Source organism: Urocitellus parryii, chromosome 7, assembly GCF_045843805.1.
Source record: "Urocitellus parryii isolate mUroPar1 chromosome 7, mUroPar1.hap1, whole genome shotgun sequence".
NCBI classification, from domain to species: Eukaryota; Metazoa; Chordata; class Mammalia; order Rodentia; family Sciuridae; genus Urocitellus; species Urocitellus parryii.
The window spans coordinates 127,096,021-127,168,109 of NC_135537.1; the positions used below are offsets into that span (position 1 = coordinate 127,096,021).

General features: G+C 41.9%; 1 protein-coding gene and 1 long non-coding RNA gene across 7 annotated transcripts; one reads left to right on the top strand and one right to left on the bottom strand.

Moving 5' to 3' along the window:
* Nucleotides 1–8,345: 8,345 nt before the first annotated feature.
* LOC113183942 (myosin-3) lies at nt 8,346–34,788 on the top strand. The gene is made up of 41 exons (XM_026390460.2): nt 8,346–8,383; nt 9,190–9,248; nt 9,823–10,034; nt 11,829–11,972; nt 12,414–12,570; nt 13,375–13,402; nt 13,772–13,880; nt 14,498–14,590; nt 15,347–15,410; nt 15,491–15,589; nt 16,505–16,608; nt 16,692–16,830; nt 17,227–17,345; nt 17,437–17,586; nt 18,302–18,472; nt 18,563–18,869; nt 18,986–19,056; nt 19,981–20,068; nt 20,153–20,270; nt 20,725–20,848; nt 20,937–21,073; nt 21,158–21,413; nt 21,629–21,871; nt 21,961–22,137; nt 22,241–22,386; nt 22,467–22,557; nt 23,527–23,916; nt 24,022–24,148; nt 25,123–25,241; nt 25,415–25,611; nt 25,985–26,168; nt 26,833–26,998; nt 27,304–27,428; nt 28,102–28,410; nt 28,536–28,739; nt 28,814–28,939; nt 29,851–30,021; nt 30,129–30,233; nt 30,400–30,495; nt 30,594–30,731; nt 31,225–34,788. Exons 3-41 carry the CDS (start codon nt 9,831–9,833, stop codon nt 31,249–31,251), a joined length of 5,823 nt encoding a protein of 1,940 aa, XP_026246245.1. The 5' UTR covers nt 8,346–8,383; nt 9,190–9,248; nt 9,823–9,830; the 3' UTR covers nt 31,252–34,788.
* On the bottom strand, nt 34,404–53,100 carry LOC144255908 (uncharacterized). 6 transcript variants are annotated; one of them, XR_013343983.1, is made up of 7 exons: nt 52,505–52,771; nt 52,066–52,169; nt 50,369–50,439; nt 49,767–49,845; nt 38,751–38,804; nt 37,583–37,707; nt 34,404–35,111 (listed from the first exon to the last, which is right to left on the bottom strand). It is a non-coding gene; the product is annotated as an uncharacterized LOC144255908 (long non-coding RNA). The 6 variants fall into 6 exon arrangements; XR_013343986.1 differs by lacking the exons at nt 50,369–50,439; nt 52,505–52,771 and adding an exon at nt 53,036–53,100; XR_013343984.1 differs by lacking the exons at nt 37,583–37,707; nt 38,751–38,804 and having other exon boundaries at nt 52,505–52,734.
* Nucleotides 53,101–72,089: the final 18,989 nt, after the last annotated feature.

The following is a 72,089-nucleotide window of genomic DNA, read 5'->3' on the forward strand; positions in this document are numbered from 1 at the left end:
CATGCATAAGCCTTAAGGATAAGTTCAATGCTTTTACCCAAGTGTCTCTTTCTTATGCCTTAGATTACAGAATCAGAAAATAGCAGAGGACTTAAGAGGTCATTTAGTTAATGATTCCCCTCATAGTCCTAAAAGACGTCATCCAGGCTCCATGTCTCTGTTGGAGCATTGAGACAGCTCAGAGTCCCAAGCTCAGAGCAAGGAAACCAAGGTCCTCCCAGAGCCCAGTTAACCTGGGCCAACCGTCTCCACTGAGTCATAGTTTCCCCACCAATTAAATGGGGATAATTCCACCTGCTTGGACTATCCCCTAGGATTGCTGCAAGGCTCAAAGAGATCAGGAACAAATGGAGGAAAACATTGGCAATATACTCGAGAGATTACTAAAATCTTTGACATATGAAAGATCTTAAAATAGAAAAATATTAAATCTTAAGAGAAAAAAAGACAAAGGATATGAAGACTATTCATAGAAGAACCACAGATGACCAGCAAATAGGAGGCTCAACCTCAGACCTTACTTATAATGGAAGAAAAGCAAATGAAAGCATCAGTAAAATATATCTTTACCAATACAAGTGGCAAAAATTAGAGTGAAGATACCCAGAATCGGAATGACATGGGGAAAATAAAACTTTTTTTTTTCCATAGCTTGAGGGAGGAGGGTAGATGAGGAGGCAGAGACACCTACAATGGATCTCCCACAATTTATCTATTTTTTATTCTGCTCTTCTGACTGTTGAGTCATGGGAAGACATCCATGTTTTTCATAGTACTTGTTTCATTTCTTTACATTTGGATCTGATAACACTGGTTATTTAATCTGACATATGGTATGAAGTATGATCCCAATTTATCTTTTTCCAAATGGCCATCTGGTTGTCCCACTCTTAGGTGGTAGTTAGTAATGAGCAGTGGAATGAGTAACAAGGTCAAGGTTTAATTTACTCTTAAGGTTTTCTTTAAGTTACTGCTAAGGCAGATGAGAAAGTAACTTATAGAAGATAGCCTGTGTATAGAAAAATGTCTATACACAGACCTTGAAAGTAAGCAAACAGAAACAAAAGGAGCTAATTGGGGGAATCCAAGAGGAAAGAATTAACAGAACTTACTCTTGATAGGGTCCACTGAGGTCAGGGTAAAATTAGAGTTATAGCCATAGGTGTCTCCATATATTTCAAAAAGGAGGTTTCTCTAGGAACACAGATGCACTAAGGTAGCTTTAGACTAGCCACTGACCCCAGGACCCACATTAACATAGGATTGACTTATAGATAAAGCCACCCTAATAGGATGGCCACCACAATGACAGTTCCATAGAGGAATAATTGGGGTCAAAAACTCCACTACCCACCAGGCTTAGTGGCCCACGCCTGTAATCCCAGCAGCCTGGGAGACGGAGGGAGGAGGATCATGAGTTCAAAGCCAACCTCAGCCACAGAGAGGCACTAAGCAACTCAGGGAGACCCTGTCTCTAAATAAAATACAAAATAGGGTGGGGGATGTGGCTCAGGGGTCGAGTGCCCCTGAGTTCAATCCCCGGTATTCCAAAACAAAACAAAACAAAATTCCACCTCCTGACTATGAAGAAGAGTTAGTTGAACACCTGATTGGCAAAGAGTGCCAAAGGTGGTCCCCAGTTCTCAAGGCAAATATCAAACAGTAATAAGTTTGGAGACAGTATTACTTCCTTTGTCATTCTCTGCCCAGAGACACACCTCCCTCTCTCTCTCTCTCTCTCTTGCCCCCTACACTCCAGTGCTCTTTGCTTGAGCCTTACTTTACTTTCACTTACAATAAAGTTTTCTTGAAAAACTTTTAGTTTCTGACTTTAAATTTTCTTTCAACCAAATACAAGAACTAAGGGTTTGGAGCCTTAGCAACTCACTCTTGTGACACCACCAGCACTTATTAACAAATCCCTCTTTGCCTCACTGACTTAAGATGCTATTTTCGTGTGTCAAACTTCCATATATATATATATTTCTATAGGTTTTTCAAAAGCCTCTCTCTGGGCTTTATATCATGTTTGTTTGGCCAGTCTCTCTTCATACACCTACAGGACAGTCTTCGTGATATGTATAGTGTATGTTTTAGTATCTGCTGAAACGCTTTCTGTGGCTCTTCTTTTTTCCAATTTTCTTACCAAAACCACATGAAATTTGGAATCAAATTTCTAGTTTCAGAGAGGAAAAATGTTGCTATTTTTCTTGGGATTGCATTAAATTCATATATTAATGGGGGGTATCCAGCATTGTTATGCTGTTGAATCATCCTATCCGATAGCAAGGAACAAATCCACTTTTTTGTCTCAGCAATACTTTCAGGTTTTGCACATAACTTGTTAGGTTTATTCTTTTGTTTTGGGTGAGGTGGTTCCAGGGATTGAACTTAGGGGCATTTGATCACTGACCTACATTCCCAGCCCTATTTTTTTGTATTTTATTTAGAGATAGAGTCTCACTAAGTTGTTTAGCACCTCACTTTTGCTGAGGCTGGCTTTGACTTCTCAATCCTCCTGCCTCAGCCTCCTGAGCTGCTGGGATTACAGGTGTGCACCAGCACACCCAGCTAAGTTTCTTCTTAAGTAAGTAATTTATTTTGTTGCTTTGATTGGTACAATTGATCTTCCAATTGATTATGCAAAGCTTTTTCTTTTTAACAGCTCACCAGGTGATTCTCATATGTAGCTGGGTTTAAAAAATACTACTTTAAATGAAAAGTCAGCATCAACCTTCAAATTAAAGGTTATGATTTAAGTGATAATTGACCCCCAACCCTCCAAACTTGTCACTTTTTTTTTTTTTGTGTTCACTATTGTCATAGTCCCATTTGTTCTCCATTCCATCCCTCTGGTAATGTCCTGGTGATCTTTGATCTTTCTCTTCCATGCCCTGCATTTAGCCAGGAACTAAGTTATCTGCTTCCTTCTCCTTGACATTGTTCAGACTCATGGTTACTCTTCAGTCCCATCTCTAAATCCCCTGGCGAGGCCCTGGGCCATGCCTGACTCTTTGTAACCTTCTTTCCCTTGGAATCCCTGTCTTCTCCTGTCCCACTCAAAGCATTCTTCCCTGCTTCAGTCATGTTGCTTCATGCTGCCAACCACATGAGCCCATCAATCATCTGAGTCTAATGAGGCCTTTCGATGGTAGCTGCCAGTAATTAGGCACGGCAGAGCATCTTCTCTTCGCCAGCTGAATGTCTCAAACTCGATAGGCACTCTCCTCCTTAGTTCTCTCCTTAAATTTTCCAGGGTGTGCAGAATTGTGACCTTACCTGGTCATTCTTCAGCCTCAGCTGTGTCTCACTTACCAATTGGGGTCTGGTGTTTTCAAGAAGTTTGCAAACTTCCCAACTAATATCATAATTCCCAAGCCATCCATCCCATGATCTCTTCTCATATAGTTAATGAAGTGGTTCATACCACGGCTTTGACATCAAATAGAACTGAATTTTAATACTAGCTGCCTGCCCTTAGCAAATTACTTTTCCTGTCTTCAGCCTTGGCCCCCTCTTCTGGAACACAGCTCGTCACAGTACCTCTGTCACCTTCCTCATTGAGTTTAAAAAAGCATCGGATGAACTATGATCACAAAATCCTTAGAACAGTGCCTGGCAGAGTTTTTTTTTTTTTTTCTAAAGCTAGCAATTTGTATCCTTGCAATACTAGCGACCTCTTATAACAGGCTATATCATGTCTTGAAGGCAGACATGATAACTCGTTTTAATTTTATTGGCATTTTTCATACTATATCTTTTGAAACTTAACAAATTCTTGGACTAGCTAACACATAGATCAACCATATTTCAAAATTTATAAAAGAATTTAAAAAAACAAAAGGATATCTCCCTCTCCTCTATGCCCTCTCAGCTACCTGGTCCCACTCCCAGGGAAAGAAAACTTTTAAGAGATCAATAAATGCTTGTTTCCTATGGACTTGGCTTTTTTCACTCCCTGAAAGTATCCACCTTTTGTCTTTGCCCTGCTGCTCTCCTCACCAAAAACCTTCCCTCGACTGCATTTTCTTGTATCACAGTAGTTCCCACTCATCTAGGTGGGATGCATTCCCAGACTCCCAGGGGATGCCTGAAGTCATGGAGAGTATCAAACTCCAGATACACTGTTTTCCTGCACATGCATACCTGTGGTCAAGTTGCATTTATATAGGAGACACAGTAAGAGACTAACGGCAATAGAGTGACTATAACAATATGCTGCAATAAAAATTATGTGAATATGGACTCTACCTTGAAAGAATCCAGACACATGCCACATTAATATCTTCAGACCAAAGTTGACCTTGAGTAACTGAACCATGGGAAGAGAAACCATGGATAAGGGAGGACCAATGCCTCTTCACAAAGGATCCCAGGGCCCTCATCCGCTGGGTCCAGCTGGAAGTTACTTTTCCCTTATTCAAACACCATAGCATTTGTGCATTTTGGTGGCACTCATCATTTTTTACCTTGTACTACACTGGAAATGGGTAAATGTCTTACCCTCTGCTCATCCCTAGAGACAGAGACCTCCGTGTTCTTCACTGGGCACATAAGAAGTGCTTAGTTTAATGTTTATGTTATTAAAAAATAAAATTAACAATATAGAAGGAATGTTCTAGACCAAAAGAAGCTAGAAAGTCAAAGCAAACCAAGATAATGTCCAAAACCAAACTCAATCATAATTTTGGGAGGAATGAACCCAGTGATGTACTTGTGGGAAGAACTGGAGAAATTTGAATATGGACTACATAAGAAATGATACAGAATTATTTTCCATTTGATTAAGTGAGAATATGGCATTGTGGAGACCATCCTTATTCCTAGGAGATACACACTGAAGTATTTAAGGGTGAGGTTTCATAATATCTGCTGTTTATTCACAATTGCTATAGCCAAAGAAGATGGACAAGAGAATGAGAGCAAGAGGAGAGTGAGATGGAGGGACAGGAGCAAAGGGAGAGAGGGACAAAGCAAGTTGGCCAAGTGTTAACAGTTGTTTCATTTAGATATGAGTGTGTGTTTATTATGCTTTGTACTTACCTGTATGTTTGACAGTTTTCATAACAGAAAAATAAGGAGTAATGCCTATTGTTGAACTGAACTAAAAGAAGACTTATGGCCTCTCCCTGTTGGAACTTCTCTCTGGGGCTCTGAATACTGGCTCAAGACCCCTACCTAACACCTCAGTGCCAGGGAACCGTCTTGGCTCAGAATAAGCGAGTTCCTCATATCCAGTGACACCTAATCCCTCTCACAGTGGGACATGGAGAAGGCATTCGATCCTGAAGGTTATGTGCCCACTGATGCTGACTTCATGCCCTGGCAGAGAGCGAGCCTGGGAATGCTGCTGCCTGGCTGGGAGCCCCTGTGTCCATGCTGTGGAGCCAGACATCAAACAGGGAAAATAGCTAGGGAAGAAGCTGCCAGGAAGGGCAAAGTGGGCTCCATTCGGTGCTTCCCAAATGGGCCTGCATTCTTGAGACACAATACATTTTTTTTTTTGCAGCTCATGGGGATAAAGGCAGCCCTCTGCTCTGCCTGGGGATTAGCTATGGCTGTGGAATGGCTCAAAGGACAAGGGCTCCTTCTGTTCCCAAAAGGCAGCTAATAATATACCAATAGGTCATCTGTCCCCTTTTATCAAAGGGAGAATTCCACACCAGGAGAGTATCAGTTTGCTCCTGAAGCTGCTTCTTGAAGTAGCTAGATGTTCTCTTCCTCAGGATTTTCTCTTGGGATAGACATCTTTTAAAAAATAATAATAAAGTAGACATGACAATAAAAACATATTCAGTATAATCTATTCACCATTATGATTAAGAAAGCCACTCATACTGGGATATAATACCTTCAGGAAGAAAAGAAAATTTATATTTGTCAAACATCAATGTGCCAAATGCAGCATGGTGGGCCTGAGATTTGAATATACTACTGAACACACATAACTAGTCTGTGAGGCAGGTGTATCCTCCCCATTTCACAGATGAGGAAACTGAGGAGAGTGGTGCTTAGCAGTGGGGGAGCTGGGAGCCACAAGCAGACTCTGTTTTTTTCTGCCACAACCTACAGCCACTGCCACTGTGGTGATTCTCCCCTCTCCTACAGATGATTTCCCAAATGACCGGATCCTTGATTCCTGACATCTAGTTTTTATATTGTTTTTTTTTTATATATATATACTGCAGTTGTCTTCACTTCTTTCTTCCTCATGATGTCTTCTATAGAGTTGAGTTCCATCCCTGATGCTTCTCCTTGTGGCCTCCGGAAGTTGCCTCCCTCTCCCCATCCTCCATTTTCTCACAGACAGAAGAAAAGTGATTCACAAATGAGCCCCTAAGATCTTCCAGCTGAACATTCTGTTCCATGTCTCTGCCATGTTTTCTCCTAGTTTCCCTTACATCTGCTTGCTGAGGATAAGAAATTTGATAGAAGGAAGAAAGGATGGGTAATTTTGGAAAAGCTGGGATGGGAAGCCACCAGCATTTAAAGTTTGCACTAGGTTCAGTAACATGACATGGGATCTGTCTTACAAGAAACTCAGAAGCCCAGATTATTTCTTAGACTCCTGGAGTATGGATGTAGTTAAAAGGATAGGTGAACTGGTGACCACACAGGAAAAAGCAGAATTAGCCCATATTTCATGTCCATAACATCTTGCCCAACAAATCTGGGTGTTAAAGAAGGAACTGCAGACCCCCACCCTCCAAGCATCCCATGGCCTGCCCTGAGTGAGTCTCTGCCCAAGATATAGACAGGGCCCCTTGCACTGTCCCTTGGCTGCATGGGGCTTGTTAACACTGCTGCTCTCCTAGCTGACATCTACCTGTCCTGCGTCTGTCCTAACTAGGTTTCCCAAGGAGGCAAGCAGTCAATAGCCTGATAACTAGGGTTGATGTGTCCCTGGAAAGGCAGGACAGAGCTCAGGAGACAGCTTCCGTCCAGTACATGAATCTACTTTAAAAAGTGACAGTGCTAGAGAGGCACAGCTATTTGAAATAAAATTGGGTGGGTGAGATGGGGCCAGCCCTTCTTATTCCCTTGGCAACCCACTCACCTTGCCCAACGTTTACAGAACTGGCATTTGATAACCATGCACTGCTTTGATCTGAAATTGCCTAAATCTTGGAAGGGAGTCTATATGGCCCACTTGACTCATCATTTACGATATAATCTATTCAGGAGAAAGCCCGCATCTTCCATTTCCTTTGTGTCTTCTAGAAGTACTCTGGATAGGAGCCAAGAATACAGAGGGTGTTTAATAAATGCCCCCTCACCACGAGGACTACTGTCCTGCTTACCCTTCCCACCCACCGCTCTTTGAGAAGCCTGTACGTCTGAACTGGATATGGGTGCTGTTCTCTTTAGAACGGTCAACTATGGGATGCTCACGCAGCACCCTCCCAAAGATTCAGTTGGAAAATAAATAAAAAGTAGAGTGGGAATGGAGACAAGCTTCAAATATATCCTTATTCTTTTCTTAAGGCTTGATTTTTCCAATCCTGATTTAGAAATGACCACATTTGTTAGACAGTCATCCAGTTCCCCCTCCTCTGCAGGCCACCACCTTCCCCCACGACCTCCCATCCAGGCCAGCAGCTGGTCTTTGCTACTTGGTAATATATCACAGTAACAACGGGCCCTTAAGCAGCTGTCGCTGTGAATACTGGCTGATGGCATAGTTCCCTGTCATTAATTTACTTGTTGGTCCTACAAGAGCTTAAGAAAGGATTTAGTTAATAATGATACTAATGAGACAGACAGTTACAGGGTGAAAAAGAAGAGGAGGGAGAAGAGGAAAAGGGGAAGAAGCAGGAATTATTATTATTATCTATGATTGTTATTATTCCTGGCATAAGTTTTACAGTCACACAGTTCTGCGGCACCCTGCGTAGTGACAAAAGTCTCTGTGAAATCCTCCAAGAGGATTTCAACTTTTTCATGCTCTATTATATTTATTTTTCCATACGATGAGATTCCTAATCAAACTGCCTGGCTGCATGTCCCCTCTTCCCATGAGGTGAGGGACACTGACTGCTCAGGAAGGTGACAACTGAGGAAGGGAATGAGGGGCCTCCCCAGTGAGGCTGCTCCCTTGCATCCAGTGGGGGAAGCACCAACCCCAAGTTTAGAGAAAGGCATCTCAAACTCCCAACTTTCTACAGTTGGAAAATGGTCATGGATCCTGCTCATTTCTATATATACCTTTCCCTTGGCAACGACCAAAAATACGTGTGGAAGGAGCTTGTTCTCAGCTTGTGGCGTCGGTCATTCTCTTTCCAAATATAGAGAAAGAATGAGCTGAGGGGGTTAGTGATGGCCTATAAAAGCCCAAGGGAGCAGCCGCCCCTCTGTGGCTCCTCTCTCGTGGGCGTGGGTGGAGGTAAGTCCCAACACTCCTCTCTCATGCCTCCTCTCAGCCCCCTGCTTCTTGGAGGACACTAACCTGGCAAAGGTCCATTGCTCTGTGCTGTGGCCCTGCCTGGCTTTTATATGGTGGCCCTCACTTTTCCTCCCCAGTGTTTCCACAGAATTATTTAGATGTAGAGTTAAATCTCCCTGGGCCCAAATGCTTAGCCATGCTCTGCCTCCAACACCTCACCGAAGTTGGGGCTCTCTCCTCCTCCCACTCTTCCTGTCCTCCTTGAGTGCCTTTGTGGGCAGGATCCCCATGGACCCCCGTGAGTCTGTCCATGGGCTGATGTTCTCCTGTTGCCTCTCTGATAGAGGAACTGGGCCAGTGGCTTCCCTACTTGGGCTGGACACCTGTCAAGCGTCTCTTCCCTGAGGATCACACTGGCTATGACCACCAGGTGTAAATCAGCCAATTTCAGAGATTTCTTCCATTTGCAGATAACAAGGAAGCCTGTTACTACAAGCGTTTTTATCAAGGGCTCTCTCCCAATTCCTGCTTCTAAATGGAAGACATTGCAGACTGAAGAAGGTGCCAGAATGAACTAGGGGAGCTGGACTGCTGGATATTTGGAGGCTTTCCTTCCTTAATGGCCTCCTTGTGGGTCATCCCTATCCATTCCTCCAGCTCTCCTCTGGGCTAACGCTTTCTTTTCTTTTTTTAATTTCTTGTCCTTTATTCTTATTACTTAACTCCCATCAAGAGCTTATTCCAAACAGAACTATACCAGGCAGTCCCAACTGTACCTAAGCTCCTCTGTGTGTGTACTGTCACAGGTCCATAGTTCCACGGCTGCTGCTGCCTTCTGCTGTCCTCCTGCGGGTGTGACTCTCAGGTAAGAATCAGCCATGTCCCTTGGCTACTGAAAGTTTCTGGGTGGTTCCAGGTTACCCATTACTCCCTCTTCCCAGTGGCTCTCTGAAGCTACAAAGCTTAGGCAGGAGAGATGAGGTACAGAGTCCGGAAAGGTGGCAGCACTGTGACCTTTCACACAGGGGCTGTAGGCAGAGACTCACTTCTATTCTTAGCCACTGAAGGAGCTGCACACTCTCTTTGACGAATGCCTTTGTTTCTCCATGGTGTTTATTTTTAAATATTCCCTCTGCCACACACGAGTATTTCAAAAGAGGAAAATAAGGTCTAGAAAGTAGTGCTCATCTCTAGGACCCTTTCAGTAAATGGAGAGAACTAAGTAGTTGGGATTAAATAAGGTCTATGCCTTTTGCATGCAATAGCTACTCAATAAATATGTGCCAATTTGATTTTCCCAGCCTAAATGCTTTGAGTGGAGCTCCATCAGGCATGAAGTCAGCCTTGTTCTTGGGGGAATCCCATTTGAGGGTCAGGTGGGGAGCTGCCTGGTGCCAGGACCGGGAGGCAGCTGATCCATGGGTGGATTTGCCTTGCAGCTGACATCATGAGTAGTGATTCTGAAATGGAAGTGTTTGGCGTTGCCGCTCCTTTCCTCCGGAAGTCAGAAAAGGAGAGGATCGAGGCTCAGAACCAACCTTTTGATGCCAAAACCTACTGCTTTGTGGTTGATTCAAAGTACGAATATGCCAAAGGCAAAATTAAGAGTACCCAAGACGGGAAGGTCACTGTGGAAACTGATGACCACCGGGTAAGACTTGTACACTCCCTTTGTGGGCAACTGGCCTTCTGTTCCTCATGTTACCTTGTATATGCCCCCATCCTACCTCCAGCCACTTCCAGATGAGGCTCTGGGATGCCTCATAGGAAATGGATTTAGACTTCATGGGTGTCCTCAGAGAAAGCAAGGCATTACTGGCCTCAGGTTGCAGAGTGGGAAAAGAGTCCCACTTGTGGCAGATCAAAGCAATTAGCTTTCAGGTGCTTTTATCAATGTTCACATGCTCTGGGCCACAGAGGATCAGCTTCATGTGACTCAATGGTGTGGAGTTGGGAGTCCAATACTAGGAAGACGCTTTTAGAATATTCTTCTGTGGTAGTCTAGGTTTCTCTCTAATTCTAGCAATGGCCATCTAACAGAGGACATATGGAAAATACATAAGGGATGCCAGTGGATCATAAGCTCAATATGAACTAGCTGCTTGCCTGGATCAGAAATGCGATGATCATTGTGGCTCACTATAATCTGTTCCAAGCCACTGTGGGAATGAATGCTGGGAGAAATTCTGGATTTGGACTTTCTATTTTCTCTAATCTTGAACACAAGAATCTGCAAATGTTCCAAGAAAAGTCAAAGAGTAAGAGACAGATAGAAGAGGAGTGAGGGAGGGAGAAGAAAGGAGGGAAAGAGGAAAAATAAAACCCGAGAGACAAGTAAAGGCAATGACATCATTGAGTTGGATGAAGGAAAAGGGCATTGAAACTTGTCATCTAGTGCTACCGGGCATTGAAGCCCCCAAAGGTAGCTGTCTACATATTTTAGATAAAGAAGCTAAGAATGGGCTTATAAAACGGTGCATGAGGAGCTAGATTTCATGAAGGGTAATCTAGGACCGTCTGAGAAGCCTTGTGCAAGGAGGATGGATGGTCCTGAATGATGTGGATGAATTCCTGCTTGGAGGCAGGGAAAAGGCAGGCTTCCACTCACATTGTCTGGAGACAGGAGCAGGAAAACTGGCCATTTTCAGAAGGGGTCACATAAAGAAAGGAGGTGGGGGCAGGATGAGGAGAGGAAGATGGCTCCCCCCAAGGATGCCTGAGGCTCTGCCCCGCTGAAGCCTGAGGGCCTTGGGGAAGAGGTTTTGCTTTTTGAGAGGAGTGCACGGAGACACTGCATCTGCCTTGTGGTCCCCTCCCCTGGCTCATAATCCTCTGTTTGCAGAAGGGCCCAGAGGGGTAAAGTGGGGCTGCAGGACTTTTATGAGCATGTGCAGGGAGGGTGGTAAAGGGGGCAAGGTGTGGGGTCAGGGGGCTGGACAGCTGCCTTCAGAGTACTCCAAATCTTGGCTAACTCAGAGGCCACTGACCTGGGGATCCAATGCCACCTCCCTCTCTGTCTTCTCTCCCTGCCTCAGGACTGCCCTGTGGACATGCCATTTTCTCTGAGTAGGGAGGAAAACTCCCCTCAGTTGCTGGAGCTAGGTTTTGGCATAGTGAGCACTGCAGAGCTGAACGGTTCCTATTGGCTCCCCCTCCTGCCCTCAGTCCCCACATCCTGCACAGAGATCCTCTAGTCTCATTTCTGTCATTGTTCCCTCACTCCAGGCCCATCAAAGCAGAAAAGGGAAAAAGTCTTCAAGTAACCGAAACAAAGCATATTCTACCATCAGCATCATAGCCGCCTAGTAGCCTCGTCTTCCTTTGCTGTCACTCGGGTGTTCCCCAATGTTCCCCTGCTGTCGCTGTGCCAGTCTTTATAGGAGATGGACACCTGCAGCAGCAATGCACAAACAATAGTTAAGCACCAGAACTCTTCCTCTTTCAGACCCTGGTGGTGAAACCGGAGGATGTGTATGCAATGAACCCCCCCAAGTTTGACAAGATTGAGGACATGGCTATGCTCACTCACCTGAATGAGCCTGCAGTGCTGTACAACCTTAAGGACCGCTACACATCCTGGATGATCTATGTCAGTGGTGATGGGCATCATGGCTTTCCTGGGACATTTGACATGAGGGGAAGAGGGAACGGGAGGTGGAGACATTTGTGTGGGTGACAAGTCTTGAAAGATGTGTGTTTGACCTGCTGTTGAGGGAAAATGGAAAAAAAAAAAGATGAGAAAGCAAGAGATGAAGGGGGTAGGAAGAAGAGGGGTTGTTGGCAGGAAAGTGGGGAGGAAGACAGAGAGCTGGCAGAGCAGGAGAGATGAGGCCAGGGTGGGATTGGCATTGTCACTTTCTGCATGAGGTCCAGCCACCCTCCTCCCTGAGACTCAATTGCCTCATCTATAAGTAGAAGCCATGTCTCCTCTCCGTTATGAGTTTTTCAGAAAGAAACACAAATAACAACAAAGGCAAAAGTTTTTAATATACATATACATGGATACATATGTATATGGTTTCCCCCACAGACCTACTCGGGCCTCTTCTGTGTCACCGTCAACCCCTACAAGCGGCTGCCGGTGTACAACCCAGAGGTGGTGAATGGCTACCGGGGCAAAAAGCGCCAGGAGGCCCCTCCCCACATCTTCTCCATCTCGGACAACGCCTATCAGTTCATGCTGACTGGTGAGCACCCGAGGAAGGGGCAGGAGGGCGAAGCCTGCACTGGACAGGCTCAGGGCAGCTGTCCCTGAGTCCTGGACCCGCCCCTTCTGGTGTCCAGCACAAGGAAGAGAGGGGGAGGAGCGCAAAGAGGCCAGACCATTTAGGGCTTTGCAGGCCAGGACAAGTTTATAAGAACTGGTTAATGTAAGGGAAGAAACACACAAAGGAAATACAGAGAGATAGGTGAGGCTGCTCACAGCAACACAGGTTTATTCCAGACAAACCTGCGGAGAGGGGTCCTGGCAGAAGTTGACACCTGTCTTCCACTTAAAGCCCCAGGAAGTTATAGGGGAGGGAAGGGGTGGGGAAAATTTTGCAGTTTGGCCACTGCTAGGGGATACCAGTGGAGCAACAATGAGAGGTAAACAGGGCATATGACAGAATAACAGGGGGCCAGGTGTCCAGGTTGTCAGGGAAGGGTTCTTGTGGTCATCACCATCATTCTTTATGCCGGCCACTGTACCACGTCAAACCCGATGTTTCTCAAGATTTCAGTTCCAGGGCACAATTCTCATCATAGGATATTATTGTCTGGGGTTTAGATCAGGCTGACTGTTGTTCTGGGTCACAGTAAACACAGGGTGACAGTTGTTCTAAGGTGGAGGATATGTTTCAAAATGGCATTGCCTAAATCAAGTTCTCCCTAACTTAAACCACATGAAACTGACATTGCACAATTTAATGGACTGCTTGAGAGATAGATGGAATTAGGGAGCTTTTTTTTTTTATATTGCCATCAACTCTGATTTATTTTTCTTTTGGCAGATCGTGAAAACCAGTCCATTCTGATCACGTAAGTATTCAAGGAATAGACTGGTTTCATAGCTGTGGCCAAAGGTGTTACTTGCTTTATTCTGTTCATTTAAAAGTTTTGGAGAAAGTCTACAGTGAACAGATAGGTTTGGGATGGGCACAAAAGCATGCATAAGACCCCAGAAAATGGGAATTACCTATCTTTGAGTCAACTAAGCAAGTGACTAGGAGGCCTCCTGCCTGGGGCTCTGTCTCTTTAAGTGGTCTCTCAAGTTTGTTTGATAGTTGTATATCAGATGTGGTTCAGGCTGTCCAGATGGGTGATATCTATATGATATTTATACGTTTAACAGGACTTATTTCTTCTTCTTTTTTCTCCTTTCTCTTGTCTTTCGATCGCTCTGAATAGCGGAGAATCCGGGGCAGGAAAGACTGTGAACACCAAACGGGTCATCCAGTACTTTGCAACAATTGCAGCTACTGGAGACCTCGCCAAGAAGAAGGACTCCAAAATGAAAGTATGGAGGGGAGAAAGGCTTGTTCAGCTTGTACTTCTAACCTCTGTCTTAACCTCAGAATTAGGAGGCTAAGTGTCATCACATTTCCCTTGGCAAGGAAAGGAGGGCAGGCTAGGATGTAAAATCTCAAAGGATAAGTGATCATCTTAGACAACACAGTATGTAGATCTTACAGGACCAGATCCTGTGGTTTCTTCAGAAATAAGGCTCCAAGCCTTAACTAAGAAAGATGAAACTGGGGGCATCTCAGGATGCCTGTCTTTAAGGGTAGAATCAGATACCAACCAAAAAGAGCAATAGTCCATATCTGCCTTTGAACTCAAATGTGTAGCCACATTATGAAATGAATACAGACAATCTAAATGAACTGGAGAATCAAGTGTTCAAGTAATGTCCTAAAGGGAGACCCAGCTAGTGTCAAATACGAGGGGATGGGAAAAGTGTTTTGAGAAGGGCATGCTGTTGATTTGGTTGGTCCTCAAATTGGAAAGTCAGGGAGGGAGGGACAAGCCTCACCAGAGCTGCCAGGCAGGAGAAACAGAACTGGTGAGAAGTTTTCATTGTCATGTTTGTGGTTTAAAAATAAATCTTCCTTCCTCCCTTGATCTCTTCATCAGGGCACTCTGGAAGATCAAATCATCAGTGCCAACCCGCTGCTGGAGGCCTTTGGGAACGCCAAGACTGTGAGGAATGACAACTCCTCCCGCTTTGTAAGCCTGAGTTGGTTGCAATTGAATCTTATTTGTAGATTACAAGACAGGAAAGATGCCTGTCCCAGGGAGTTTAGAGACCAGTGGAGAGCAACAGCGAGAGGATGTGACAAATAAGACACTTTCCCATGAACTTCAATAAACAGGGCATGTGACAGAATAACTGAGGACCAGGTGTTCTTCAGATGGGGTTGGTAGGTAAAGCCTCTCTAAGGGGCAGTTATTTGGCACATGAACCAAGATCTGCAGGATGAAAAGGAGCCAGGCTTAAAAGTCATCAGGAGGAGGAAGGATGAAGGGAAGAGAAGCACACAATCCCTGAGGTGGGGAAGGGCCTGGGGAAGGGACCTAATGAGAGTCTGTGAGGTAAGGGGGCAAGTTGCATGAGACAGGCAAGAGGGTAGAAGTGACCTGGTCATGGAGGAGGACACAGGCCACAAGAAGTTATCTGGAGTCTACTCCTAGTACAACAGGAAGCTCCTAAAGGATCCTGTAAGCAAGGATGTAATATGGTTTGATGCACATGCTGAAAAAATTAGTCTAGTTGCTTTGTTGTCTAAATATGTGCAAGGGATGGGGGAGCAAAGACCATGAGGAACAGGAGCAACAGAGCCACACCATTACTAGAAAGAGAAGAAGGGAGAAGCGGGGGAAGGTTCAAACTACAGGGGGAAGGCTCCCATTCACACTGCCCTGGAAACCAGGTGGAGTCACTAGAGCCATGGTAGGATCAGGTCTCTCTTTCCCCCTCTGCAGGGAAAATTCATTCGAATCCATTTTGGTACCACTGGAAAGCTGGCCTCGGCAGACATTGAAACTTGTAAGTAGATACACTGGGATCAGATGAGGTCTCAGCTATTGGGGAGCACTTTGGAAGCCAGGGCTTTGTTTGTGTTCCAGATCTGCTGGAAAAATCAAGAGTCACCTTTCAGCTGAAGGCTGAGAGAAGCTACCATATCTTCTACCAGATTCTTTCCAATAAGAAGCCTGAGCTCATAGGTAAGAGAGTTACTGGCCGCCTTGGTCTTCCATGCACCAGAGGTTGTGAATCACTGCACCACGGGGAGTTGTAATCTGTCCATAGGTGGCAATGAAGGACATTTGTCCAATGAAGGACATTTATTTTGGGCCCATCATGTGGCTGTTTGGGCAGTGACATGCCAATGTGAAAAGCATAATCAGAGAATCAGTAACAAGATGAAATCACTATTGGATTCAGCCTTGGCTTATCAAAACCTTCTAAATAACTAAGCATTTAATTGTCCTTGAGCGCCCCCTTGTGTTCTGGCACAGAAACCAACCTCTCATCAAATGTGAGGCCCAGGAAGCAGCCTGTGTGGAGAATCACTCTGCTCCTTGTTCTGTACCTAACAGAGGCATCCGTGCACACTGTCTTCTCTGTTCTCTGGTTGTGTCTGCTCAACCTCTGGTCAGCAGATTTTCAACAAATTTTTTAAAAGGCTATGATTATACCAAACAACCTGTGCTTCCCACAGGCAGGGTAGCCTCCTGTCCTGACCCTCACTCAGCCAGTTTTCCTATTAGCTTTCCTTAACCTACATTGACATGCATCCATCATATTTGAAGTAAGAAAATTTAAATATTCTCTCTAAGGGTTTTTTTGGGTTTTTTTTCAATGCTGGTGATAGAAACCCAGGGCCTCAAACATGGTAGGCAAGTGCTCTACCACTGAACTGCATTCCGAGAGTTCTTAATCTATGTAGCATTGAAAGACTGCAAAGTCTCCCCTGGACTATGTTTTTAGTCATAGCCTTAATATTGTGAAGCTGTCTAGAGGTTACTAACTCTACATTTAATTTGGCTCCAGCAGTTAAAGTCCTAGGCCAGGATGCAAGAGCTCAAACCCACAAGGTGATATTTTCTTGCATCTCCTCAAACTACTTGTCATTTCAGAGCTGCTTCTCATTACGACCAACCCTTATGACTACCCATTCATCAGCCAGGGTGAAATCCTGGTGGACAGTATCGATGATGCTGAGGAGTTGTTGGCTACAGATGTAAGTGGGAGAGATGGAAAACGTGGTGAATTCCTCCTCCATCACTGGGGCAATGGACTAACAAGCTGTTCTTTCCATGCCAGAGTGCCATTGACATCCTGGGCTTCACCCCGGAAGAGAAATCTGGACTCTACAAGCTGACAGGGGCTGTGTTGCACTATGGCAACATGAAATTCAAGCAGAAGCAGCGAGAGGAGCAAGCGGAGCCAGACGGCACAGAAGGTACAAAATCCCCACAGCAAACCATAGGCCAGAACTGGTAGGTTGTTCACCATTTGATGTTTCTCTTGAAACCAGTTAATACTGTTTCTACCTAGAGGGGTACAAGACCCTTTTCTGGGCCTCAGATGCCTATAAGCACCATCACCTCCCACTCTAGCAGAATCCCTAGACAAGTCCTGTTTCAGATGCAATGAGAAGTAACCAGGGCTTTCTGGAACCTAAATCTGCCTCTTCAGAAAATCCCCATCATATTCTCTGAGTGACTTCCCCACATAAGCAGCTTAATGTTATGGAAATGTAAGACATATCAAGATGAGCTCAGCCAAGCTTTGAACCACTGCATGATTTTCAGAGTCTCTTCTACCTTGCTGAACATCAGCTTTCTTTCGTTAACAGTGGCTGACAAAACAGCCTACTTGATGGGCCTGAACTCCTCGGATCTCCTGAAAGCTTTGTGCTTCCCCAGAGTGAAAGTTGGGAATGAGTATGTTACCAAAGGTCAAACTGTGGATCAGGTAAGGTACTAGCTCAAGGCCAGAAAGGGACCAAAGTTCCTTATGGTCACTGTCTTCCTACTTATTAGCTGATCTTCCCCACCCCTCACAGGTCCATCATGCTGTGAATGCCCTTTCCAAATCAGTTTATGAGAAGTTGTTCTTATGGATGGTCACTCGCATCAACCAGCAACTGGACACCAAGCTCCCGAGACAACACTTCATTGGGGTTTTGGACATTGCAGGCTTTGAAATCTTTGAGGTTTGTATAATTTATACTCTTCCTTTTATACATGTTTGTATGGGGAACTTGTTTTTCATAATCGTAAAGGGAAGATGTCAAAGTGTTTATTTTGTAGAAAAGCTAGATAGAGTGAATCAGATTTAAAAAAAAAAAAAGGACCATCTTGGGAGGGTTTGTATCATTTTGAGAGGCAAAGACTTCTGTAAAGTGGAATTTTAAAGGACATCGCCAAATAGTTTAACACAAACAAACAAAAAATGCTATCAGTGACTTAGGGAAAGCCAGAAAGACAAAGATACAATTTGAGAGTAGTAAGTCAATCATGTAATATTTTTGTATAATTGTTCTACTGAGTCCATGAGAAAAGCATACAGATCATCAAAGTGTGTATTTAGTCTCTAGACAGCACTAGACATGCAGGAGAAAAAGAAAAAGCCGAGCTTGTGGTTGTAGTTGAGGGAAAGCGTAAGTCAATAAGGTGCAGAGAAGAGTTAGTACAAAACAAAGTGCACAAGAGATGCTCAGACTACGGGAACTCAGGAGAAGGAGAAACAGTTTCTAGTTGGATGTTTGGAGGTCAGACTCCATGGAGGAGAGGTGGTCAAAGCCTGGAAGAATGTGACTGGCTCTGAAAGGATGAATGAACAGGGGAGGCCCAAGGCAGTAGGCAGGAATGCTAGTGGGTTTGGAAAGTAGACTAATTTTTCAAATGAATGTTATATTTTGGTATCAGTATAATAGCCTGGAGCAGCTGTGCATCAACTTCACCAACGAGAAACTGCAACAGTTTTTCAACCACCACATGTTCGTGCTGGAGCAGGAGGAATACAAGAAGGAAGGTATCGAGTGGACCTTCATTGACTTTGGGATGGACCTGGCTGCCTGCATTGAGCTCATTGAGAAGGTAACCTCCTCTGTCTACTCGGTTCCTTCTGCCCATGTACTCTGCTTTTCACATTTACCCAGATGCCTTTTTGCCTTGTCTTAAATCTAGCCACTGGGCATCTTCTCCATCCTGGAAGAGGAGTGCATGTTCCCCAAGGCAACAGACGCCTCCTTCAAGAACAAGCTGTATGACCAGCACCTGGGCAAGTCCAGCAACTTCCAGAAGCCCAAGGTGGTCAAAGGCAGGGCTGAGGCCCACTTCTCACTGATCCATTACGCAGGCACTGTGGACTACAGTGTCTCAGGCTGGCTGGAGAAGAACAAAGACCCCCTGAACGAGACTGTGGTGGGGCTGTACCAGAAGTCCTCCAACAGGCTCCTGGCACACCTCTATGCCACCTTCGCTACTGCGGATGGTAAGAAACTCCAGAAACAGGGAGGGTCTTGTCCTCACATGATCTCCTTCCCTTTGTTCCACAGGACCCAGTAGACTTTGTAGATCCAACAGCACCTGCCCTCTTGTTTCTTTCAGCTGACAGTGGGAAGAAGAAAGTTGCAAAGAAAAAGGGTTCTTCCTTCCAAACTGTCTCTGCACTTTTCAGGGTATGAAAAATACAGGTTTATTTGCTTCTGGTTCACTTAAGTAATATCAAAATGAGAAATATAGAGAGATTCTCTACCCTAAGTTTATTTTAGAATAGTAATATTGTCTGAAACTAATCACTGAGGTCGAGGGATAATATGATCATACACACATGAGGTGGAACAAATGTGGAGCCAAAATTTCTTTCCTTTTCTTTTTGAAGGACAATTTTTATTATTTTTATGTGGGGCTAAAATTTCATTGTCAATTGTACTACATTTGGCTGAGTTGGCTGGCCAGGGAGGAGAGTTCCCAGCACCAACTCTCCAATTCACCTTTAGGCAACAGTAATAGCAGCCCATACTGTGGCAGGAGCAGAACACAGGTCCAAAGTTGATTTCAGAAACCATTTTATACTCTGGCTCACTGGGAGGTAAAAGACTGACAGGTTGAGTTCCCCTTATCTAAAATACTTGGGACCAGAAGTGTTTCAGATTTTAGACATTGGTATATTTCTTATACACAGGAGATTTCTTGGGGATGGGACCCAAGTCTAAATGTAGAATTCATATATGTTCCATATATGTCTTATACATATCATCTGAAGATGTCTTTATGTAATATTTGTAGTGCACCTGCATTTTCCTTATGACCCATCACATGAGGTCAGGTGTGGAATTTTCCTCTTGTGGTGTCATGTCAGCACTCATAAAGTTTTAGACTTTGAAGAATTTTGGATTTCAGACTCTCAGGCTAGGAATGTTTAACCTGTGAATCAGTTATTTTCCTATACCTCTAGACATAGGACCATTAAAGGAGAGGGTTCATTTTACTGTTCTTTGGAATTCATGATAAATTTATATACCTAACTTATTTTTCATCATAACATATCTGTGTCTTTGTAAAAGCCATCAGTGGGCTGTTAAATTGATCTTTCCTTTTAGGAAAACCTGAACAAGCTGATGTCAAATTTAAGAACTACTCACCCTCACTTTGTGCGCTGTATAATTCCCAACGAAACCAAGACACCAGGTGAGGCACCTGATGGCTCTCTAGAAGGTGCTCAGTTTGCGAGAAATTCTGTGTGAAGCTGACGTGTCTTGCTTCTGCTCTCAGGGGCTATGGAACACAGCCTGGTCCTGCACCAGCTGCGGTGTAATGGTGTGCTGGAAGGCATCCGTATCTGCAGGAAAGGATTCCCAAATAGGATTCTCTATGGGGATTTTAAGCAAAGGTATGCAATAAAAATATTGTATATGCTTCTTAATGAGATATACAAAGACTAGAATTTTAGAGAAATATTGGCATGAAAAAAAAGCATTTCAAAAGAACAGTTGTAGGCTTTCATATAAAATAAATAACCTGCCACTCAGTCAAGACAAACTACACTTGTTTCTTCCATGTTTTTCTCTGGGACTGATCTGATATACAGAATGGCAAAAAAAAAAAAAAAAAAAAAAAAAAAAAAAAAAAAAACAGGGCCTAAAGGTCCCAAGGTCTAGATTCAGGCTAGTTAGCAGTGAGACTATGGTCCAGTTTGGTTTTCTTTTCTTTTCTTTCATTTTTTTTTTTTTAACTCTTGTGAACTTGGTCTTCTGGCCTTTAGGAAGAGAGGCCTAGAGTTGCTGGTCTCCAGGGTTTTCGTCTTTGTCAACAGCTTATAATTAATTCTGTGTCTACAATGGCAGATATCGAGTGCTGAATGCCAGTGCAATCCCAGAGGGCCAATTCATCGACAGCAAGAAAGCTTGCGAAAAACTCTTGGCCTCCATTGATATTGACCACACACAGTACAAATTTGGACATACCAAGGTAATGCCTCAATTCTGACAGATGCTGGCCTATTTGTCTTGTTAACGTCTCCAGACAACTGACTAATGTCACACTTCTCCCCTCTAAGGTATTTTTCAAGGCAGGCTTACTGGGAACCCTGGAAGAGATGCGGGATGACCGCCTGGCCAAACTGATCACCAGGACACAAGCTGTGTGCAGAGGATTTCTCATGCGTGTGGAGTTCCAGAAGATGGTGCAGAGGAGGTAGAGCAGGGTCTTTGTTCAAATGTGCACTCTCTGGGGAGAGAGGGAGGCTCCCTTAGGAATGAACAATGTCGTGTTTTTTAGGGAGTCCATCTTCTGCATCCAGTACAACATTCGCTCCTTCATGAATGTCAAGCACTGGCCCTGGATGAAACTCTTCTTCAAGATCAAGCCCCTCCTCAAGAGTGCGGAGACTGAGAAGGAGATGGCCACCATGAAGGAAGAGTTTCAGAAAACCAAGGATGAACTGGCCAAGTCAGAGGCAAAAAGGAAGGAGCTAGAAGAAAAACTGGTGACTCTGGTACAAGAGAAGAATGACCTGCAGCTCCAAGTACAAGCTGTATGTGTTTTAGAAATCTTTTCTTTTTTTCTTTTTTTTTAAAAAAATATCCTTCTAGATTTGTTTATGTATTTAGGAAAACTGGATTATTTGTGGGATTTTTTAAAAATTTTGTGTTGGGATGCTCTATAAAGGATTTCATATAGAACAAAAACACTGGAACATCACAAACCTTATCTCATTCAAGGAAATTGTGATTTTTTTGTTTTTTAAAGGAAAGTGAAAACTTGTTGGATGCTGAGGAAAGATGCGACCAGCTGATCAAAGCCAAATTCCAGCTTGAGGCCAAGATCAAAGAGGTGACCGAGAGAGCTGAGGATGAGGAAGAGATCAACGCTGAGTTGACCGCCAAGAAGAGGAAACTGGAAGATGAATGCTCAGAACTGAAGAAAGACATTGATGACCTTGAGCTGACACTGGCCAAGGTTGAAAAGGAGAAGCATGCCACAGAGAACAAGGTACTGTCCTGGTGGGTCTTTCTTGTTTGATGCAGTCATTGCAAACTAGACTTTATTTCTTCTTTTAATTGCTTGTGGCTTCTTCTTAGGTTAAAAACCTTACTGAGGAACTGGCAGGGTTAGATGAAACAATTGCAAAGTTAACCAGAGAGAAGAAGGCCCTGCAAGAGGCCCACCAGCAGACCCTGGATGACCTGCAGGCAGAGGAAGACAAAGTCAATTCTTTGAGCAAAATCAAGAGCAAACTGGAACAGCAAGTGGATGATGTAAGTAAACAGTGTTCATCAAGACTCCTTCAGGGCTGAAAGAGCACCCAGGGGTCCTCTTGCAAAGCCTTTGTTCCTAAAAGGAAATGGTGCCTTTTTTTAGCTGGAAAGTTCTCTAGAGCAAGAAAAGAAGCTCCGAGTAGACTTGGAGAGGAACAAAAGGAAGCTGGAGGGAGACCTGAAGCTTGCCCAGGAGTCTATATTAGATCTGGAGAATGATAAGCAACAGTTGGATGAAAGGCTCAAGAAGTAGGTCCTAAAACTACTGCTCTCAATTTTATTCATTACTGGGGATTCTGTTTTCATACAGTGTACACTTCCCTCCCCAGGAAAGATTTTGAATATAGTCAACTACAAAGCAAAGTGGAAGATGAACAGACTCTGGGCCTCCAGTTCCAGAAAAAAATCAAAGAGTTACAGGTAGGAGGCCTTTGGATTTCTCTTTCATGTGTGGTGTCACTCACTCAGTGTGCTGGGGCTGTGTGCTCTAAGCCATTTAGAACAAATGGGCAGGACAATGGGGCTGCCTTTCTCAGTTTCCTTTCCTGTCTGCTGACTCCGCAGGGATGCACAGTGATTCCCATAACTTGCAATAAATTCACAATTATTTGGGCCAACATTCAGTTGAGTAGAAAATATCCTGGGTTGGTCACTGCAGGGGTAATGACCATGCTGGTAAGGAAAAAGCCATTGAAAGAAAACTTATCAATATTCCTATTTCTTGGGGAAAATCCATAAACAGATTTGTCTGATAGGAATGGAAGCTAACCTGTTCTTTTATTTTTATTAACATGCATTACTTAATATGTACACATTGACTTCAATGTGATATTTCAATGCATGCATAAGGCATGCATTGATCAGATTCAGCCTGCCTTTATACAACCTCCAATCCTTTTCAACCTCTAGTAATCACTATTCCACATTTTTTTAAGAGAGAGTGAGAGAGGAGAGAGAGAGAGAGAGAGAATTTTTAATATTTATTTTTTAGTTCTCGGTGGACACAACATCTTTGTTGGTATGTGGTGCTGAGGATCGAACCCGGGCCGCACGCATGCCAGGCGAGCGCGCTACCGCTTGAGCCACATCCCCAGCCCCTCCATTTTTTTTAACCTCCACATATGAGAACACGTGATACTTGTTTTTCTGTGCCTGTCTTATTTCACCAAACATGTTGTCTTCCAGTTCTATCTTATTAACTGCAAATGATAGGATTTCATTCTTTGTGTGTCTGAACAAAATCCCATTGTGTATATGTACCACCTTTTCTTTATTCATTCATCCGTGGATGGGCACTTAGGTTGATTTCATATCTTAGCTGCTGTGAACTGTGGCACTGTGAGTTAGTTACTCTGGAGGAGTGAGTGACTGACTGCTCCCTCTGTACAGGCTCGCATAGAGGAGCTGGAAGAAGAAATTGAGGCCGAGAGAGCGACCCGCGCCAAGACGGAGAAACAGCGCAGCGACTATGCCCGGGAACTGGAGGAGCTGAGCGAGCGGCTGGAGGAGGCGGGCGGCGTCACCTCCACGCAGATCGAGCTGAACAAGAAACGGGAGGCGGAGTTCCTGAAGCTGCGCAGGGACCTGGAGGAGGCTACCCTGCAGCACGAAGCCATGGTGGCCACGCTGAGGAAGAAACACGCGGACAGCGCGGCGGAGCTCGGGGAGCAGATTGACAACCTGCAGCGGGTCAAGCAGAAGCTGGAGAAGGAGAAGAGCGAGTTCAAGCTCGAGATCGACGACCTCTCCAGCAGTGTGGAGAGCGTGTCCAAGTCTAAGGTGCCTGGCTAGGGTGGGAGACACGTAAGGGAGACATGTTGCACCTGGGACCCTTCATACCTGACCACTGCCCGCCTTCTCTCCCTTTCCCAATACTTCATTCAGGCCAATCTGGAAAAGATATGTCGAACTCTGGAGGATCAGTTAAGCGAGGCCAGGGGCAAGAATGAAGAGATTCAGAGGAGCTTGAGCGAGCTGACCACACAGAAGTCTCGGCTTCAGACTGAGGCAGGTGAGTGATGTGCAGGAAACCAAAAGGGGGAAAACACAGGCGCCTAGAACGGCGTGTCTGAGGGAGAGTCTCTAGGAAAGAACATTTTCAAGAGAGAAGTAATCAAAATAACCTACAAAGGGGGCCATCTACAGTTTCCTAAAGGAAGAGAACACTGAGTTCAGTAAAAACCAGAGAGAATAAGAAGGGACTCAGAATATCACCTTGTTTAAGCTCTGTCACAATTAGGATCATCTTGCTTCAGATGAAATCTCATTGGCAGAAATAGGACGAGAAACTAAGACTCATGGCCTTTCTGCTTCTTGATGCACTTCATGTGCATTCTGGTGTTTCAGAGAATAAAGAGAAACAGGGCCAATTGCTCTTGGTGTGTCATAAAAATATAAAGGAACATTATTTGAGGCTTTTACATTGAAAATGTGGCTCCACCCAGGACTGGTCTGTCATCATTGGTTTTGCTCATCCATCTTTTGCTGCATCCATAGCCAAGACAATGGAAATGAGAAGTGTAGCTAGTTGTCACTTCTACAATAACCTTAAGGTTGACCTCTGGAGTCATAAATTCTCACCCTCTTTTTTCTCTGACTTCTGTATAAGGATATAAACCTGAACTTACCTAATTTACGCAAGAGTCTAACTTCACATTATTAGAAATATAAATCCAAAATATTCCTCTTTATGACCAACAAACAGCTGGAAATACCAAACACTGGAGAGGTTTAATGGGAGTTGTTAAGAACCACTGGTAATGCTTCAATTTACAATTATTCCCCCCACCTTCTTTTTAATCAATAGAAGCCACTCCCATCTTTCAGTAGTTTAAAATGATATCAGGTTATGCTTTCCATTTCTTCTTCAAGAAGAGCCCACATCTTATCGTTTATTCTTTCCCCAGACCTTAGTACAGGGCCTTATACACAGTAGAAACTTGGTGAATGAATGAATACCATGAAAATATTTCCTTCTGGATATAGGTGAGCTGAGTCGTCAACTGGAAGAAAAGGAAAGCACAGTGTCCCAACTTTCCAGGAGCAAGCAAGCATTTACTCAACAAATAGAAGAGCTCAAGAGGCAACTGGAAGAAGAGAGCAAGGTATCTCCTCTGAAGGATACTCCCTTGATCTAATTTTCATATACTACCTGCAAATAAGATAAAACAAACAAAACTGCAACTTTATTCCATAGGTGATGTTAGCAGGAACATACCTAGGTTGTATGATGCACATAGGATTAAGTCCACTGGGGGCTCTTTCTTAACTCCCACAGGCCAAGAATGCCCTGGCCCACGCCCTGCAGTCCTCCCGCCATGACTGTGACCTGCTGCGGGAGCAGTATGAGGAGGAGCAGGAAGGCAAAGCCGAGCTGCAGAGGGCACTGTCCAAGGCCAACAGTGAGGTTGCCCAGTGGAGGACCAAGTATGAGACGGATGCCATCCAGCGCACGGAGGAGCTGGAGGAGGCCAAGTACGCAACTCTCTGCCCTTAGAAGAACTAGAAACCTTCAGTGATCATATGGCTTTAGAACTCCTTGGGGATACATTTGATGAATTTGTTTTTGTTACTAGATGTTTTCCTGTTACATGTGCCTTTGAATATAGTGCTGTGCCATTAGAGGAACTTACTGTTAGTACATTTCATTAAGACAAACAACTTTGATCTTGCTTAAAGACAAGACAGATTATTGATCACAGATTTTGAGCAGATAGGGAATTCTCCTGGGCTTATGAAAGCACTGGGTGTTTGAATCACATAGATTAGTGATTCCAACTTGATGAACAGTGATGTTCAAGAAGATTGAAACTTAAATAGCATCTGCTTCTCTTTCATATTCTTTAAGGAAAAAACTTGCTCAGCGCCTTCAAGATTCTGAGGAACAAGTTGAGGCAGTGAATGCTAAATGTGCTTCCTTGGAGAAGACCAAACAGAGATTGCAAGGGGAGGTTGAGGATCTGATGATTGATGTGGAAAGAGCCAACTCTCTGGCCGCTGCTCTGGACAAGAAGCAGAGAAACTTTGACAAGGTGTGGGATCAGCTTCTTCTTGGGTGAATACCATGATGTGGGGGAAATTCTAATAGCCATGGAAGGATGAGACTGGGCCCCATACCTGACTCTTCCCATTCCCAGGAAGGTGGCCTTGGGAAAGTCTCTGAATTTCACCAAGATGTGGTTTCCTTGTCTGTGAAACAGAATGGGAATGGGATGGGGGTGAAAATCCCTTTCCAACATTGTCAGTGGATTTGAACCAATTTCTACAATGTCATTCAGCCCCAAGCCTTGTTCCTTCCCCCTTGTACTGGTGGGTCAAGATGGTTGTTATGTGGTACTCTTAACTTGGGTCCTAAGGACAGGCTTTTGGAATTCTCCCCTCTCAGTATGGCAGATAAGGATGATTTGAACCAATGTTTTAATAAAACTCTTAGAAGTTCAGTGCCATTTTCATATTAGGAACAAAGCAATTTAGCCTAATTCCTTCCCAAAAGATCCATTTGCTTTTTGGAGATAGCAATTGTTACAGATTATATTGAGTAAACTGATGGAATGAAATCCTGGTTAGTCCAATAATCAAGAAGGATCCAGACACCACCAACTTAGTACTAACTCTGAGACTATTTGCCTTATGGTAATATTTAGTAAGACGCTTGGAGGAGAACTCTTAGAAATCCCTTCCATCCTGGTGTTTCAGGTGCTAGCTGAGTGGAAGACAAAATGCGAGGAGAGCCAAGCAGAGCTGGAGGCGTCTCTGAAGGAGTCCCGGTCTTTGAGCACTGAGCTCTTCAAACTGAAAAATGCCTATGAGGAAGCATTAGATCAGCTGGAAACTGTGAAGCGTGAAAACAAGAACTTAGAGCGTAAGCTGCTCCAAACAGTCTGCAATGGACCGAAACCGCCTCCCTTCACACTCCATAGCCAGTGTGCTGGATAGGGATGGCTCCATTATTCAGATCCCCGCACACATGTGTATTGAGGCACCCTCAGAAAGCGTTCACTATCCAAGCGTTCTTTTTTAGTCTCTCTGAGCTACATCTTATCTCTAGGAAACAGGATTCCTTAGAATTTTAATAAACTAGTGAAAAAAAGCATTGAGTTGGTGCTTTGCATGCCTGGCAACCCGTGCAGAGGCGTCCAAGTACAATGGAAACTTATTTCATTGCAGAAGAGATAGCGGATCTCACAGAGCAAATTGCTGAAAATGGCAAAACCATCCATGAGCTGGAGAAATCAAGGAAGCAGATGGAGCTGGAAAAGGCTGATATTCAGCTGGCTCTGGAAGAAGCAGAGGTGACCATGAATGCTGGGGAGGTGGCAGCAGAGACAATGAGGGGGAGCCTGGGAGGCCAGCTGAGCCCATTCTGTGTCTTGGCTTTTGCCTTTGCAAAATCACAGTCCTAAAGCCTTTCCCTTTCCCGTCAAAGAGTGTAACTGAGGTTGAATGAAATAATACCTGTGAGTTATCTTGAATGTATTGGAGAAAGTCATTACATTTAAAGAATGAGATTTTACAAAATCTTAGGTGAATTTCAAATATTTGTAAAGTGCTTCCTGCTCCGGGGAAATATGATGATTTAAATTTATTATTGTTGGGCATGGTGGCGGAGGCTGAGGCAGCAAAGCCAACCTCAACAACTCAGTGAGACCCTGTCTCAAAATACAAATAAAAAGGGCTGGGGATGTAGCTCAATGGTAGAATCTCCTCACCACCCCCAGATTCAATCTCCAGAACCATGAAATTAAAATAAGTGTTATTATTGTTTTATTGTATAATCAAAACTGAATAGCAGTGAACCTTTTTCTATTTTTGCACTGAAGATAATTCGAGGTTTTTTAAAAGTAGCTTTGTATATTATTGAGTTCGATTTAGGAAATATCCCACTGAAGTTTTGTTACCCCAAAGGTCATAAAGCAGACTTATAACAGGCATGGATACCATTCGTTTTGCTTTTGTTTTTTAAAGGCTGCTCTTGAGCATGAAGAAGCCAAGATCCTCCGAATCCAGCTTGAATTGACGCAAGTGAAATCAGAAATTGATAGAAAGATTGCTGAGAAGGATGAAGAGATTGAGCAGCTGAAGAGGAACTACCAGAGGACAGTGGAGACCATGCAGAGTGCCCTGGATGCAGAAGTGAGGAGCAGAAATGAAGCCATCAGGATCAAGAAGAAGATGGAGGGAGACCTAAATGAGATTGAGATCCAGCTGAGCCACGCCAACCGCCAAGCGGCAGAGACCCTTAAGCACCTCAGGAGTGTCCAGGGACAGCTGAAGGTTGAAAGAGCTCCCTTGGGGGGTGGGAGAGACCTCTCTTGTCCTCATATTCTCAAAGATAGAGAGAAGGCTCATGGTCCTAGTACCTCCACTTCAAATAGAATTTTCCTTTTCCCTCTGGCTAGGACACTCAGTTGCACCTGGATGATGCTCTGCGGGGCCAGGAGGACCTGAAGGAACAGCTGGCAATTGTGGAGCGCAGAGCCAACCTGCTGCAGGCAGAGGTGGAGGAGCTGCGGGCCACACTGGAGCAGACGGAGAGGGCCCGGAAACTGGCTGAACAGGAGCTCCTGGATTCCAATGAGAGAGTGCAGCTGCTGCACACCCAGGTAGGGGCAGAGAGGACAAGGTGAGAGGGTTTGGCCTCCGACACAGCTGTGTAACGCCCATCCTCTTGCTGCAGAACACCAGTCTCATCCATACCAAGAAAAAGCTGGAGACAGACCTCACCCAGCTCCAGAGCGAGGTGGAAGATGCCAGCAGGGATGCCAGAAATGCTGAGGAGAAGGCCAAGAAGGCCATCACAGATGTAAGGCTTCTCTTTCCTTTTCCCACAGGACGGCCAGAACCATGCTTCATTAAAGCCTGTGGTCTCCCCTCATCTCCAGATAGTGCCATTAGACAGGCAGGGTCTCCCCCAGGACACACAGGGTGGACATGTTGCTCCAATACCACACCTACCTCCCCTCAAACTCAGCAGTTACCCCCTCAACATGTAAAAGTAGGACATAGGAAAAAAAAAAGAAGAAAGAAAGGGATCACATCCTGCTTATTTTGCCCATGGAACGGCATGATTTTCTTTCCTTCAATATCTGACTTCTTCCAGATATGGGAGTGAGGCCTCCTGCTGTCACTGTCCTATTAGGTTTCTCTCCCCTGTGTCTAGCTGAACTTCCTGGGTATCCTGGAAGCTCCAATAGCACCACCTGCTGCCTGATTGGAGAATACTACCTCAAAAACTATTTTGCTTTCCTGTGTGTTCAAGCACCACCTTAATTCTCCAGACGCCTTCCTTTAATCTCCAAATTTGTGAGACTGGGTATTCAATCAGTCTTCTTCAACTCTCAGGATCCTTTGAAAATAATTATCAGTGATAATGAAAGAAAGAATTCTTGGAGTGGAACAAGGTCCCAAGGAGTCCAGTTTCTGGAAAGGGAAGATACTGTTTCCCATCCAGGCCTTGTGGGTTTCATTTATTAGGTTATTTATATCTCGGTTATTTTAAACAGTTTTTATCTCTCTCACATATATATTTATTTATATGTGTGTATTTATATGTGTGTGTGTATTGCCAGGGTGGAAAACATGCTCACTAATTGTCCTACTTATTATCCTTTGACTTCAGCCTGGCCTCTGGTTTCCTCCAGGGCACCCAAGTTTCAACAGCTCCAAGGCCCCTAAGCTTTGTCTTCATCTGTGTGGGTCTGATTTGTTTTTCAGGCCGCCATGATGGCTGAGGAGCTGAAGAAGGAGCAGGACACCAGCGCCCACCTGGAGCGGATGAAGAAGAATCTGGAGCAGACAGTGAAGGACCTGCAGCACCGGCTGGATGAGGCCGAGCAGCTGGCGCTGAAGGGCGGCAAGAAGCAGATCCAGAAACTGGAGACGCGGGTACTTGCAGGAGCAGCTCTGGCAAAGCTGAGCCCAGCAGCCTCCACACTAATTTCTTGATCATTCATGCTCCAGCCCCACACTAATTTCCTGACCATCTCCCTCAGATCCGAGAGCTGGAGTTTGAGCTGGAAGGGGAGCAGAAAAAGAACACAGAGTCTGTGAAGGGCCTAAGGAAGTATGAGCGGCGAGTCAAAGAGCTAACGTACCAGGTAGGCAGAAAGAAGACCCGACAAGCATTTTCTCTGTTAGGTGCAAATGCCACCTTGGATTCTCCACCTGTATAGAGGAAGAAACACTTGAGCCCAGCAAACTAGCCAGGCCTTGTACATCTCTATTTCCTCTTCTCTAACAACATTCCATTTTTGTCATTTTTAGAGTGAAGAGGACAGAAAGAATGTGCTGAGATTGCAGGATCTGGTTGATAAACTTCAAGTTAAGGTCAAGTCCTACAAGAGGCAGGCCGAGGAGGCTGTAAGTCAGGGAAGAGGGTAGCTTTGCAATGGTGGCCTGGTCCAGTTCCTACGGGAGCTCAGAGAGAGAATCTTACCTGTTGGGCTCTTTGGTTTCAGGATGAACAAGCCAATGTTCATCTCACCAAATTCCGGAAAGCTCAGCATGAGTTGGAGGAGGCTGAGGAACGTGCTGATATTGCGGAATCCCAAGTCAATAAGCTTCGTGCCAAGACCCGAGACTTCACTTCCAGCCGGGTAAGCTATTGACCCTGGTGATTGCAGGGAAACCTTTCCTTTATGACTGGGGAATCTCAGGCTCTGGAAGAAAAGGAATTTGCTTCAAGTCTCTGAGCTGAGCACTAAAATCAGGTCAGTAGCTGACAATACAAAAAACATCATTCATCCAGAAAAGGGATGAGATGAGGAGTGCCTAGTGAGCTCTCTCAAGCGCCCCCTGCTGGTATAAAAGAGGCAGGAATACCCTCCAGAGCCGAATGAGCTTATCCGTAGTCACTATACAAGTAGGAGGATTACTACTCAGAGTATGGGACTTGCTCTATTTGATGGCCAGTTTCTAAGGCTGTAGGGTGACTTCACATTGCTTAATGGTACATCCTCCCAAGGTCCAAAAAGTATTTTGTGTCCCACCAAGATAAACAAGTAACTCCCTGATGCTTGCTGGGAGAGAGGATGGAGGAAATATGTTTCTGCTGCCTGACTTGATTAAAAGTATCCACTTTCTTTCCAGATGGTAGTCCACGAGAGTGAAGAGTGATCGAGCCCTGCTGGAACAGGACAGAAGATATGCAAAATGTATATTTTCATGCTTCCTGACCAACATTTAACTTCCATGTGACTCCTTTTCACATGCAATAAATTTTACCTTGTTTTCAGTTTGGGGCATTTCATTGGATTTGTCTTCCTCTTTCCAGCCTGGAAATGATTCCTTGGATGATTTTTATGCCCAGTGTTGAACTCTCCATAAGCAGAGGGCTTTGTAAATGCAATTGATGAGTGCATATATATGGGAGGGAGAGACTGCTTTGGGTTTAAACTTGAGAGGTTATATAAAAAAGAAAAAAAGACAATTAGGTTAGCCATTGCTTTGGCAGTGGCTAAAAACTTAGGACGGAGTTTTTCAAAAGAGTCATGTCTTAATATGATATAAGGGAAACACATGTGCTAGGTTCAGAAAACTCTGATTCAACTTCATAGGGTTATAAGGAAACGGACCAGATCACCCTCCTCTATATTCTACAGGGGAAATATCTAGTAAATATTTATGGGGTGGTTGCTCCATGCAAGCAACTGTGTCAGTAGGAATACACAGATGAATAAAACAGTGTCAGGTCCTTTTAATAGTTCAATCTAGATTTCCCACATGTCCTGTTATCTTGGCTCAATCTGCAGTATTTCAGAGCAGCACAACCCCAAACCTCATTCCTCAACTCAGGGTGGGCCTGTCATTATCTAGAAAAATACAGCAGGAAGTCAGGATAACTATCCTGCTGACCTGTGGCTGGACATACTGTCTTCTAACCTGGGACCGTTTGTCATAATTGAACTCATCAGAAAGGGCTGCCAAGTTCCTTTATTTATCTGATTCTAGAAGATTAGGAGATGACCCATCTTGACTCAGGTGGGAATTAAAGTAGTTTGAATCAGGTGGGAATTAAAGTCCATGGGGAGTTCTCTTCAGTGCTCAATACCAAGTTAAGCAGCTTCTGGAATTTGCCATTAGGATAGGAAAGGGGCTGCTATGGATGTCCTATTTGGCCTGTCAGTGATTTCAAAGCTTTTTGTTTCTGAGGCCAAATCACTGTCACTTTGATTTATTTTCAATACTTCACAGCAACACTATGACAGAAAAGTGAGATGTCCTTCTGGTGGTATCTGTTCCTGAGAGGAAATTACAGCAATGTGAACAAGTCTGATCCATGCCCAGGCCTCAGACCTGGCCAAAAGGGCTACAGTCATTCAGTCATTCAGAATTTATGGAGACCGCTATCGATTGCTTTCCTTGGAAAGCTGGCATCAGAGAAAGCAAACAAAGTTTCTCACTGCAAAGATATCCCAATTATTAAGAAAAGAGGAAATGAACTGGAATTTCACCACTTTGATAAGAAATAGAAACCCTTAATGAATTATGACTACTAGAATCATTAGAAAATAGGCAGCTAGACATGATATGTCCCCTGACGGAGGTACACACTGTTACCTACAAAGAATGCCTGCCCAACAGCTTCCCTGGGTCTGATCAAGCCTAGGGAAGTGACTGTTACCAATTTAGAAGCAATACAGGGGATAGAGACATAAGGTGCAATCAATAAAATCCAAGATATAAGAAAATCGATGGAACAAATCACCTAGTTCTTTCTTTTTCCCCCATCTAATTCTTTCAATAAATAAATTGCAAATCAAAAATAATAGAAATGAAAGGGGGAACTACAGAATAAAAGAGATGTAATGGGCTTATCTATCAATTGCACTATATGGACTTGGTTTATATAAATAAATGTTAAAACATAGATACACATATGTGTACTCTATTTTGTTAAATCTGAATACAGACTGGATATCTGATGGTGATAAGAGATTCTTGTTCATTTTTAAGGCATGTGGTACTATGATTATGTTTTCTGAAACAATCCTTATCTTTTAAAAGCACATGCTAAAATATTTCCAGATAAGAAGGGAAGGGAAAATAAGCAAACTATCTTTCAAGTCAACTCATATGACAGAATTTAAGATGTGAAGAATTAATAAAAGAGGTTTCTGATTTATTTTATACAGAATGGGGCCTCAAACTTGAAAATCTCTTGAGGCTTTGGGACCTGACAGTGTCTACTTATGGGAAAATGTGCCATGTCTCATCAAGGAGATGAAATGAAGTTTGATTCTGGAAGTTACCTATGACTACCTCTATTAGGCTTTGATTTTGTAAGGGATATACATGAGAAAAATTCATTTTCTAAGAGTTACTATTAAGATGAATTTTACCAGCGTTCCATATAGTAAAAGATATCCATGATTATGAATCCATAAGCTCTGTTATTGAAGAGAGAAAAATGAGAGTAGGAAGTCCCTTCGAAATAAAGAACTGCTGTGCCACAGAGGCCAGAAAGCGGGTGGGGCGGGTCTTATCTGGCAATGGAAGGGAGGAAGATAAAATCAGCCACAATTTACTGACTCTTACTGATGCACTCAGCACACACTATCTCTTATCATCCATATAAAGACTCAGTGATGATGAACTTGACTTAATACACCTGCTTATTATAGATGATGAAGAAACTAAAACACTGGGCAATTGCTGAAGGTCAAAATGGCGGAGCTGAGCATGTCTTAAGATTCCAAGACTGATTCGTCCTACAACGCACTGACTATTTATCTGGGCAGCTGGCCTAAAAGATAGGAGAAACACCTTGAGGAGGTGGATCATGGGACAAAGAAGTGTCAAAACTGGGCTAATAAGACCCAAAGAGTACTTCTTTTCTGATTACATCTTTTAGGCATTCCATTATAACCCTTCTCTTGCCTACCAAATTGGCCTACCTCATCCTCAGATAGTCTACCCTCAGACAGGCCATTCTATCATTTGGTGGAAACATGGGTGACCTTTAGCTTATTTGTGATGTCCACTGGCTCTTTTGTACATGAGCTCTAAAATAGGATGGCAAAAGGATGAAGGGTCTTCTTTCTTCCAGTGTATGTCTTTGGGAGGGGTCTCCCATTTACAAATTTTAAGGGCCATTGCAATTATTTTTGCCTTTCTTAAATATATAGCCACACTCTTCTATTCTTTTTTTCCTGGTATTGAGTTTATTTTATTTTTCTTCCTATAATCTTCACATGATCCAGAAATCTTTGGTTTTCTGAATTCTTTATAATGAATCTCTAGTCTCAAATCCCAGCAGCGGATTTCCATTTTTATTACCTTTTATAATACTTCAATTATACAAGAAATACATAAGAATAGGATTCAAAAAAGATCTGTTAAGTATAAAAGGACTGCCAACTAGCATGGTAGCCTCCTTCCTTATTTGGAACAGATGAGATCTTCACTTATAATTGGCAGGTGTCCCCCCTCTTAAGGACACGAGGGACACAGTTTCTAATAGGAGTAACATGTCCTTATGAGGGAAAATGGGCTGTAGTTTGCAGCCTGCCACCAGTTGGTGAGGGGAGCTTTTCATTTCTCCACGCCTGGGTCATCGCGACAGCTGAGAGTTTTAATAAAGCAAGTGTGCCTCAGAATGGGGGATGAGCAACCACCCAGAGCACAGAGGTCTATTTACACCACTCCCAATAATCCCACTGCTAAAAAGAGCTGAAGCACAGAGGTGCCTTGGTGATCTGGTTGCCTTCAGCTATGCCGAGACATTCCTGAGGCTCTCATTCCGGAGGCTCTCATTCTGGAGCCAAGGACTGAAGACGGCTCCGATTATTTTTATCTAAGATGTTGCATGCTTTCCATGACAGCGGGGAACAAGAAGCTTCTACTCTTGGGCATTTAAGAGATTACTCCATGTTATAGCGATGAGATGTGGCCTTCCTTCAGGAGTCCTGAGGAGATTAGGAGAGCAGGTGATAGATGTTTGCCTAGGTCATCCTCATGGAGAACCCTGACACCACCTTATGGAGAAAAGAGAAAACTTAAATTAAAAATATTAAAAAATAGAGCATTATCATCACATAGGCTTCCCCAGTGACTCAGGGATACAAATACAAGTAAAATAGAACCTCAGAGCTTAAGAACAGTAAAGGGAATATAAGCACTCAAATAATAAGAAGAAAAAATAACTAACCATAGAGGTAGTGGGTAATTGAGGAAGGTGACAGGGTAAAAAAGTCTTATAGTCAAAAAACAAAGCAACAGTCAATGGTTTTAGCAAGGAGCACAGTGTTGTGTATATAGCATGCTCAACACATACTTGAATCAAATTCCTAGTAGTGAGAATACAAGGGAGGGAGATGTGTTGCTCTCGAAGAAAACAATTTCTTTTTTTCTATATCAATGATCTGCCTCCACATATCAGTAACAAAGAGAGAATAATAACCCAGAAGTCCAGAGGGTTTTTGTTTTTACAAATATGGAAACAATGCTGTCCATGAATTTTATTATTATTATTATTATTTTGGTTTTCTGAAAGAACAAGGATAGGCATGGCTATTTGCAATTCACACAGGCTCATAAGCCTAAAGTGAGGATCAGGTATCTGAGAGAGGCCCAGGGGGGTAAGGCGCTGCAGTGTGAAGGCAAGAGATCCTCAGTGCCTAAGGCCAGGGTCAGAGCCACCATCCCTCCAAGTTTTGCTACGGAAGTTTCAGGCATGTGTCTCCTTACACTGGTCTTTCTGAATCTGTTATTTACCAACGTTTTACTATGTGCCCCAAATCATGAATAGAAGCAGAAATCCTCAAGCCAGACCAGGAAAAGCGGGAGGGGATGAAGTTCATGTTTTAAAGCCTCAAGGCTCAGAGAAGAGGGATGGGGGTGGAGGGACACACATTTCCAAATATGGCCCAGTCTCAGCCCTGGCGGAGATAAGCATCCGCAGCAGCTGTGCCTATTTTTGGGCCTGGGGTCTCTGTCCCAAGAGCAGCAGGTGTCAAGACCTGACGGACAGGGCTTCCCGGCATCATTCCCAGGGGCAAAAGCCGGCTTTTCAATTAATTGTCTTCAGCTAGAAATATCAATTGTCCTTGTTTTCTGTTTCCTAGGGACCCACCGGCTTTGGCTATTCAAGCCTGCCTCATCTCACAGGTGGGCTCAGGGCAATTTGCAGGTTTTGGAGAAGAGGGTAGGTTTAGGACATGCATCCCTTTCTGAACTGGTAAGGAGGGAAGGAAATATTCTCTCACAATCCCACCCTGATGCAAAAAGCCCACAGAAGAGAGAAGTTAGAGGGGCAGACAGGTTGACTGCCTTTGCTACCATCCCAAGATTTAGTGTTCTGGGCTCCTGACCATTCTGATGAAGGAGCAAAAGGACATCCAGTCACGGAGAACTGGCATTTGAGCTGCCAGGCAGTTTCAGACATTCTTCTGAACACTAGTATAATAACTACCAACATGCCAGGAACAGCAAATGTTGTAAGCCTCCAGATAACGCATTCCTTGTTGAAAAGTAGATTAAAACACCATGAATTTTCACCTTTTAAAATGATTTGCTTTCAGTCCCAATCATAACAGGGTCTTATGTGTAGTGAGCAATCCATAAATACACACTGATTAGATCTGATGTGGCCATCACCGACCTGCCATTAGCAAGAGGACACAGCCCCGTGGAACTCGTTCTCATCTTTTGAGAGGTTCCATAGACATCACAGAATAAAGCCGCTCCCTTAGGAATGATCAGCATTTCAGCTGTGACCTCACTAGGTCCTGTTACAATAGGGTGTTTCTTCCCCACACTTCCTCTGTGCCCACCTTAGAGATGGTCTCAGAGGGGCACTGCCTGCTAGGCGGTCTTTAAACCTAGCTTGGGTGCTGTCAGCAATGAGACTCCAACCTCTGTAGGTCTCTTCTCTTCTATTCCCAGAATAGCTCCCCAAACTGAGATTCAAATTTCTGACTCTGAGCTCGAGACATTTCTGCTGCCTGATCAGCTGGTGCTGAGCAGGGCTCCTGGTCACTGGACCTGGTTCCCTCCCCTCCTTCCTTCAAATTCTGTCTTGTCTTGTAATCCCGAGAAATCCATGGTCTTAGTTTCATTGTCTGAAATACAGGATAAGAGATGAACATAGGCTTTTTTTGTGGCTTTTGACATTTATGTAAGAAAATATTAATAGTAGTCCTATGGTTTAAATCATTTGAGCTCCTGAGATAAAAAGACCGCTTGAATACTAATCATTATTCTAAAAGAAAGGAAGAAGCAATTCTGACAGGTCTCTCACTGCATTTAATGGCTCCTCTGAAATCTGATTTGGATTTTAAAGGCTGGTGATATGAAGATCTGGCGATCTCAGGTGCACACGATTCACAAGCTATTTAGTCCCAAAGAGCAGGCAGGTGCCCCTTGGCTTACAATGCAGTTCTATCCTAGGAAACCCATCAGAAGTTGAAAACATCAGTGGAAAATGCATTGAATCCACCTAACCTACCATTCATCCTAGCTTAGTCACACAGCACACTGGAATGTTGGTTGTTTTCCCTGTGATCACAGGGCTGACTGGGAGCCCCGGATTGCGCCACTGTGTAGTAACAGCAGAGGATGTGCAGCCTATAACTGTTGGGAAAAAGGTACAAATTCAAAATTCAAAATACAATATCTGCTGAATTCATATTGCTTTCCTACCACTATAAATGGAACCATCACTGTAAAGCAGAAAGGACCGCGTGAGATCAGGAATCACAGAGCAAGAATGAGGCACCAAAAGAAAGCTTATTGGGGGACACTCCCCATGAGGTTCAGGGGTTTGCGAAAGGGTGAGGGCCAGGGAAGTCACCTCGGGAAAGGCAAGAACAATGCTAATAATGGAAACTGTAGGGAGGAGGGACTAGGCCATCTAAATTGCAGCTAGACAGCAGGTTGGTTGAGTGGCGTTTAGGAGGATCATGTCTGTTGTGGGTTGGTCAGGGCTGATTGAGTTGACAGGGCGATTGCTTCAGCCAGCAGGAACCCATGGTGGTTGGGGTCCATTGCCATGTCAGCTTCCAGTTGGCCATTTTGGGTTGCCTCAGCCAGGTGGAAAGTCCCCACAGCCACCATGAAACCAGAGGGTGAAGGGAGGCCTGCTGACCTAACAATCATAAGTTGGGCACCCTCTGTACTGAGTTCAAGGAGAATAATGTCACCACTGAGTCCAAATTAATTGACACAAGTGAATTCTCCTTAGGCCTATGTGAAACATGATTCTGACCTGACACTCCTCTGACCAGACACTATCAGGGGCCCCTCAGCCTATCAGTTGAGTACATTCTTCTTAGACTGATCCCACACAGACCTGCCAGCATGGCTCTCTTTTGTTACCCAACCCCAACAGGTTGCTTCTACTTGTTGAAATCTTGGCCACTTCAGGTTCTCTTGGTCCTCACCACCCATAGGGGTCATGCTCCAACCTTTATGTACTTTCTAAATTATCTCTGCTCTTCCTGAGTATCAGTTGTGACTTATTGTCTTACCTTGATAACCTAGTTCCTACCCCAATACCTTGCATTTCCAAAATACACACACACACACACACACACACACACACACACACACATCTTAAATAGTGAAAAAACATTGGATTAGGAGTAAGAAAATCTGGGTTTCAGTCTTAACTTTACCTCATTTCTTTCATAATCCTGAGCAGCTCACTCTCTAGGTTTTGAGTTTCTTACCTAAAAAAGGAAAGGTCTGCATTATCACAAGGATTCCTAGACTGAGCTGGGCACTGATATTTTTAAAAATACAAAATTTAAGGTTCTACCCTCAGAGACTGACTGGATTAAAGACTGGGAATCTGCATTTTAAAGACTCCCTGGCAATTTTAACAATCTGCTTAAAGATATACTCTTAGAGGAGTTGTTTTAAAAAGCAGATTCCTAGGTCCCAAGCCAGATCTACTAGGTGGGAACTTCCAAGGCAGAGACATGGTAACTTGTACAGTTAACAAGAACCCCAGATGACTTTTATCATAAAGTGGATCTGGGAAACACAGGCCCAGATCTGTGCTGCACAAAGAAGCCTGAAGACCAACAGTATTGCATCCACCTGGGGATTTGTTAGAAATGCCAAATCTCAGGCTCTTTCCTGGGCTACTGAATCAGAATCTAATTCTAGCTCTTGCTAGACTTAGCAAGGTTTCTGGTGATTGGCAGCACAATAGAATTTGAGAAGCATAGCACTCTTGTCTGTTAGCATGCTTCAGAGTCCTCTGGAGGGCTTGCTAATGGACAGCCACACCATTGATTCCCTACCCTCTAGTTTCTGATTCTTCGGTATAGGTGGGGCTTGGTGACATGCTGCTGCTGGTCCAGGGAACACATTTTGAGAACCATGCCCTGGAGTGTTTCTCAAAATTTTATTTTCAAGAGTGAAACTCTCTATTGTTTCTTTTTTTTTTTGTTTGTTTTATTGATCTACTCAGGCACTGGCAAAATCCTATGCACTCACCCTAAGTGTGTAAGATTCTATGAATTAACTATGTGTATAACTATTTAAATGCCAAGTTTTGGGCACAATGGAATTTGTTGTAAAAGTTTCAAGAAAGTCACAACATGGGAATGGGTATAGTGTGTGGTCATCCACAGAGAAATCCTTTCCTCTTTCCCCTCCCTCTGTTTGGAGTGGTGGGAGATGCTGCTCTTTGGATTGCTGCTTGAAAAGCTACATGAATTCCCCATGGGAGTATGCTTTGTTACTCTCAGAAACTGATTTTCTCACTCTTGTCCTCAGAACTGAAACTTGGACACTGGAATTTGAAGGGTAGGGTCATGTAGAAGGTGAGTGAGCACTTCAAGGTCACTTCATCTGTTGCTGTGCTAATGATACCGAGTTCTGCTTCCTCACATGTTGAAGTTTGAACGTTAGAGAAGCACACCAAGGCAAGCTTACGAAGCAGGGTTTATTTTAACAGGGGTAACACACACAAAAAAACTTCTCCTGAGAGGGAGAAGGGGGCCATAGCTGGTATCCTGGTATCCCAAGAAGCCAGGAGTTCTGCCCTTTTTATACGTCCTAGGCTTCCTTTGTTCTCCTGTCCTCCTCCCTTATCTTTCTCCTTCCTGCTTATGGGACTAGGCATTTGACTAGACCTAGGAAATGCTCCGTGGGATGGCCAAAAGGTGAGAAACAGGCTGAAGGGGGAGAGGCAGGATGGAGCAGCTCGGGACACATTAATTAACAACCCTATAGCTCTCTGTAGGGAGGGACAATTCCTGCAACAGGTTACCTTAGCAACAGGTTGGAGCAGGGGGAGGTTCTTGATTAGGGTGGAGGAAGGGCTCTGAAGGAATTAACATTTCAATCCCTCAGGGGGCAGTCTCCAACTTCCAGGGACTCACTCAAAATTAGCCTCCTTGATTGACCTGACTCGATTTACCTATCTAAACTGCCTGCCTCATTGTGGCTTCACTAGGACCACAGAGCTAGTGCTTGCCCTGGGAGACCCAGTGCGCTCACTTTCCTACTTCCTGCCCCCTTTGTTTACACGGTCTCCCAGCTGTCCCATTTCAACCACCATCAGTGCAAGTTCCCAAGTGGTGCCTTCCACGCTGTCTTCTAGAAGGCTCTGTTGCTCGGCCTGACATCTTTCATTCCCTGACATCAGAGACCCCCACTAGGTGGCACTGCTGCTCTGCCAGCATCACAGTCCCCAGTGAATCTACATTATGTACACTCACAAGACTGGGATTCTAATTAGAATGAGATGAACTCCATGTTTGTATAAATAAGTCAAATTATACTCTATTGTCATGTACTACTAAAAAGAACAAAAAGTAAAATTTAAAAAAAGATCCTTATGTGACAGAGCTGACTATGGCTCTGGCAGTGTGGGTGAAGAGCAGAACGCTCCCCTAAATTCTTTGTCTACTTCTGTTAGAGAAGTTCAGAATGGTGCTATGCCATATTGGAGTCAAAGAAAAAGAAAGTTGGTAGCACCAACTCTAATTTAAAATTTTGTTCATAATGGATTTTTTTGCATTAAGTTTGATTTTATTATTTTTATTTATTATTTATTATATATTTATTTATTAGATGCATATCCATATACACATATAATAAACATAAGCATATTGTAGTAAACATAAATATACATATGCACATATATATATTTTGGGAGGGATACTGGGTATAGAATCCAGGATCTCACACATGCTAGACAAGTCACTGAGCTATCTCTACAGTTTCTTAAATTTGATTTAAAAAAAAATTGCAATACATTATGATTCATCTGAGTTTTCTGGATCACCCTCTTAGCTTTTACACTGTGGGGGTGGGGAGCTACTTGCCTCCCCCTCATTTGGAGTTGAGCCACAGTAGTGTGATTTGTGCCCCAGTGTCAACAAGCATTATGGTGATGGCTGTTCTTAATGCTGTTTGATGGTTCTTTTATTTTTTGAGGTTGAGACACTGAGCTGAGGCAACTTTTAGGGCAGAAACCGTTTCTGGGGACAGAAGCTTTGGGCAGGATCAGTTTGCTCTCACTGGCAGGTACCCAAGTCACCTCAGGAGGCCACTCATCCTCCCTATGAATCCACTTCTTCCAGCCCATATCCCTGAATAGTCCTGGGTTCCAGAGTGCTACCACGGGTCACATGATGAAGACCCTGCTAATGTGAGAGAAAGGTCTCCATCCCCTCAACCCAGCATATCATCTTTCCTTCTAGGGCATTCCCCCGCCCGGATGGATTTAATTCACCTCACAAAGAGGATACAGTGCCTATCACTCCTTCACATGCTGTGTTTAAGCACCTGTATCGTTCTCTTCTTCTTGCTTTGAGAGGGACCTTTTAGCTTTCTTTCCTGTAATAAACTAGTGCTCCTCTGTAGCTCTCTGTGGCACCTCTTTTGATGGTCCTACTTTCTTTCCTTCTTTTTTTTTTTTTTTTTTTCAGTGCTGAGGATTGAACACAGGGCCCTCATGCAACTAGGGAAACACACTACTACTGAGCTACACCCCTAGCTTCTGGTCCTACTTTCTTTATACGGGCCCAGGCTCCCTCTGCAAAGTAAAGTGAAAGAAAAAGAATCAAAACAAGCTGCCCACTGAACCCATAAGCATGCCCTTACTCCCAACACAGGCTCAGAAACAACCTGAGGAGCTTTTAAAAATTTCAGTGATGCCCATAGCCCATATTCTGGCTCACACCTATGGTCCTAGCTACCAGGAAGGTGGAGGCAGAAGGATCACTTGAACTCAGGAGTTTGAGACCAGCCTGGGCAACAGAAGAAGACACTACCCTACCCTGTCTCAAAAAAGAAAAAAAGAAATCTTAATACCCAGGGCACACCCCAAATCAATTAAATGCGAATCTCTAGCAGGCAGTCCCCAGGCATCAGTAGTTGGTGACATCTCCAAACTTTCAAATGGAAACAGTTCCCAACCAGTGGGAGCCAGTGTACCCAAAACAGACCTGAGTTCTCCTGAGCAAAGGCTGTCACCTACAGGCATGTGTGGGCGCTGCCGCCTGTGGTAGGACAGCAGACTGAGGGACAACCAAACATCAGAGGCTTTTAGGCTTGAGAACTCAGTCTTTTACCCACTCCAGATTCTCCTGTATAAACCTGCCAGTGCCCCCCCCAGCTCAAGCCCTTCCCAGGATGTCCCACCTCCACAGGTCCACTATATCCACTAGTGGCCAAAAAGATGCTTTCATACGCCACTGAACCCCATCTGGAACTTGGCTCTGGACACTGGAGATACATGGGAAATAAAATTACCCTCTGGTCTTTTCAAGGGTCATCAGAGAGTCGCCATATTCCCAAGAAACCAACCATGTCCATCTCTACCAACTGCTCCCTGTTCCTGAGTCTTGCCCCCTCCTTCCTGGCTATCCTCTTATGGGTGGGTTACAGTGGCAACATCCTTCCATCATCATTAAGCTCAGGTTCTCAGAATTTTATCTATTTTTTTAATTATAGAAGTATTTTCATAAAAATGCATTTATAAGACATAAAATAGGCCCCTGCCTAGTCCATTCTCCTCTCACTTCCAGTCTCTGGTTACCAGCACCCAGAACTGAATGTCATATTTTCAGAATGAGACATCCTCTCTGAGCTTCAATTTCCTCATATGTAACATGTGAATAGTTACTGTACCTACCTCAACGGATTACTTGTATGACACAAAGAGCCTGATATGGTATTGTTGGATAGTAATGGTAGTTCCCAAAGCTAACTCAATTATCTCAGACAGTTGCTGAAGCCAGATAGATATGAAGTACACTGGTCTGGCCTGCTAGTTATACTCACATCACAGTAGGACTGGGATCATGTGGGTTAATAAACTCAGCCTGAAGCCCCAGTGCTAATGGTATCTGCTAATAAGCACTAAATCAAAAGCTTCCAATCCTTTTTAAATCAAGTTGTATTTGATAGAAACTGCCACAAGAGGGAAGTGCTGGGCCACTTATGAAGGGGATGACATCATGGTTGGATAAATGTAGGTCCATCCAGCTGAGTTGCCGTGGTGGAGGCAGCTTCAATACTACACACCTCGGCTGTAACCTGGGGTGTCCTGCCTGCTAGTCTACCTAGGTATCAGTTCAACAGAACCCCCAGGTGTCAGGCTATGTAGAGGCAAATGCATCCAAACTCTTTTCCACTGTCCTTCTGCAATCGAAGCCCACTTCATAATCATTAAGCTCAGGTTCTATTCTGATGTCCCACAACAGGTTCTCTGTGTAACTAACTATATTCCTCTCCAATTGCTCATTTGCTAAAGAGGCACATGAGTCCTAAATGACATCATTTCCCATTAAGCCTGCCTGAGAGTCCTTCTCAGCATCTCTACCAACTGCTCAGACTTGACATCAGAGATTTTGTATTCAGCAATATATGAGCACCTACTATGTACCAGGCACTGTTCTACTTGCCATCCCTTCCCTGGCCCAAGACAGGCCCCATCAAGGGTTGATGTCTGTCAGACAACTTTCTTGATTTCTCCAGAGTAAGAATTACTCAGGGCTGCAGCAAGGTGTCTATACTTTCGGGCTTCTCCTGACAACAAGCATAAAATGAAAAAGACTCCAAATCTCAAATTCCCACAGCATACTCTAGGCTGGACCCTACCACCCTCCCTTAGCCAAATTCAGAATGGTGATAACGCCCTCCCTGTCAATCTCACTCAAACTTTGAAGAGCCCCTATAACTGTGACAAGAACTCAGAACTGTGATGCTGCCCCAAATAAGACTCTTCCCCCTTAACTCCATTCCTACCAAGGGGTAAAGAAAATACTCACGGAGATTTTACTTTCCACAAAAGTATAGATGTCACATATCCTCTCTCCCTGTCAGACATTCAAATGCTCTTGGACTTGGCAGCCACATGCACCATGGTCTTAGGGGCTGCCTACATACCACCTTGTCTTGAGGTTTTCACTTAAGACTGTTTTGATTATCTGTGCTTTTCAAGGAAATAAGGAAAACTGTTCCTGTATGCTTATGCAATTTTACAGAAAGGAAAGCTGATAGGGTCTTTCACATGAAGTCTACAGACTATTTTAAGAAAAGAGAGAGGAAGGATACAAGGAATCAAAGGTTTTACCACTGCTTAAACCAGAGAGATCATCAAATCCTTGTGGGGGATTTATTGCTAAGATGGAATTTAGCTGACTGAATGATACAAGATGCTCAAGATAGCAATAAAAGAAGGGAATATTTTGGCCTATTTAACCACTCCAAGATAAAAAAAGATACCAAATGTCCATCAATGAATGCATGGATAAAGAAAATGTGGTACCTACACACAATGGAGTTTTATTTGGCCATAAAGAAAAAGAAAATTATGGATCTTGCAGAAAAATAGGTGGAACCAGAGACCATCATGTTAAGTGAAATAAGTCAAACTCAGAAGCTTAAGTGTCTTATGTTTTCTCTCATATGCAGAATATAAAGAGGCAAAAGGAAAACAAAGGTGGGGATGGATGTCCTAAAAATCAAAGGGAGATCACTAGAGGAAAGGGACAACCAAGAGGTGGGAAGTACAGAGGGAGGAGGGTATATGCTGGGAAGTGACATTGTCCAAATTACATTGTTATACTGTATGCATGTATGAGTATGCAACAACAAACCCCATCAATATGTTCAGCTATAATGAAATAAATAATAATAATGAGGAAATTAAAAAAGAGAGAAACTAAAAAAGTTCACAATGGAGGCACATTATGAGCCTGGGTCCAGAAAAGGCATGAGACCACAGGCCTCGTCTAATTTATGTACTAATGGGCCCAGTATGCAAAGTAGGGAGACCAGATAGGACATGTTGACTAAAATAAGAGTTAAGCTTCACAAGAGAAGGTATTCAAGAAGTCACCTGATGGCCCCAGCAAAAAAGCCCTGACAAAGTCACATACAGCAAATGGGCCATAGAACCTAGGGGCAAATGGCACTGTGTCTAAATACTTCTTGAGATCATCGTGAGCATGGTATACTATCAATCATATGCCTAAATCATCAAGAAAAGGTAAGTACACAGATTGTACTCTGTTTAAGAGAATAGAAGAAACAATAAGAGCAACAGCAACAACAAAAAAACCATGTTATATGACTCCACTTATGAAAAATATCTACAGTAGGTAAATTCACAGATAAAGAAAAATTGAGTGGGTGCCAGAAGGTGGGGGAAGTGGATAAAGGGGAGTGACTGCTTCATTAGCATGGAGTTTGTTATAGAGGTATCAAAATGTTCCAGAATTAGATAGCAAATGATGGTTGCATGTTTCTGTGAATATACTAAAGACTACTGAATTTTTAATAGGTGAACATTATGGTGTGTAAAATATAGCTCAATAAAGCTCTAAACAAGAGGACAGGAAGGCATGTAATACAATTTAAAAATATTCCATTAGAAATTACTCCAAACCTCAACAGAGATTAGATTCATTTACCTAGAGAATTCACAGTTAAGAAAATTTCATTCTCAGGCCAGGCTGGAAAAATGAGGTGTTTCTATATAATCAACAGAGTTAAATTCAGTAAAGTAAAGAGATTAGAGAAAGAAAGTACAAAGCATACCCCCAATTCAGTAGAATCATAGATTCTCAGAGAAGGGACTCAGGGGATCATGTGACCATTCTGATATGATCTCTTATTTCATGGATGAAGAAGCAAGTCTGACAGCACAAAAGGCTTGGAACTGAAAATAAAGTCTCTTTCATCAGCCTCACTCCCTACATAGCCACTCTTCTTTAGTTTATTGTATCTTCTTCCATAAATAATGTTCTATTCACGTGTACACACACACACACACACACACACACACACACACACCCTTCCCTCAGTCCAATTAGACTAAAATTGTAGGAGGAAAACTATAAATTAATTTTAAGGAATATTAATATAAAAGCATATCCTGAGAGTTACTCTGGATTTTTAAATGATAGAAACACTTCCTTGAATTTAAGCATTCTAGGAAATGTTGCCTTGACAAATTCATACCTGAAATCGGGGGCTGGCCACCTATCAACACGTGGGTGACTCTGAATGACACTCATGCAACTCATGGTGTCCATGGCCTAAAAAGACACAGAAACACACACCGTCCCATTGGGACATGCCACTGCATGTCTCATACTTCCTTCTGCTCTAGACAACCACCATCTCGTAGGTAACACAAATATATTTCTGTTTCTCTGATCCTAGGGTTTTATTTATTTTTATTTAAGTGATACATAAAAACAAAAATCATACGTATTAGTGGGGTACCACATGATGTTTCAATATGTGTGTACATTAGTGATGTTTAAATCAGGTTAAACATGTTTATCTTCTCAGTCATCTATCATTTTGCATGGTAAGATCATTCATAATCCTTTCTTGTAGCTTTTTGAGTACAGAATCATTATCTAGGATCATTCTACTATGAAATAGTACACCAGAATGTCTTGCTCTTGTCTGTGACTTAGTACCCGTGGATCAACTTTTTCCCCTTCTTCCCTTCCCACTGCTCTCCTCAGCCTCTGGTATCCACCATTGTATTCTCAGCTCCTGTGAGATCAACATTTTTAGATTCCACATGTAAGTGCAATCATGCAGTAATCGTCTTTCTGTGCCTGTCTTATTTCATTTAGCATAATGATCTCCGTGCTCTGATTCTAGGTTTGTGTGGACACTCTAATTTATACTATTGGGGATGGGAGACAGAGATGTCATTTAATGGGATTATGCCTATCACACAGGGATAGAGGCTTACATTTCCACAGGGACAATGTAGCCTCGGCATGATGCACAGAGAATGTGGCTAAGAGGTGATGGTGCTATCAGGAAAATCACTATTGGCCACATTTTGGGGAAAAGGGCAACATAATCACAAGGTTCAGCATAAAGACTGACTTCCAATCAAATGTGAAGTACAATGTCGGTCTGGCAGGTAATCAGCAGTTTAACACAGGAACAGGGCCATTACTTTGAAATATGACATCAAAATAGGAGGAACACAGTCCAGGTCTCAAAGTCCCCTTGAAGACTCTCTACCCTCCAAAGTATTTTTAGTCACAGTAATTGTAGATGGTGAGCAGAACACAGCAGTCCTCAAAATAAGATGGCTCTCAAAAACATAAGGTCAGCAGATGCCATCTCCGTAAGTCAAGCCTGTAAGAAAGATGGGATTAGCTGTCTAGGGGACAGCTTTCCAGAAGTAACCCATCTTGCAGAGTGATTTGGAGTGACCTTACTGAGGAGATTAATGTGCTTCTCCCTGGTATGTCATTAGCAAGCAGCAAAACAATCTAACACTTAGGAAACCGTTTGTTGTGGCAACCAGGAGAAAAAACGACAGGGTGGTGGTCGCATGAATATTTGGAAAGGGAATGTTGGAAAATGAAAATCTATCAGTGTGTTGCCAGGAGGCCTAACAGGTATTCTGGATGAATGACCCTGACCCTTTACATAAAAATGGTCTTAAAGGAAGTCAAGCCTTCAGAGTTGGATGGAAATAGAACATAAGAACATCCAACATTTGTCCTATGCTCAAAGAGTGCTAGGTTTGGATGTGAAATGACCGCCCAAGGCTCTTCTCCAGCCTGTGCTGCTGTTAAGAGGCAGTGGAAGCTTTATGTGAGGCCTAGGGGGAGGTCTTCCATACTGGGGGTATGACCTTGAAGGGGGCAGTGGGACTCCTATACCTTCTTCTTCTACTCTCTTTCCCATCTTGGCCAGGAGGTGAGCAGTTTTGCTTTGCCATACACTCCCACCATGACATGCTGCCCCCTCCCCACTGCCAGAGGCCTAAAGCAATGGACCTTCCCTACCACAGACTAAAAGCTCCAAAACCGTGAGCCTAAATAAGTTGATTATCTTGGGTATTCGTTACAGTAACAGAAAGCTGAGTAATGCACCAAATGATATTCAGGTCTTATTTACCAGGGAGAGAATACTCTGGAATAGATTGGCTCTACTTCTTGGACCCTGAAGAGTTCTACTATGGCCCAATTTCTGACAACTTGATTAATCATTGAGCATCTACTGTATATCAAGCACTGTGGTAGGAACTGGTACAACCCAAACAGAGCGGAGGGAGCTTCCAGGCCTGTGTTGACTCAGGACTGGAAAGTGGGTGAAAATCACAGTTGTTACAGTTGCTTCTAAAAAGAACAAGGAGCCTCCTCCATCATTACAGGATCTGTATTTACTCTGTATTTATAGTCTATTCATGAAATCAGAAGATCAATTATCTTATAACTTCAGAATTAGTTTAGTGAATTAATTGAGAGAAGATCCCAGGTATCATTATTTTTTTACGCCTGTCTTGGTGATTCAAAAATGAAAACAGGGCTGAAAATCCTTGATCTGGTTTAACCATTGGACTTTCTAGGTAGGTGAACTGAGAGCAGAAAGAATGTGCCTCAAGTGACATTTCCTATGTGTAACGCTCACATAAATTCAGGGATTTATAGCACTCTAAGGCAGACCACAATTTGTTTTAGGCAATTTCTCCTGAATCCAGTTATTGTCTTTGATTGTCGTATTTACCATAGCCATATGCACCTCTACATACTAATTTTTTAAAAGAATGCTTTTTTTAACTTAATAGTATTTAAGCAATATCGCTGGCAGTAAGAGCTGCAAAACACACTGTAAAATTAATAACTATTAAAATGCAATGGACTGAGCAGGAGGCCATCTTAATTTGGTTGCATGTCACAGCTTATGCATACATAAATAACATTTTGGGACACAGGGTGGGGGAATTGCAGTATTGGGAGCACTGGGAAGCCTTGGAAGGTCTAGGCAGGTTGTAGACTTTTACCAGGAGTTCCCCACAGAAGGGGCTGAAGAAACTATAGGTGACCACAGGTACTGGGCAGCAACTGACCCTCCTGGAGTCTGTCAGTCCTTGGTGGCATTCAAATGAATATGGGTTGATGATGAGGTAGGAGGAGTTAACAATGGGAAGATTTATTTTACCTCTTTTGGAAAGGCCACAGGTCACCCTGTAGCAACAAACGATTAAAAGTTGCCTATACATCATCTGAAGTCTGCTGATGCAGACATGCTGAAATTGATTTAGAAGGAAGAAAAAATATGATGACAGCATGCTCATAAAGTAATATCCCAGAGATGCAGCTTAGATTAGATGCCATCTTTGAGCCTTTTGGGTTCATAAAGATTCAGGATTTTTAATTTATCATTCTACTTACCAAGACTTATTTTCTTTTTTGAATAAGCTCATTAATCTTGCCATCTTGTTTAATATGTTCTAAGTTGATGTGTGATATTCTGAAAGGAGAGGGGAAAAAATGACTTATTCACCAGTCTCCCCTTCAGTGCGGCTTCAGGATGAGTCAGTTTTTAGATTTTTGACCAACAAATCTTAATAATCAGGGTTTTGGTGAAGAGGTTTCCAATTTTTCAAATTTGGGATTTAAAAAAAAAGTGTTGAAAGGAATTGGAGAACCCATCATCCAGTAAAGAGAGATGACCTGGAGTCCTGGGACAAAACCTAAGACTTTGTCCATTTCTCTCTTTCTCTTTCATTCTATTTTTAAGAGGTTTTCCAGTGGACTCAGTAATCCCACTCCTAGGAAAATCCTTTGGATGGATTCTTATTCAAGTGCACAAAAAGACATAAATTTGGATGTTCAATGCAGCAACAACTTTCACAATAGAGAAAAATTAGAATTGTCTTAAATAATGGAATGCTATGCAGCAATGAAAACAAAGGAATTAGAGCTATGTGTATCTCAAAAAAGATAAGAGTTAACTGGAAAACTATAAAACACTGGACCAGGAAGATACTCACCAACTTCAGGATAACGGTTACCACTAGGATGAAGGCAATTATTTGCAATAATTTTTAAACAGCTGAAGGAACTATGAAAACAAAATGACTGTTAAACTTAGATGGTAATGGATATTTATTAAATTATTCTCTAGACTGGGCATGGTAGCACATGCTCATAATCCTAGTGACTTGGGAACTGAGGCTGGAGGATCACATAAGTTCAAGGCAACTTAATGAGACTCTGTCTCAAAATTTTAAAAAATTGTTTTCCAAAACTTTTCTGTCAGCTTAAGAATTCATAGTTGACAAACAAATTATTTAAGCTATTAAAGTTCTACATAAGATGTGTGTTTATAAATTTATTGGGTGGAAATAGTCATTTGTGACAGAAAGGCCTATGTTTTTCATTCTGGGGAACAAACCCCAAAATCACCTTCTGTCATATAAGGTGACACACATAAAATTGGCAGAGAAGATCTGCTGAAGAAATAAACTTCAACTTAAAAAATGTATACAGTTAAAAAATAGTGAGTTAAAAGTGTTTCACTTATTTGAATTTGGTGTCAACATGCCTTATATACAAACAGAGATATGAAAAATTGTGGTATATATGTTCATTAAGAGTTGTAATAGGGCTGGGGTTGTGGCTCAGTGGTAGAGCCCTTGCCTCATACGTGCGAGACCCTGGGTTCGATCCTCAGCACCAAGTAAAAATAAATAAATGAAATAAAGGTATTGTGTCTAAATACAACTAAAAAAAATATAAAAAAAAAAGAGTTGTAATGCAAAAAAAAGAGTACATGTATAATGGCATAATTTGGCGTGAACATACTTTATACAGAGATACGAAAAATTGTGCTGTATGTGTAATAAGGATGGTAATGCATTCCACTGTTGTCGTGTATTTAAAAAATAAATTTAAAAAAGCGTTTCACTTAATGAAGTAGCTTTGCTTTTAAAAAACAAATGGTAGAAGATGATGATTTACTTTTTAATTCTTTCTTAAATTTACTTTAAGAATGACAAAAATAATAAACAATCATTTTAACAAGTCAAGCAATAAAGAGATAGTTTAAAAAGTTGATAATCTTCCGTCTGTCTGTCTGTCTTTCTAATTCCATCCCCAACCCTTTAAATTATCCAAGGTTAACAATTAGGTATTCGGTCTTCTATAATATACTCTATAAATATTTTAAAAATTGTTTTCGCAATTTTTTAAGCCGATTCAATTTTTTTGTGATCAAAATTATTTATTTTTGTTATTGCCAAGTCAATCCATAGTCATTTTAGAAAAATACACAAATTTCAGATGAGCAAAAACAAGATAAAATAAAAACAATGGGCATGAATTTTTTTTTAATTCATAAACTTAATAATACTTAAGTCCCAAATCAAAAATGTAGGACAAACTCTACTTATAGTACACAAGTGGCTGTCTTCATTGACAACAGTCACTTTTCATCAGAGGTGGACAAATTTTGGTGGGTATATCGCTCTGAGGCTCAAAGTAGGGAGCCACCCCGGCTCCCCAGAGTACAGCAGGGTATGGTCAGAGACAGTTCTACTCCCTGTCACCAGGCTGCTGGCCCATCACTCCTCAACCCTCCTGTCACATCTCCATCCTGTCCTTTCTCCTCTGTCCTTCCCTTCTCCACCTCCCTCACCCCACTCCTTCCCCTTCTCCAACTGGCCAAAGAAGTGTCCATGTCACTCACCTCTTGGGTAACTGGAGCCCTTCAGCTGTTTGGGTCCTTGTTTGGAAGGGCATTTCAGCATTGCCCTGGGCCCTCAGGACTGCCAACTTCCCAGAAGGCTTCATCTGTCAAAGTAGGAGGGTGACTTAGAATTCCTTACAAGAACTTTACAACAGCAATTAAAATAATGTATCTTAGTTGCTAGAGAAAAAAAAAAAAAAAAAAAAAAACAGTTTCTCCAGAATAGCCCCAGTCCTCTATTTTCCCTCTATTGCAGTTTGCGTGGGGGGATCCCTGTAAGACATGCAGGAGAAAAGCTACAAGGAAAAGATTCAAAGGTAGCATCCCATCTCTCCAGGAAAAGGAAGGCCCAGAGACAGATACACAGGTGGTAGAAGCAGATTTAGGGAACAGAAGAAGAATCTGGACATTTTATGCAGAAACTATCACTAACTTTCACCTTCAAAGACTTCAGAGACTGGGGGTGGGAGTTGCCTGGGTGAGTGGATGGTCCTTTCTTTTCTCTCTCTTTCTTTCCTCCCTCCATGACTCAACTTCTTTCTTTTATATGTGTACCCAATCTCAAACACACTTCTCCAAAGAACACATTCATTTGAAAATAGATTAGCATTGCTAGTTTTGCCTCAAATCATGTGGATGTGCTTTCCCCGGGGACATTTGCTGGTGTAAAAAATCACAACTCTCAAGAAATGTATATAACCAAGTGTGAACAGTAATGTGAAGCATGGACTTGGGGTGATAGGATATGCCAGTGTGGGTTGATGATGACAAATATACCACTCTGATGCAGGAGGTTGATGGTGGGGGAGGCTATAAGTGGGTGAGGAGGGAAATGGGCTATCTCTGTACTTGCCACTCAGTTTTGCTGTGAACCTAAAATTGTTCTTTAAAAAAAAAAAAAAAAGCACAGTGTATTAAGACTTTTTTTTTCAAGTCAACTCCCAGGAGGCAGAAATCATACCATACTCACTTGTACAACATAGCTGTTAAGCAAAGGCAATCACAAGAAAGATTCAAGGACTTTTAAGACAGTCCCCAGGGTCTAATATCAGCAGACACCTAGTCATCATGTGGGGACAAGGAGCCTTGGATGGGGTCCGTAGTCCCTTGCCTGCTGCCAAGATCTTTGGCATTATCATTTTACACAGAGAGATGCAAGAATGTCTTCATAATCCAAAACTTGGGCTCCTCCTCCTTGATCCCCACGGGGTAAGAAATCTGAGGACAGAGTGAGCTTGCCAGGCTTGTCCTCCCGACATTGCAAATTTGGCTGAGAGATGGGGTCAAAGCTGCAAATCCCACCAGGACTGTTCTCAGAAACTAAGTGATAGGGTCACCTAACCTCAACTGCTCTACCTGACCCCGGGTTTCTCTACCAGTGCTGACCAGGGAAACGTTATTATTCTTACATAAAAAGTAGGTTCTAGCAGGGCATGGTGGCGCAGGCCTATAATCCCAGCAACTGAGGGGAGGCTGAGGCAGGAGGATTATGAATTCAAAGCCAGTGTCAGCAATTTAGCGAGACCCTGTATCAGAATAAAAAAATAAAAATGAGAGGTGATGTGGCTCAGTGGTTAAGCACCCCTGGGTATAATCCCTGGAACCAAAAAAAAAAAAAAAAGTAGGTTCCATTTTTATCTCTGTTTTACAGATAATGAACCTGAGGTTTAGAGAGAGTAAATAATTTGCTACAACCCCAAGTATAATACATTAAGTTTTTGAGGGCTCAGAAAAACACTCCAGTATGGCATACACCAAAGCCCACATTTTTCCTTCGGCATCTTGCTTTTGGGTCTCAGTATAATACCTGCATTAGGGTAACAGTAGTGCTTTGGGTTTTAGAAGGGGTTATATTTGATTTATAGCATTCACAACTGGACTAATTGAAGAGCCTTTTTCTTAATACTTATTTTTTAGTTTTAGATGGACACAATATCTTTTATTTTTATGTGGTGCTAAGGATCGAACCCAGTGCTTCGCGCATGCCAGGCGAGCGCACTACCACTTGAGCCACATCCCCAGCCCTTGAAGGGCCTTTTCTTCCACCTCTATCACCTTTTCCAGATTCTTCTGCACTTATTCTCCTTGTCTTCTCCTATACGATGGCCATCCTGAACCACTGGCTTCCCCCCCCCCACACACCCTAAGCTTTTCCAGAGACCTCTGTACCCGCCTCTGTACAGGTCCTATCTTCCACCTGCTGGAAATGTTCCTCCTTAATTTTTTTCTGGACAAATTCCTCTTTGAAAAATCAATTGCAATCCTGTCCCCTCCTCACAGAAGGCTTTCCTAGCTATGTAAGAATTACTTTTCCTAAGGTCCTGCCACACTGGGTGAGAGTCTCACATCTAGCCCCTTCCATATTGCTGTTTATTATTTTGTTCATAATTCTCTTTCCAACTGGACTCTGGGGAGGCAACCATTGTTTACTTTTGCCCTGTTCTACCTTCATAGTAAGTATCAGCACCATTGTAGTAGACACTTATTGAGTGATCAAATATTTGTTGTATGAGTAAATGCATACAATGGGGTTAAATTGAAACAGACAACTAGGACTTGGAAGATGGATGGTGAAGTGGGATTTAGTTTACACTGTAGACTCTACAGCTCACAATTTTTGGCTGGAGGTCACACCACCCAAATCACAAAGGAAGAAAAGGTCAGAGCTAAGTCAGAATGAGTGTCAGCCACTGGGCAAACCCTCAGCCTTAGGCTGTAATTTCCTAACTGTGAATTATTATTATTATATTTTTTATGAAAAGTGCTCTAGGATGGGAGGCATATTCTGAAAACCAGATCTGATAATACGTAAAAGTCTAATGGGAAGATTCCGTAAAATTCAAGACTAGTTATTCTTTTCTTCCTGGGACCACTTGATAGAGAGGGAAATAAACAGATACCAACTAGAAACAAGGTTTATTCTAATCACTTGGCAAATGATAATTCTTCTGGATGTACCTCCATGCTGTCAAAAGAGCCTTTCCACTTATCCCAAACCAGCTCCTATGGTGACCAGAGAAGATTCAGAATGTGTTTATAGCAAGGTTCATTGATTTCCTGTCCTATCAACCACCTGGTCTATGGTTTTTTTTTTTTTTAATATTTATTTTTTAGTTTTCGGTGGACACAACATCTTTGTTTGTTGTGGTGCTGAGGATCGAACCCGGGCCCCACGCATGCTAGGCGAGCGTGCTACCACTTGAGCCACATCCCCAGCCCTGGTCTATAGGTTTTGAGAGGTCAGAGAGCCTCTGATGTTAGAGGCAGGGCAATGCTCTGAGGGTGATTCATGAAGCCAATATTTGGGGAATTCAGTGTCCAATCTTTTCCCCAATTCCATTGACAAAAACTTGCATCAAATGATTAGGTCCAGTGGTAACATGTGTCCGTCTAAGCTCCCAGGCACTGCTGTCTTAGTAATTAATCGTGACGGGGCAAAAAAAGGGGCTGGAGTGTGGACACTCCAGCCATTATACCAGCTCATTGTTGGAACAAATATTTCAAGATGATTGATACAAACAACAAACTTTAGCTAATAAATGCACCTATGCAAAAACAAGTAGCTATGGATTTCAGCTGGCTCGTGAGTCACATGACAAGTTTTTAGCACCTACATGTTCTCTGAGAATGTATTCAGGTCTGGAGTATCAGAGCAGTGGCAATAGCAGCAGAGTGGGATTGGAAATAGGTGAGCACTGACAGAATTTGTAAAAACAAAAAATACAACTCTTAAAATACCCAAAAGTATCAGAGGTCAAACAATTGGACCTCTTGGTAGGGTGAATCGGTGTGTGGTTACATTGGGAGAAATTGCTTCATCCACTTGAATCTTGGTTTTTCCCTTTGAACAAAGTGGTCGTTATCTCTACCATTTTATAGAACTCTATACCAATCCCCCTCCATAACATCAAAGGGACAAATGACATGTAAACATTTCAAAGATACATAAAATAGTTTTATGCTTCTTACATTTCCACTGAAAATTAAAGTAAGCCTATATTTTCAACTCTTATTGTTCTTGTGGTTTTGAGAGGGTGAGGTTTTATGGGGGTACGTTATTTTAAGACAAATCTTGGTTATATACTTTATTAAACTTTATATACTCAAAAAGCTATCTTGGGGCCAGGAATGTAGTTCAGTGGCAGAACATTGGCCTAGCACAGGGGAGGCCCTGGGTTTGATTCCCAGCACTGCAGAAAGAAAGAAAGAAAGAAAGAAAGAAAGAAAGAAAGAAAGAAAGAAAGAAAGAAAGAAAGAAAGAAAGCAAGCTAGCTTTCTGTGAATGGATAGTCTCTTCCATACACTGAAGACACCACCCCAGCACCCCAGCAGGGATTACTTTGAATGACTGTAACACAGGCTTCTCCATGAGAGAATGTAAGAGAGGAGCCAGAAGGAAGTCCTGGAATTAGTATAACAATAAACCCAGCAGCAGGGGAGGTAAATGGTGCCCTGCTAACATGATGGAATGCTTTATCTACATTCCAAAAGCTTAAAAGAGGTATCAGCTTTGGAACTCCTACAGTGGGGACAGCAGGGACTGGTCACACTGCATTCCCCCATAATTACTTAGGTAAAATTTAAATATGGTGACTTCCAGCTGGCTTCCCACCTGCCGAGCCACCGATAAGAACTGCCCCCAGTTTATTGAACAGCTTCTAAAAGTCCCCCCAATTTTCTCTATGATATTACACTTATCTGAACAATGTTTCTCCAGAAAGGAAGTGCCCTGTTCCTACTCCCTTGAATGAATGGCATTAAATCATAGATGCCAGATATCTGAAAGGAGCTAGACTCACATTGAGGAGATGGAGTTCCCCTGTTCATTCTGGCTACAAAAGTGCTGTCAGACCAGAGATATGGTCACTCAAGGAAAACTCATTTTCTCATTCATTAATAGTAGTACCTAGTATGTACTAATCACTGTGCCAGTTACAGAAAGCTAGGCAGGCATGGAATCACCTGTCGTAGCACTTACAATTTAGCAGCTGATTGCCTTGTTGTGTGCTAGATGCTATAGAGGACATACAGACATTAAAAAAAAAAAAAAACAAAAACAAAAAAAAAACTTTTGCCTGGAAGAAGCCTGTGATCATCCACATGTCAAGCTCCTTCCTGCCTCAGGGCCTTTACACGTGCTATTCCTTCTGTCTGGAATGCTCTTTCCCCTGATGCTTGCATGACCGGCACCTTCTATCATACAAATTTCAACGCAAATGCTTTCTCATCAAAAAGTGCTTCACTCACATCTTATCTAATGTTACCTCTCTCTTCCTCAGCCATTTACCAATCACCTTGCTTTGTTTCCTTCACTCTCTGAAATTATTGTGTGAATTTGTTACTTGTTTTTTCCCATCTTACACACTTGAATATACACACATAGCAATAAAATGCTATTCATATTCTCAGAATTTAAAGAATGCCTGGAATGTCCTAAGTGCTGTTTGTGGAGGGCAGGTCCAGTGCAACCTTCTGCAGAGAAGACCTTAGGAGTAGAAGAGACAAGGTTTTACAAACATTCAAAGCCATTGCATTGCGGGCCGCTGATAGGGTTGATTAGTGAATTCTCTCTGAAAAGATCTAGATTTGGGTCTGGATTATAATGAATCAAAAAAATGAACATAGTTGGGGCCATATAAGAGCAGGTAAATGGACATGAGCAAAGATTCAGAGGCAGAAAAGGATTTTCATAGGCAAAAGTACACCAGTGTGTCTGGGAGCAAGAGTTCAGGAGTGAACAGTGGGAAGTGAGGCCCCAAGACAGGCTAATGCAGCCCACGGAGAGGTCCCAATGCCAGCGGCAGAAATTATTCTCCAAAAGGTGGAAAGGCTCAAGAATATCCAGTTGCATCCCTATTGAATAAAATCTATCATGTTTTTAACAAATGACTATAAAAAATTTCTTAGACAACAATATATCCGATTTAAGCCTCTCTTTTCCTAGTTTAAATGTAAGTGCAGGCATTGGAAGTTAAAGAAAGGAGAAATAAATCTAGTCATAGGTAACTTGTCCAGGACTCTCTCAAACCTGTTAAGGGATGAAAAGCAATGGTGACTGGGTGGGCACAGAGACATGAGGGTGGCAGTGCTTCCTTGGGGATCCTGTATGCAAGGCATTCATAGCAAAGGCAGGCACACCCAGTTAATCAGACTCAGCACATAAGAACCATGAATCTATTGGTAGCTCTGGGACAATAAAAAAGAGGTTACCAAGGAGCTTCATTTTTATGAGGACTAGCTTTGCCATTTAAAAAAGTTTAAAGTAGATTAAAGGAGGGCAAATAAAAATCTTCTTCTGCAATCATTTTGGAATAGTGGAAGAAATATTGAATTAAATTTTAGAGTTGAAAGACATTCTTTTCTTGTTCATTTCATATATATATATATAAAGACTCTGCCTTAATAGCTGAGTGGAAACACTGCAAACAGTGCTCTGTGCAAGTGAAGGGGGGATGACATTGCAGAACTTAAAAAAAGAACCTGATGATGTCTAAAAGCAAATGTGCAACCCTTGAAGCTTCCTTTCCACAGATCAGCTTCTGTTTGCAGCTCAGCAAACCATATGCTGTATTCACTCACTCCTCAAGGATCATCTGCTCCTTTCCAAGTATTAAGATGTCAGCGAAAATCTACCTTCTGGGGAAATTTAATCTGAGGGAGAAGAGCTGCTGACGCTCATAAAAATAGCTGTCAGACATTATGACTCCTTCGGGACACCACGATGAAGAAGGGTCATGGAGCCCCGGGGAGAAAAGTAAAATTGTTTACAATGCTCAGAGATCACACAGCTCAGAAACTCTCCAACTGGGGTCAAGAAGCTGTAGAGGGTCTATGAGTGGTTTTCAGGGTTTCTAGAGATTCCCTAAAATTGAACAAAAATTTTCATGCCTTTGTAGAATTTTTTTTTTAAATTTTATTTTGAGACAGGGTCTCTCTAAATTGCCTAGGCTGGCCTTGAACTTGTAGTCCCTGGACTCCTGAGTAGCTGAGATTTGTGTACCGCCATACTGGGGAAAACTTTCATCTCAGAGATCCACAACCAAGAAATTATTACAAACCATTATTTTGGCATATTACATCCAAAGAAATTTTTTTTCACTCTCAAAAAACAATGTTTTATTGCTTAAGAAATGCTTGAATGCATAATCTTAAGAGAAATTTAAAAATTACAGATGTGGCTAAAGTTTCTTTTTGCCCATACACCAGTTCCAGATCTGTCTCCCTTGCTCTTGCTCTCTACAAAGATAATAATTCTTATATTTTTGTATACATTTTCATAATCACACACACACAGAGAAAATACAGAGTATTTGAGTATGTGCTATTATTCTAAATGGTACTGTATTTTCCATGTATATTTTGCCTTTGCATTACATAGTGTCTGGAGCATAGTTTCACATGTGTCTTATAAACCTTCTTCATCTTTTTCACCTGTTGTATAGTACTCCACAGTAAGTCTGTGGTCAGTGTTCTTAGCCATTCCTTTATTGATGAATACTTAGGTTCTTTCTTCTCCCTTTGCAAATAATGGAATGATTTGTATGAGTCATTTTATGAACCAATACAAGAGAAGCCAAAAGGGCAACTGTTTGTGATATGCATTTTTAATTTTTAATTCAACTGCTGACCTGCCTTTAGAAAGTTGTTCTAGTGGTTTCCTCCTGTCACACTAGATATTACTAATCTTTGGGGTTATTTTTGCCAATATGAAAGATCAAAAGTATATTTCTTGGTTATTTCATTTGCATCTCATTGGCTGTGAGGTTCAGACTCTTTTCATATGTTTATTGACTATTTGTCTTTCCTCTGTAGTGGATGTCTGTCCCAAGAGAGACAGTGATTCTGTCACCCTGCTGCACAGCAGCATCATGCAGGGGGTTAAGACATGATTAATGAGCTCCCTCCCCAGACTTTCTGATTTAGGGAGTCTAGGTGGGGTCTGTGAATGTACCTTCTAGCATGTTCCAAGGTGATGCTTTGCATCTGGTCCAGGAACCAGATTTTAAAACCACTGAAGAAACTGCCTGGTATATGTACCTTTCAATTGTCCTATATCTGTGGCTCTCGACTCTGGTTGAACAATAGAATCTGTAGAGTTTTGTTCCCCTCCACAGTCCTCCCAGACTAATCACATTGGATGCCTTCCTATGAGGACATTTTAAGTTCCCATGGTGAATCTGATGTCCAGCCAGGATTGAGAACCATTGCTGGCTGATACTAGGTGATATGAAGAGAGACAAAGAACAATTCCACTTTCACCTGTCCTATAGATTACTCAAGTCTTTCCCATACCTCGATTTCCTTCTCCTTTACAGCATATCATAGTTGCACAATGCTTTTTCTAGGGTCATCTGAAAGCATTCTTTCCTTGTGTTTTATCCAGAGGCACAATTCTGTGAGTTTATACTACACCCCCTGGAAAAGTTAAGATTTGTTCAAAATGTTTATTCTGTGTTCTATTCCAGGGCAGTACAATGTTGTGGGCCTTAAAATCTGGGTTCTTATCCCAATTCTGCAATTTACCAGTTGCATAATGCTTAGGCTACTGACTAAGCTTCCATTTGTTCATCTATGAAATAGACTTCATTTATTACTACCTAACAGGCTTGTGTAAAATATCAAGGTTTATTAGGTGTCATAGACAGTGCCAAGTCTGGTAGGAACTCAACAAATCTATACCCAGATCCTTCCCCACTTGTGACTTCAAATTAAATTATAGCTTCTAGATCAATACCACTATTTCCAGCCCCTGACTGATGGAACAATTCCACTTTCACTTGTCCTATAGATTACTCAAGTCTTTCCTATACCTCTAAACCACATCTTCCTACTACTGCTAAAACTTAATTGCCCAGGCTGCTTCACTTCTACATAATAGGATAGGAATTTGCCTAGAAAGAAAGACTGCATGAAAAATATTTTGGTACCAAATGATAAAAGACAATCAATAAAACACTCAACATTATTGCATGTCTATTTCACGCAAGTCACTAGAGGAGTTCAAAGAAAGATCCCAATCTCGCCTTCAAGAACATGGAATGGATAAGAAGAGATGTGAAACTTAAAGGCAACTAATAAATTCAGGTGGTTAAGACTGTAGGTGATAGAAAACTCTAAGGAGATACAACAAGCAAAAGAGAAAAATCTCTTTGAGTGGCTTAGTCAAGAAAACCTTTGAAGATTTTGAAGGAAAAGCAGAATGCTGCTAGGTAGACAGGAGAGAGATGGTTCTGGAGAGCAAAAGGAAGTAAGAAACAACAATGTATCTGAAGTGCTGAGTATTCTGCAGGAGCAATGGGTAGACCAGATGGAGAACCTGACATGTTCCCTTATGGCATAGTGAGAAGCAGCACTGAAGATAAGCAAGAGTAGGGCTTGGGCCGGGCAGGGCAGGGCAGGGCAGACCAGCAAAGACATACAGGTGTCCTCTGACAGATTGGATTTTTGGTAGGAGTTGGTTCGTTGTCCTAAGAATGAAGAGAAATGTGATTAATTTTTTTCATTTTATTATTTGCATTTGTTTTCAAATTTATATTTGATTTTTTGATGGATATAGTATACAGCACAAAACCACAAAAGACACTGTAGTAAAGAGTCCCCTCCTGTTTCTACTCCCAGGACACCTGGTTTTGCTCTTTGGAGAAACTGGTGTTACCAGCTTTGTTTGTATCTTTCAAGGGGCTCTCTTACATAAATACAGTTATTTCTTATTATAAATTAAGTTCTATAAAGTCACTGTAAACAATGAATTAGCGAATACTGAACCATTGATCCTACTGGAAATGCTGGATTTCATTCCTGTGAGGCTCTGATCATAACATTTTCACCAACTGACCAATACATAACCTAGTTTTATGCATTTTTCTATTTGTAGACACTTCATTTAATATACATTCTAGATTCATTAACATTGAACTCATGGTCAACATGCCTGAATGACACATGTACTTTCTCCATAAGGCACAGGCTTCTGGCACTTCTGATTCTGACATCAGACAGCATTTGACTCTTCCCATGGGAATCATTTCAAATAGAAAAGAATGATCAGCAAAAAGCACAAAAATTCTTCCAAAAGTAGCATTAGATAGACACAAAAAGGACACTTGTTCACAATTTGAGAGCTGAAATAAAAAGGTCAGTGTCACCTTGTTTGACCTTGGTTTAGAACATGTGAGTTTGCCAAACCAACGTTTTCTCTGCCCTACCTAAACATGTCTTTGAATAACAACAGAAGTGTGTGAGTTTTGATTTGAGGGTTACATATAAGTAGGTGAATTTGCAAATATGGAATCCACAAATAATGAGGATATAAACACCAAACATTAGAAGATATAATTTTCCCACTTTGATGAATATGATTAAGACCATGATTAAGAAAGATGAATATGAATAAATGCAATGAGCATGAAGAGCTGTGGAAAAAAGCACACCTCAGCTAAGAGGCACAGAGTTCAGGAAAGGGGAACAGTGACATTGGTGCTCACAGTCAGACCATCAGAAAGCTGGCTGTACTATCAGAAAGGGAGGGAAGGAGTAGTGATGGAGATGGTATCTTCTTCCACTTAAGTAGCTTGGGAAAGTGTGCACGTCATGGATGATCAGTTGGACAAATTAAAACCAAACAGATCTCAGGCAGATAGCAGAGAGAGAGGAGAAATGGCAGGCAAATAAAACAAATGAACTCAGAAGATTGAAAGGGTCTATGGTGGAACAAAAGAACAAGAAGTGATCCAACTAACTTCTAAGAAGAAATTTTAAAGTTTAGACATACCTGTATCTCAGAAAAAAGTTGAAGCATGGACCAACGTGAAGATGGCAGAAGAAACTCTTTGAATTGGTGCTTAAATGAATTGTAGGGGCCTGAAAATTCTAAGCCAGCTTGGGCAGTTTAGCAGAGACCCTGTTTCAAAATTAAATAAAACAACTATTTCAAAAGTCAAAAGGTGATATGAGAGGACATTTGGACCTGAAGTAGAATATCGGAGCTGGAGAGGATTTTAAGATAATGATTAAGTTTTAATCTATCACTGTTTCTTCCTATAGTTCACCCCCTAACTGGAGGACTTGCTGAAACATAGCTGGGAATAAGGAATTTGCTGCTGACTCTTTCTACAAGGGCCATTAGAGCCTAGGGATATGGTCAGGGAGGATGATACCAAGGGTCATTGTGCTTGTAAAGCACTAGAGTTACCATTTTGCTCTCGAGCACTGGACACTCCATGTATCCCAATGATCCTATCTCCTAGGAGCTCCAAGTTTTGAAGGCAACAGCAGTTCCTATGATCTTCTGTAAGAAATTACTATCTGAGTTACAAGTGCATGTCATCCCCGAACACTGATGGATCAGAAATCAAATTCATGTACTAAGTGAAGTTATCTTCAAACTTCAACATTCCAGATTATTTTCAGCCTCTGTGTAGAAGCCCCATGCCTAGTACACGTGACCATGGTCTCAGCAGAGGTGCCAAGGAATAGACATTTTCTTTTTTATGATTATTTACTGTAGCATAGGGCAGTGATTCTCAAGCAGGGGCAATTCCCCTCCTCATGGGACATTTGACAGTGTCTGGAGATATTTGTGGTTGCAATATATTGGGGAGGGGGTTGCCACTAGGGAGGAAGGCCAGGACATTATTAAACATCCTACAAGACACAGGTTTACTGTTACAAGAAGGGGCAATGGGAACAGGAAAGACAATAGAATGGATCAGACATAACTTTCTTATGTTCTCATATGAATACACGACCAGTGTAACTCCACATCATATATAACCACAAGAAGGGGGCGTTATACTTGATGGATGTATAATACATCAAAACACACCCTATTGTCATGTATATCTCAAAAGAACAACAACAACAAAATTAGCCTGCCAAGGGTGCCCAGGATGTGCCTGGAATAGGGAGATCAAAGTAACTTTGGTTACTTTAGCATCTTGTTCAGAGTATATTTAAAATATATTGAAATGTATTGTTACCTCTAGTCATTCTGTTGACAGGTCATTATCCTTGGGACTCACGAGTTACAGTTCAGTGTTTGACATATGAATGACAACCAAAAATCCATACATAGGAATTAATTTTAGAGATTCCTGCGTTCTGCTACACTAAATAGCATCTCATTTTTCAGGCTTGCACGGCTGACTCAATATATTTTCCTATTTTATATCTGTGTCTTCAAAGCTGTCATTAATGAAGACACAGGATGAAGTTAGCATGAGCTCATTTGATGTGATCTGCAGCTTTTATAGGCTATTGATCCCCCCTCCAGCCCTGAAAAAGGTAAGAGGTAAGATTGGTTTGTACACAAGTATTTGCCTCAGGATGGCTTTAAGTATCAAGTAGAATGGTGGTAAGGGGTCAGGGGAGATAAGGGTAAAGAGACTGACTATTCACTTTAGGGATGCATTAATTATGTGTCTATGAAGTAGTATGTTAGGAGATAAAACCCTTCTCTGCTATTCTTATTTTCTTATGAGAGTCTCAAATTTTTCAAATAATTTTCTCTGCCTTAAATATGGATTTAGGACATCGGAGTAGGAAAAATGTGTTACTGTGCATAGGAATCACTGGGGATTCTTGTTAAATGAAGATTCTAAAAAAGCAGGCTGAGACAGAGTCAAAGATGATGCCTTTCCAATAAGCTCCCAAGTCATGTTCATGTTGCTGGCCTGTGGACCACCTTTGAGTACCACCAGGTCATAGGGAATTCTAAGTAGCCCTTTGATAGAATCTGTCGCTATTTAAAAGCCACGGAGTCATAATATCTAGTATTTAGAAATCACCTCTATTCCTTCACTTACTTCATTATACAATGAAAGACAAATTTGAGGGTCTTTGCCCTTTTTAAGGATAGAAAAGATAAACATTTTTATCAGCTGCAAAGGAATAGGGCATCACCGTAGATCATTGTTAGACATCTATTTTGACTTGAAACATGGTCCGTTTTAAAAATGAATATTTTAATATTCATTTTTAAATGAATATTAAAATATTATTATTTTATATATATGTATTATATGACATTATTTTTAAATGTCCTTTAGTTTTTGATGGCTTCTTTATCAGAAACTAAAGGACTTAAATAAAAGTTTTTGCTTTTTAAAACAAAAATAATAATTTATTGCCAAATAAGGAAAAGCTCACTGGATCAGGCCCCGGTAGAAGCAGGAATCAATCCTGCTGCTGGGTCACTGTGGAAAGTCAGGCATCCCCTGTAGGCCTTGATGTGAAATATAGGAGGTTCCTATTCATTCTAAAGGACCACAGCTCTGGCTGGGCATTATGGCACACTCCTATAATTCCTGTCACTTGGGAGCCTGAGGCAGAAGCATTGCAAGTTCTAGGCCAGCCTGGGCAATTGGCTCTATTTCAAAATGAATCAAAGAATTATTTCAAAGTCAAAGGTGATATCATTAGAAAGTTTAGATTAATATCTTATTTAATCTATAAACAAATCCAGTTTCAATTTCCTATAGAACAAGGATGACGATATGTGCCAAACACATACCTCATTGCATGTCTTTACAAAAGTAATTTTGAATACTGTGTGTGTATTTTAAAATAAAGTGATTTAGCAAATTATATGCTTATAGGTATAGAATACAAATCACACTCTGATAGAGATTTGGAATGGAGGCTTTCAAGGTAGAATTGCAAGAATTTTAGCCTTTCAGTAATAGATGTAGCTTCTTGTGGGGTCTCAGGCAGCCAGGGATTATATAAACAAGTCTGGTACAGAGAATCTGGGGGGCTTTTCTTACAATATGACATCTGCTGACATCCTGAGACTAGCAACAAGTGCTTCAGGTACACACTGAAGGAAGTAACTTTGACAGAGGCTCTTATAGCTAAAAAACTAGTTCAATAGTACACAAGCTAATCCCCATTATATCCTTCCCCACCACCATAATGATCACTTCCTATAACAAACAGTAAGACTATTAGAAAAGAAAGAGGTAATGAGTTTTTAAAAGCAACTGATACTCCCCAGTGCTTATCCTTGGATTCCTATATGGTGATTCTCTCTTCTTGAATTCTTAGCATTTTGTTGCAATTGGTTCTTTCCTCTGAGCATAGAAAATGCTCTCAGATAGACCTGGTGGCCCTAGGTCTCACCTCTCCAATAGACAGCATTAGGCAAACACCACAATTCAACTAATGTTAAAGATTTCTATTCTCCTGCCTCAATCATACCAGAAGTCTGTTATTAGAGGGAAATCCAAGTGTTGGCATGATAAAAGCACTATCCATGGAACTGGGGACAAGGAAAAGACTAACAAAGGTGGGATAAAAATGTAGGCAGTACGTAGACCTCCATCATTTAAACAGGAAATCCAGAATAAATAGGTTGAAATTCCACTGAAGAATTTCTCATTTGATGTTCCTTGCAGCAGGTAGATTTTGCTCAGGTAGCTAGAAAAAGACCACTTTGTGGATTTCTTTGTTAGTCATGCTTGAGGTACTCATACTCAAATAGATATTATTGAAGACTACCTATTTCTGGCCATAAGCTGACTGCTTTACTATAGCTGCTTGGTGTTAAAACTAAGGGGAGTGTAGAAGAATAGAATAAATGTAAATAATATGGTCATTTGAAAAACTTTGGTAAAAGCTAAAAGTCTGTAAACCACTGGAAAATGATTTCTCCTTCCCCATCATCACTCCATCCCCATCATTAAAAACATTCACATAATGTAAGTTTCACATCAAAAAGGAACGAAGACTTATGTCCACACAGAAACCTACACATGGATGTTTAGTTTTATGAAATCACCAAAAGCAGAAGCAGTCAAGATGTCCCTCAATAATTGAATGGGTAAACAAAATGGTACATCCATATGGTGAAATATTATTGAGCAATAAAAATAAATAATATGAAAAGACATGAAAACTAAATGCCTATTGTGAGAAAATGTTGGAAAAGGCTACATACTGAATGATTCCAATTATATGACATTCTGTAAAAGGGAAAATTATAGAGATAGTGAAAATAGTCAGTGGTTTCCAGGGGGCTTTCAAGAGAGGATAGGGTGAACAAGTGAAATACGGGGTATTTTTAATCCAGTAAGACTACTTTTGTATGATACTCTAATGGTAAATAAATGACATTATTTAGTTTTCAAAACACACAGAGCATATAGCACAAAAAGCGAACCTTAATGTATGCAACTTAAAAAAAAATCACATTAGCCTACACACATACATTTACTTGCTCTGTGGCAACCCAGTAGCAATGAGCACATCTAGTGCCCAGACGTTGGTTTCTAAAACCATTATTCAATAAAGAGAACCAGGGTTCCTTAGAGAGTAGCTGAATTAAGGATTGAGAAAATAACTATATGAGATGAGCCTGGAACACCTTGAAATGCCAGAAATTAAAGGAATAAAAAAATAAATAAACAACCCTAATATATAACAATGGGAGATTGTTGTAAAAGGGGCACGGTAGCCAATTGGAAGAGCTCCTGGTACTGGAAAATTTTGAGCAAAAAAGCTCAAATGCTTATTTTGAGTAACAAAATAAGCAAGGTAGTATTGGATTACAACCCAAAGAATAAAATAAATATCCATGACTTTGTACTAATACAAATAAATAAGTGAATAAATGAATAAACAGTGGAGAAGAGGCCAATTTCCCATGTATAAGAATTCCAAATGACATGTAGGTACTCTGCCCTTGAGGAATGAGAGTATAAATTTTCACTCTTTTAAGATGTGTTGACCATGTGACTTCCTTCTAAAAATTCAGTATGGAAAGGGTGAAAGAAGAGTAGCATTATTGGACAACTTGACAAATCCCACCTCAACCAGGGGATCCCAGTCATCATGAACCCATCATAAGTCATGAGGATGGCATGTGATGTAATGACAATGGCACTTCACCTCTGAGATCTTTGTACCCAAAGCCTGTAACATTAGGCATGAGAAAAACATCAGAAAATAGAGGAGTTATCTTGTAAAATAAAAAAAGCAATTGCTCCTCAAAACAGTTGAGATCATCAAAAATAAGAGAAACTTAAGGTCACATGACAACAAATATAACATCATATCCTATATGGCTGAACCAGAAAATGCATTAGGCCAAAACTAAGGAAATATAAATAAACTGTGAACTTTTTATTAATAATAGTGGGCCAAAATAGTTTTTTCATTGTAATAAATAAACTATATTAATTTAAGACATTAGTAATTAGGGAAACCAGGTGCAGGGTATATGGGAACTTGCTGTATTACTAGTTTCTCTGTAAATCTAAAACTTTGAAAGAATAGTCTATTAAAAATAAAATATATTAGATATGAAAGCCTTAGAAAGCAAAAAAAAAAAAAAAAAAAATCACCACCACCAACAAAAACTAATTGCTACAGAACAATCTAAATGACACAAGGAGATTTGAGCTTCATTCACATGAAGAAGTCCAAATCTCTAATACATTTCTAAACATTCTCCCTTTAGTCTGTTAAGAACACAGAGAGGAGGGCAACCCCTATCCAGTCCCCTCTCACTCTGTGGGGGCTCTGTCTCTTTTCTTCTTGAACAAATCCTATTCCTTTCACTCTTACACAAACAAAACAGGAGAGAAGCAGAATCAACTGAAGATAAGCAATGACATGGCTAATCTCTTTCAAACCTGTTCCCCCAAATTAGAAGTCTGTAGGGCCATCAATACCATGATCCCACAGCCTTATATCTATCAATCAGAAGCTATACTCTCATAAGTTTGTAAGTTGGAGCATAGTAGAGTTATACGTATTTCACTGGTAAGAGGAACTGCCAAGACTTGGCTTATCTAGGGTGCTGAGGGAGTGTTCTTGGAAATACAGCACCCAGCATCTCAGCAAGTTTTATGATGATGTCAAGTTTCCATATTTTCAGCAGTTCTTTTGAAACAAATCCTTAAATGCTCTCACGAACATGCAAAGGAAAGTGAGCAACAGTTTTATTTTCTGCATGTGTATCTTTAACCAACAGGTGTGGATATATTTATTAGGCATTATATGTTCCTCTATAAAGGACTTGTGTGAGGCTATAAATTTCAAAATCTATAAGAGGATAACACCTTCCCCCAGGTACTTTATTTAAATGTACAGAATGGAAAATAAAAATATACATAAAGGCAAAGAAATAAACTAGCAAAGTGAAATGAAATTGTGTTTTCCAATCTATCAAAATACAGGTAACAATTAGTTAATGTGAGGTCTTTGAAATCTCTTACTTTATTAATTTGGGGAAAGAACATTTTTAAATTACTCTTTTCACCAAGTATTTTCACACTCCCTGATATGAAAAAGTAAAATTCCATCATGATCACTGCAAACATATATTCTTTGGAATGATTTCATCTTCTTCAAGGAGTGAACTTTGCTGAGCTAAAGAGTTTATGTTAAAACTAACAAGAAATCAAGTAAAATGTTTTTAAATGAAACAGCTGGTAATTTCCCACATATTCACTTTTCACGCCTAGTCAAAGCTGCCTGTAGCCTTGAGCATAGTTTTTGTGGAATGCTTTAACTGTGAATCTGTTTGCAGGTGCCTATTCAATGGCCCTTTCCCGGCCTCCACCTCTGTGTCCCCAGGGGGTGATAGCAGGATTTGGGATTAGGCCTTATTGCCACTAACCGAAACCATCTACTCTTCAAGGTCAGGGGAGTATAAAATATTCATACCTCCTACAATTGCAGATGGAAAAGACCAAAGATCCAATTATGAAAAGGCCTTGGGAAATACAGGGTATCTTTTGGGAAATTTATTATAGGTATCTTCAAACTCATTTGAGAGACACTCGTTTGTTATTCCTTTATTCACTTAAAAAAGTTATCAGCACCTATATGTGCCTAAGTACTTTTTTAAATGCAGAACATGGAAGGAAGAAAAATATTTGCCCTTATGCAGATAAGAACACATGTAGATCTCGTATTTTAAAATATTGATTAGTATTTCTTTGAATCAATTTTCATAATGAGGAGTAGATAGTGTTTTTTCCCTATTACAAACACTGATACCCTGAATCTTGTGTGTGCATGACGGTGCACCTGAGCAACTAAGTGTGCAAGTTGAATTTCTAGAAGTAGAACTGCTTGCCCAAATGGTTTGTGCATTTTAAGTGATTTGGGGCATTTTAGATACTCCCTAGTTGCCCTCTTAAAAGATGTGACCTATCTGAGAATCCCTTGCCAAGGCACTTTTAAAAGGCAGAGGCAGGGGCATGGGCCACAGAGGGCCAGAGACACACTAGACCAGGAAGATCTTCTAATCCAACCCCACTGGCAAATGAAAATCCTAGTTCTGGTGGGTGGGGGGAGCTACTCTGTTTACTTCAAGGTCGCTATGTGACAAATGTGTCCCCAGCTCAAATTTACAAGTTCCATATGAGAGTGGTTTGTCTTTCAACATCAGTCATCTTTCACCAGGCTGATTTTGAGCCTCCCAAGGGTAACACTCTACTTAGCACTCTGCTCAGGACATGTCTCAGTAAAGAGAAGAGACACAGTAAAGCCCCCAAGAGAAATAAGGACATTTTTCTTTCATTAAAGCAGATATCTTTCATTTCTTAAAATTAAGTATTTCTCCTTCATATGAACCTATTTCATTCTTTCAGGAAGGTAACATTGCAAAGGCAACATTTAAGTAGGGATATCTTAAGTCCTTGGCTAAGACCCTTATATTTTTGTTAATTTTCTTTTTTTTTTTTTTAGTTGTTGATGGACCTTTATTTCATTTATTTATTTTTATGTGGTGCTGAGGATCCAACCCAGTACCTCACACATGCTAGGCAAGCACTCTACCACTGTGCCACAATCCCAGCCCTAAGACCCTTATATTTTGATGAACTAATTAATAAAGAAGAAATTTCTGCACAAGACATGTTTATTTCTATTAAGTAAATATAAAATAAATTGTCTAATTATTATTAGTTGATATCAAATATACAATACTAATATTCTCAGGTATTATTTTTGGGATGCTTGACAAATGAAAATATCTGTAAGCTAATCAAACAAATGGACTCACTTTGGTTTGATGCAGGGCCATTCCTTCAGTTCTCTGACTTAGACTTAAGTGGATAAGACAAAATATCTTAGTTTTTCTTAGCTGAATAATTGTTTATTCACAAGTCAGGAAACCAAGCTCTTGCCTTTTCCGAGGCTCAGTAAACTGACAGATGAAGCTCTGTATCCAATTACCCTTCTAGACATGCTAGTTTCCCATGGGAGCTATTTGATGGCCAAAGTTCTAGAGGCAGGTAGAATGCTCACAGATTTATTTAAATTAATTTCACTGTTCCTGTCCCCCTTCTATATCTGCCATGCTGTCCTTGGTCTCAGCTCTCCTCCCATCCCTATACAGTGTCCTGAGGTCTCTTCTCTCATATTCCAGGCACCATCTCCCATCTGCTTTTACTCGCTCCACTTCCTTCCTGTTTTCCTCTCCACTCTTCAGGCCTTGCAGGACTACCACCAGTGTCCTCCTTCCAAAAATCTGCTCTGTCTTCTCTGCCCACTGGTCTCCACCCTCTAATTTCTCTAGCCTGCTGCCTTAACTCCTCCCTCCATAATTTACTTGGTCTCCAATCACCAGACACCCTCACACTTTTCCACTAACAGAAGCACATTTGTAATGTTTCTTGACCTTCCCACGTCAATAACCTACAATTTGGAGCTTTCACATCTTTGTGTTTCTCTTTTACAGACTGCTGGAACAATCCCACTACTGCTGTGGACTCAGATATTTTCCCCTTGAAATGCTGAATTTCCAGTTGTCCTTTCTGACAAAGTGGCAAAAGTGTCAAAGACCATCAATTAAATTTCAATTGCCCTGAATGAAAATTTACATCAAGGCAAAAGATAACTAATCTGGGGCTGGGGTATAGCTCAGTGGTAGGGTTCTTCCCTAGCATGTAAAGGCCCTGGGTTCAATCCCTAGCACTGCAAGAAAAAGAAAAGTAATAAATTTAAAATTAAATCACATTTGGAAGGGGAAAAATGCTAGATTTTAAACCAGTGTTAATACAAAAAAAATCATT

Excerpts from the sequence above, each read along its gene's own strand:
- LOC113183942 (XM_026390460.2), top strand. The coding sequence starts at position 9,831 with ATGAGTAGTGATTCTGAAATGGAAGTGTTTGGCGTTGCCGCTCCTTTC. Across the intron at positions 17,346-17,436 it reads AAGGTCAAACTGTGGATCAG|GTCCATCATGCTGTGAATGC; the intron begins GTAAGGTACTAG and ends CACCCCTCACAG. Across the intron at positions 28,740-28,813 it reads TGCAGCTGCTGCACACCCAG|AACACCAGTCTCATCCATAC; the intron begins GTAGGGGCAGAG and ends CTCTTGCTGCAG.